Source organism: Azolla caroliniana, unplaced genomic scaffold (assembly GCF_043228905.1).
Source record: "Azolla caroliniana isolate FFs.n. ecotype wild unplaced genomic scaffold, voAzoCaro1.0.p SCAF_13, whole genome shotgun sequence".
NCBI classification, from domain to species: domain Eukaryota; kingdom Viridiplantae; phylum Streptophyta; class Polypodiopsida; order Salviniales; family Salviniaceae; genus Azolla; species Azolla caroliniana.
The window spans coordinates 12,247,198-12,319,286 of NW_028230448.1; the positions used below are offsets into that span (position 1 = coordinate 12,247,198).

Consider the following 72,089-nt stretch of genomic DNA (forward strand, 5'->3'; position numbering starts at 1 on the left):
GGGTAATATTTAATATATATATATATATATACATATATGTATAGAGAGAGAGTTGTATTTCACACATTTATTAATGTGTTTTCACCAAAATAAGAGAAGGCTGCAATAACATGAGGGTGTTGCACATTTTAGTCCTCTTCAGTTAGGTTGTTTTGCTAACATGATCTTATTCTTATGATTTTATCAAAAAACTGACAAATTCTTATACGTTTTTTAGTACATATATTGACAAACTAGAAAACAAAGCAAACCTTGCAAACGGACATTCCATATAGTATCACTTTTGATTTATAACTTATGCAAATGTGGTGTAGTTTCAGCGTGTTGGGAATTGAGACTGGCAAAAGCTTCTAAATACTGCACTTTCTGTGAACATAATGGGCTAGTAGTAAAGATCGAAATCGTGGCAGCAGGTATTCTTGCATTTGAAAGTTAGCCACCAATGGTGTGCTGCAAAGTGGCAGCAAACGAGAATACAAATAAAAAACAGGAAATGGATATGGCCATTGTATTGATTTTGATTTATGAAACTGTCATAGTCTCCGCATACTGTACAATGAGACTTGTAAGCTTTTAAATATTCCGCATACTTTTCGGTGAAGATAGTCAGCATAGCAGTAAAAATCAAAATCATGCCAGCCAATAGCATTTTAAAACAGGCAATTGAATTTACCCCTCACACACTTTCACATTGAAATGGCAACTAGGGGTTGGCTGAATACCAACAGAAGAAGTATTCCTACAAGGTTGTACCAGCTTTCAAGAACTAATAAGTACAAAACCATCACCAACATCACTATGAATGCTCTTTACTCTTCCACTGCACCCGACTCACAGAACCAAACGATGAAATTACAAATTACGTAAAGAGTTTTTCGACTGAGTGCTTTGTGACAATTGTTAGTCCCACAGATCATGTTACCTCCAACAACAATACACTCCAAGCAGCGAAGGGGAATTCACTTAATAAACCTTTAAACCCTAATTCTTGAAAAATAATGTTCAATAGGAAATAAGAAACCAACATTAGCAACATAAATCCCCTCGATGGAAGCATAAAAGTTTTGTTTAAATGGTGATGCTTTGCAACATAAACCCTAATTTCTTTACAAAACGAAATCACCCTTAACCCTGATCCCAACACACACACACATAAATATTTGCATCTACATTGTTAGCACCAAGCAATAGTAGGTAAACCGTAGGATTTTTTACATGCTTTTTAAGCCAAGTTACTTTTATGTGGATAATGGTCGTGAACAATTCACTGGAAGTACTTGGAAGTATTTATTAGCAGTGGGGATCATCTGTCTCTCTTTTTGTCAAGATGCCCCATCCTCTTCCCCACCCACAAATAGAATGAAATAATATTTGCCTGATAAATACCTGTGCTTAATAAGACCATTGATTTATCAGTTCCCATACCCCCAAGAATATACAAAGAATATTCGCATCAGTAATTTTAAAGAAATTCCCATTTTCCAAAACATTTAATGTAGATCTAATGTCAACACGAGCCACAATACATTAATATACTAATTTTTAGTCTCACATACAATGACGTTAATATTAAATCAGTGAGGATTTTCTGCAACCTAAAAGTTAAGAACAATGTAATTTCAATTCATTAGATGCTCTTAAAATCATTAATTCATGAATCTTTAGTGGCCATTTAGTAGCTTTAAAAAGAATAAATTTGCTAAATTCATTCAAACATGAAAAAGAAACTGAGATACAAAAATTTACCAAAATTTAGTACATCTTAGTATCATTAATTACCTAGAAGGGGCTGATCCTGCGAGCTAATTGTAGAAGAATCTCTGGAACTAATCTTGGCCTGGGCTTTCCCAAGACATCTTTGGCATGTCTCAATTCATCATCTGCATGTATAACATCGAGAATGTCTTGCAAAAGCACATCATGACCACCTCGCATTGGGTCCTGAAATAAGCCACATTACATGGATCAATATTCATTGCTAAGTGTTTGTTTAACATGTTTTAAGACCAATCTCTTTTCATTTTAATACCTGTAAGAAAACATCTGTGTGTGTCTTGCCTTCATAAAGCTTTGTTGTTACTTGTGCACCCAAAGTTGCCAGAACATCAGCAAAATTTGTGCTGCAAAGTAGGAATTGAAAATTATCATCGAGAAGGACAAAGATACATATATTCACAACCATGAGCACATGCGACAAAAAATGCATAGATTTACCAGCACATTTATGCAAAGCTTGGACTAGATGTTTCATCATCTCCAGATGCACAACAATCCCTTATGAGTAAAATCTTGAAAATGACTACATATTTTCAGCCACTTTATGCATTAGTTTGGAATAGATCTTATGGCATCCTTACATTACAATGACAAAAAGTAAAACCCTAAAAATGAACAGATTTTTTCAACCCATTCATGAATCATTTAGAATAGATATTGTGGCATCTTGGATCACATTACGATTCCCATGAGTAGGCGAAGATTCATATATCCACATTCTTTTCAGACAATCTATGTGGACAGGCCACTGCTAGAGTGATCATAGTATGACTTCTTCAATTAGTGCTGGGGAGGCTTGGCCATTATGAAGTTCAAAAACATATACAAAAGTACATATAGAGACTAATCATTATATAGTTTCATCACATTTAATGCTTCCAAAAACATATATACAGTCATGTACATAGATAAACTGATCATTGAATAAACTCTACCCATATAACGAATAATGACATGCAAGATAAGAATTTACCTCGCCTCACATGGAATTGAAACATCAGCTGTTCCATGTAACAAAACTATAGGAGGTAGCAAGGATCTTGCACTTGTTGACAAGCTCTGCACACGAAACTCTGGAGAGTAACGCAATAGAGAACTCTCCCCTTCCATAATACTACATGATGGAGAAATAGATGCCTAAGTGGTAAAGCATGTTATAATAATCAAATATTTTAAAGAGACTTCCAAGGTACCTAAGAAAAAGTTTGCGATATAGTCCTCTATTGTGAAAGTGATCTACTAGTTCTTTGAAATTATATCTGCAAAAAATGGAGGCTGTGTTAAAGAATCAATGAACACTCTAAATAAAATGAGCACTGTATAGAAACTTACCCTCCTGAAATACCAAAATATGCTTTAAATTGAGATGCGACCCATGTCAGCTCCTGCCCAACTCCTTTAACACTACCTCTTGCATCTGTTTCCTTGTTGATTCTATATTCCTTGATTGCTTGCTCTACCAAAGCACATGCTGCCAGATGTGCTCCAGCTGATTGTCCAGCCAAATAAAGTCTAGAAACTTATGTATGAGTTAATTACATCCCAAAATATGTGTAGGAATGGGTGCAATTGAAAACTTAAATTCCACCTGTTGGGATCACCACCATATGTTACAACATTCTCACAGATAAAAGATATCCCTTGCATGACATCCTCAACCATATCACTTACACGCCCTTGGGGAAAATTCCTGCTTAAATGAAAAAGTTAACCATCAATACTCCTATATTATCAACATTGAATTTGAAAATGATAAAGATCAATTAGCAACAAACTACAATATCATTCAAATGATGGACCTGTAGTCTATGCACGCAACAATTATATCTCTCTCCAGTAATTGCAATCCTAAAAGAGAACCCCATGCTTTATACCTGAAAGCAATTGAAGAAGTAATTGTTTAACAAGGTTACACCCATCAAAGAATCTTAAGAGAAATCCAAAGGTGAACTGATCTCAAAAGTAAATCAGGACTGGGATTTATGTGTCATGTACTGACCCGATTATCCAAGCACCACCAGTTACAAATGCTACGACTGGCTTGGGAGAATCACAATTCTCTGGCAAATAAAGATCCAACCTAGTTGAGAGAAAAAGCAGAGTTAAAAAAAATTGCATGCACAATAGTTGACAAATGGAAAATATAAAACATCCATATTCACACACAAACCGGTTTCTTGGATTTGGGCCATAAACAATGCTTCTATGAATTCTCTTGTCAAAGAAGTAATAATATCCCACTGCAACAGAGAAATAAAACATGAAATCCAAAGCACATTCTGCGCACAAGTCTAGACTCTAAAAGAGGTGAAATTAATCATTCAATTAGGGTGAATAAACAAGGGAATTTATAGCTTATAAAAACCATAAGTTTACTAATTTGGGGTGAGTTTATGGCATATATTGCTAGTACTTTCTTCATTTTGTTAAACTGTGTAAATCTTGTAAAAATCTTCGTTGCAACACATAGGAAAATATTTATAAAATCCCTTGAAACTTGACATTATTAACTTGCATTCAACCCAAACAATGAAATGCACATTAAGTTACGACATTCTTCAGATTTTAAAAACTTGGTTGAAAAAAATAGCCAGAAAAATTTATAAAACACATTCAATCCAAACAATGAAATGCACCTTGTATAAATCCTGGCATGAGAAACATAGCATAGCAAGCAAGAGCCGCGAGCTTTGTGAGCCATCGGTAACCTATACTGCAAATGGAAATCAATGCATGAGTTCATATGTTCCATGATCAACACCAGAAATGTAGAAGGTATAGAAATTTTCTCATGTGGAAAGAACCAAGACCCAACTTCCCCTCATGTTTCCTACATTGTTAAGACTAATATGTGCTTCTGACAGTGGAGGCACCATGTACTTATTTAAAAGCTAGATACCCTCAACTTCCCTATAGAATTTCATAAGTTTCAGGTCCTAATCCACAATCAGGGAAAAATCGTAGGTGGAATTTTTTTTCCAAAACTTTGTGCTCAAATGATTGAAGGTGTATATCACATATCCAACATTTTCCAAAATATACAATAAAGGAGATATAGAGCCTACGTGTGTTACCCAAGAAATTTCAACAAGGTGAAAGCAAGCTTGGTGATAAGGTACGTCTCTGCTGCAGCATGGCCAAAATCATCCCTGAAAGAAGAGATACGAAAGGCATCTGAGATATTACTTTCAGTCTTACATCGCCTGCCTAGCAATGGAGACTTGGGTACAAAGGATTTCTTCTCTCCTGAGGATTGATGAAGAATTTCTGATGCAGAATCAAGTGATGTGATTCGAAAGAGGCGCGGATGATCGCTCCGTGGATGCTGTTGGATGTATGCCATGGAAACTTTCAAAGAGCTCTGAAGATGATGTTGGCCCAGAATTTGGCTCATGAAAGGTCTTCGAATTAGTATTAGTATGTATGCTTTTGCTCGATCCTTTTTCAAAGGCAATCTACCACAAGAGGTCTGATCTCTCTTTTAGGGTCCCGAAGCTCTGATTACCATTTCTGGGTTGGTCCCAAGGGCCAAACTCTTGTCTTTTTTATTGGGTTCCAAATATACGATGAGCTTTTTTAGGGTTCGAAACTCTTGTTTCATGGGAGGAGGAATGTCAAGCACTAGTGGATTCCAAACTCAGATATTTTCGGTAGAATCCTTAAGCTCTGATCTTTTCCATTAATGGTGATATTCCAAACTCTGACACACACACACACACACTCTCTCTCTCTCTCTCTCCCTCCCTCCCTCTCTCTCTCCTTCTCCTTCTACTTTGTTAGAGTTAAAAACTGTGATTGGTATTATTCAAAATCTCTGTGCGAGTCTTTCCTACACAGATAGATAAAAGAAGATAATGGAGTGGGACATAGACAGCGATGATGACCTTGATTCGGCGCGTTCTCTCTCTCTCTCTCTCTCTCTCTCTCTAGCAAAGAAAAAGCAGAAAAGCAGAAAAGCAGAAAGAGTTTTTTTTTTACTCTTCATGATTTCTACCCCGCCATTCAAGCAAGATTGCTGCAAGAACCTCTCTCTCTCTCTCTAGCAAAGAAAAAGCAGAAAAGCAAAAGGAGTTTTTTTTTTAGTCTCTCATGATTTCTACCCCGCCATTCAAGCAAGAACTTTTCTCTTCTGTTTATCTTTCTTCACCATGTCTATGTCTGTCTAACCATCCAATTTTAGAATCCGAGCTTTCCATTTTAAGCATCCATTTTGCTTTTCTTTTCTTTGAATTGGCTTTTCCTTTTCCATTGTGTCAAACACTCAGATGTGTTCTCAGATGCTTTCTCTCTCTCTCTCTCTCTCTCTCTCTCTCTCTCTCTCATATATTGTCTTATTCTCATGTACTTCGGGATGATATGCAACACTTAAGTTGATGTATCAGACACCTTCCGACAGATCACCACACCACGTTAACTGTTAAGGTGGACAAAACAAAAATGATGGCAATTAAGGCAATACAACCAAGACACTACTCTAGTTCACGTACGGGAGAACCCGAAACATGTGGTGGTGCAACTCTTCAAATATGTCTCATTGATAGATAGGTGGAATGTATCATGTTATGAGTCTAGACCTCGAGTAGGTTGGACTAACATTATTTTATGTTTGAGAATCGCCACAACCAAGAATGAGAAGTGAGATTGATGTTATTTTAATGCCATGGTTGTTCTATGTGTTACTTTCTTGAGTGGAAGTTTGCAATGGCACTATCTCACTTTGTGCATGGAGTGAATCTAGAGAAATTCTGGAAACATGTGTTTTTAATAGCATGACACTATCTCACTTAGTGGCATGCTATTAAGAAACATGTGTTGGCCCATAGAGGTACCTAGAGTACATAAGTATATCACAAAAGTCAGTAGTATGCTTCATTGGTTGGGTGTATCAACTTTGATAAATATTTTTGTAATCTATTTTTTAAGATCTTTGTAAATATCTTAAACAATCATCCCATCAAAGAAATAGGTCGTTGATGATGAAATAATTTAGGTGATGCCACCTTTGAAACTAACTTAATCATACCAACCTTCCATGATTAAGGCATATAACCAAAATCCCGACAAAGTTGAAACATCAAAGTTAAGGGCCCTTTTAAAACATTGGAACATCAATTAAAACTTCATTTGTCAAGACATCCCAACTAAGGATTTTTACCACTAGAAATATGCCTTAAGATCATGTCCACCTCATACTCTATGAAATTCGCATCCAATTCCTGACTAAACAAGTTGTGCATAATACATCTGTGAAAGTGTTTTTAGAATTCAAGGTATTAAACACTACAAGAATATAAGTTATGAAGCTTTCACATTTGGAGGTCAAGAACACGAACCAAGGTCTTGAGGATAAGTCAAACAAAAAGCAAGACACGTGGTGAAAAGTAAAAGAAGAAAAAAGTGGGCCACCAAAATACAGTCTGAAACGAACGCTCATAACTCATTCTTTTAGAAGCCAAATATCATGTTCAAATATAGGTTGGAAAGGTTATGAAGAGAGCTATCCGTAGCTTTTTAAAGCTCTAAATTTGGAGCTTGGAAGAGGGAGATATGACGATTAGAAGATCGATGTGTCATAGCTAAGAATAGGAGATGAAAAACTCTAAAAAAAACATTAAAAAAAAAAGCAAGGGAAACTTATCTAGTGGAAGAGAACTTTATATAAAGCAAGAAGAGTAAGGTGGTAGGGGGTCTACTTCTTGTGGTGTTTTTCTTGCCTATTCATGTAGTGTGGTTGTGTTGTTATCCATATATCTTTGTAGACTTGGATTTATGTATCTTCTTTCTCTCTTCCTTCCATCATGATTATTCATTATCAATAGATCTTTGTGGTTTTGGATCTATATATCTTCCTTCTCTCTTCTTTCTATCATCTCTCTATCATTTTGGTGCTCCAGGGAGGGTCGATCCTTTCCGTATAACGGGAGGAACGGTTGTCCACTCATTGATGGTTGGATCTATCGATTCATCATCAAACTGATGGCAAGATATGGAGTTCGCGATGCGACAGATCTACGAAGAGAACTTTTCCAATTGTGTATGGTTTCATCAATGTGCTACCTTGAGTATGAGAATAGCAATGGGACCGGTTCGGTTTTTTGGCCTTGAAACCAAACCAAACCACTTATTAAGAAAAAAACCCAACCAAACCGTTTGAACATTTTGAAGCCATTTAAACCAAACCATTTTGAACCGAACCGTTTAAACTAAACCATTTAAGAAGTATGAGAAACCAAACCATTTGGGAACAATTTAAAACCAAACCAAAGCATTTACGAAAAAATCAGAACCAAACCAAAGCATTTACGAAAAAAACCAAACCAAACCACTTTAAGAAAATGTAACAAAAGACATTGCAACATCTAAACCAAAACCAGAGATTCGTTAGACATAATAAAGAAAGTAGACATTAGATAAACATAAAAACAAAACCAAAGACAAATAATAATAAACTAAACGAATTAGAGAAAGAAAAACAGAAATTTAGACATTTGAAATGTTTTTAGAACAAGAATACCATAATAAACAGAAATTTAGACATTTGAAATGTTTTAAGAAGAAGAATACCATAATAAACAGAAATTTAGACATTTGAAATGTTTTTAGAAGAAGAATACCATAATAAACAGAATTTTTTTGATAATAAAGTTTTGTTGAGAATGTATAGATAATACACAAAAAACTAAAAGTTTTTTGGAATGAAATCCTAGAGCTTATGACCAACAATCGATCATATACAGTTCACGTCAGCATTTAAGTTTATATCCACCATTTACAACAAAGTTAAAAATATAAGAAAAATGTGAAAAACATCTACATAAACTAATGTTCCTCTTTTAGTTTCTAATGTTTACTTTCAGCTTGAATTACGGATTCCTGGAAGTATAAAATATGTAAAAGAAGTAATTAGTAATAATAAATAAAAATAAATAAAAAGAAACAAATTCGTAAAAGTATGCACTAAGAAATTACAATGTCTTCAGATCGTGAATTAGAAACAAGACTTTTATTGTGTACACCCATTAACCTCCAAATTTTAGAGTTATTATCAATAGGTTGTATTGTGGTTGAAGGTGGCTCAACACCACTTGAGAATGAGTGGTAATGGGACTCAATCATGCCTTCAACCAGCTTAATATCTAACTCTCTTTCGATATGGCCATTTGGAATAGGCAATCTATAAAGGAATGAAAAATATTATTAAACTCAAATAAAATATTAGAAAGCATGAAGACAATTGTAAAACTTAAAGGAAAGTATTACCTGGGATCAAGAAACATTGCAATGCGCGATGGAATAGACTTTAACGATTCTTGATACTTAATTAAATATTGTAAGCAGTTCTCAGATGCTTTTTGAAGCACCTCTTGTGTGAATCTAGATGATCCCGGAAAGGAAGAATCTAAAAACTGATTACAATGATTAAGTAAACAATTATGTAGGATATCTTGATCCTCCTAGAAAGGTAGAAACCTCTGCAGGTGTTTCTAACCATTCCTCCATAGCATGTATGTGACTCCAATCTTCTACGGTCAAGATATAACCATTGAAATCACTTGAAATTGTTAGATCTGAAATTGTAAAATTCAATATATCTCTATCCTTGATAGCTTGCCTAAACATCTCCAAAGTAGAATTCCATCTTGTAACAACATCAAGCCTTGGAGGTTCCATTTCACGATGTTCAACCATCTTAGCATACTTCCTAAACACTTCCCTTCGAACCTTGCTAGATCTAATAGTTTGGAGCACTGTTCTCAACTTTTCCGTTGAGGGTGAGATAATCTCTAATGCTGACTTGATGCCCAATTGAAAAGTGTGCACCATACACCTTAACATGTGTGAGGGAGCTAAAATTTCCTTACCATGCTCATTTTGTAACAACATGCTCAATTCCGTTGCAGCCATTTGTGCATCACTAGCTCCATAAAAAATTGTAGCTAATAATCGACTTGAAATATTAAAAGACCCAAGTCAACAAAAGAGGGCATGTGCACAACGTTTCCCTGATCCAGCACTTGGAAATACATACACAAAATCCAATAGCATGGACCTTGATCTTGTTGTCTCGTGACATGCCCAATGAAGTGTCACCGAGTAGAAGCCCTTTAGACTACTATTTGACCAACCATCAAAAGTAATAGAAAATCTTGATTGACTTTTTGATAACAAAACTATCACTTGATGGCGCAACACCACATACATTTCTAAGATGGAACGTTTAATCGTGCACCTTGTCTTCATCTGATATCCAGGTACAAGGTCGTGTACGAACTCTTTAAATGCATATGATTCCACATGTGCATGGGGCAAAGTTCCCTCAACAATGTACCTCGTGACGAAACAATCAATTTTCTTCTCTAAAACACGAGATACTTTAGTAGACTCTATAGAAGATTGAATAATCTTCGAAATACCTGAATTTTGATTTGGTTCGTCTGATAGATGATGTTTTTCCGTTAAATGCTTAGCTATAGTACTTGTGGATGTTTTTGAAGACCAACAAACATGACAATGATGGCATCATCGTCGAGGTGTGCCATTATCCATATAAGATATGATGTGAGCATTTGTCCATGATGAACGTTGCCTTTTTCATGACATGCTTGTTTGCCCATGGCTAACATTAATTGATGATGAGTTCATCGTTGCATGAGTTTGAGAAGATGATTCCATTTAATGTTGTCCCTATAAAACATAAAAAAAGAAAGCATAGTTATGTACATAATACACATATTTTGTCCATAAGATAGTAACTACCATGACTATGACTCATATATGCATGGTTGCATCCACTTATTAATAGCAATAGTAAATAGCATTGTATGTACTGAGCAAATACAATACAAACAAGTTAAAAAGCTCACAAAAACGAGTGTGCGTTCAAATGTCAAATACCTCTAGAGTGGTAATTGGGTTGCTAACCTCTACAAATTTGGCCCAATACTGGAATTGACTTATTAACCTCCAAAATTCCCATCTATGGCCAGTCACAAACCGCTCGCTATCCCATGCCTTGCTTAAATGGTCCCAAAAAATGGATGTAGTTTAACTTCTAGAAGGTCATCTATGGTCTAGAATAAAACCCCTTAATACCCCAAGAGACAGAGAACTCAAGCAAACCAATTCGGCTCTAAAGCCCCATCTATGCCAAGTGTGTGGAATTTGGTTAACTCAAGAAACAAACTAGAATTGGGTTGAAAGATCTTTAAAAAACCATCTATGCCAGGTACACACCTTAAGATTCATTGGCAAAACACGAAATTCAAAATTGCATAAGGGTTGAAATCTTGACAATGTAACATGGTAGGCAAGGTAATCTGATATGTTAGAGTGGGTTCAGCTAGAAAAACCCTGTTATAGTAGACGACAAAATTGAGCTGAGCTCTAGTAACCCATCGATGTTATGAATGCCTAAGGAGTCTTCGATCAGTCTAATGTTCCAATGAACGTAATTATCTAGGCAAACGATGCAACTTGATCTGTCTCTGGGACGCAACTGTAACCAAGTTTGCCTGAAGGCCAAAGAGGAATGTGTCTATCCTCTTGTTGGCCAAAACTGTGATGCCCTTCAACAACACGTAATCAGCTATAGCAGCCCATTTACACACATAGAACTGGGTAATCCTCTCCATGATGATCCAAATGGATTGTGAATGAATTGATTGCTTGATTAGAATTCACCTCAATTGATGATCCAAAGGATTGTGAATGAATTATTTGCTCAAATGTACTTCATCTCGATGACAATCTAAAAAGATTGAGAACGAAGTTATTGGCCTCATTTACATTAAATTAATGCAACAAGGTACAAATATGGGACTCCGACTGATTCTAGGATGATGAATTTCTAGAGCTACTAAAAATGTCCTCCAATGGTGTCACACAAGCATCATCATCATTATGTAACACTTTTCGAGACTTACAACAACTCTAGTTATTGGGTTGATGGAATGTATTCAATGAATAGTAGAAGAGTTTTGTTTAGATCGTTTAACATAACCAGTCATCATCCAACTGATTCACTTGTAAGAAAAACATGTAAACCTAAACAACTTTTGATACAAAGAGGTAAGGTAAAGTCCATGACTAAAATCCTTAAGACATTGCCTTTTCTTCATATAAACAAGGACACCAGCACCATTGTAATTGCAGGGCTTTTTGAATGAGCTCAAAGAGTTCCTTGCTTTCGTATCTATCTAAGAGAAACCTATACATGAACTTATTTGTTGTAGGGTGTTGAATGATGGATTGATCATCAGGCACCCATAAGGAACCTTGAGGACTAAATGCATTAAGTCCATCTAATGGATTAAAAAATCAAGTTCTCCTTGACAAAATTGCCAAATGGTTTGACTACAAGAATGGAAATAATTATGACAAAACAAAATGAAGTTTCTTCCATGGAGAGTATCGCAGAAAGCATAGGATACTTGCAAGGGAAACATATGAATTATCCCTTAATTAATCACAACCATAGCAGTGGTCACCACTGCTGGATGATGATGGTAACATCTGTTTTCAATGACATTGTAACAAATCATTGGGTAAAATGCAGCAAACAATATGTAACGGAACTAGTTACTGATCCTGAAAGTGGAAGAGAAGACAATATATTTTCTACCAGTATCATCCTAGAAATTAAACTAATGATTAGTGCATTATTCAGTAATCATGCAACAAACATGAAATCATGTGATGCTCCTTGATATCATGTGATGTACATACCCATCCACAATGAATGCATGCATTCTGGTATACCAAAAACATTCAAAGGAAAGAGCATACACATGTTCTAAGATATCATGGGAAGTATAGCAATACATACCTGTGTAACGTGTTATAGTAGATTGTAAACTATAGTAGGAACTTTGAAGAGGACTAGGGAGTCAGGACTCAGGAGTTAGGAGTTAGGATGAGGACCGAGGTAGTGCAACAGAGAGTATACAGTCTGTGAAGGTGTGCAGAAAAGAGAGTCAAGAGGCAAGAGTCAATACTTAGAATTTAGGATTATTATTTTTAAATCTAAAAACCTGAAAACGAAACCTTTAAACCGAAACCGATAAACTTATAAGCCTTTAAACCGCTAACTCCAAAAACCGAACCAAACCGAATCGTATACTATGAAATCAAACCAAACTAATTATTTAACTTTAAACCGATAAACCATTAAGCCATGGCTTAGCGGTTCAGTTCGGTTCAACCTGAAATCGGGCCCATTGCTATATGAGAAGACGTTTTTGGATATATGGTCCACTTGGATTTGACTTGTTGGAGGCGTTGAAGATGTATACTTCAAGATGCAAAGATTCAAAGCAGGGCTAGATCCATATTTTCAATATGAAGTGCATATGAAGTACCCAAGGTTTTCCCATGATTTGCTTCGAGTATGTCAAAGTTATGATCAACAATTGAAGAAGTTGTTATTCGGTAAAGCATATGGAGTATCGACGTCATATACCATAAATCCAAGCTATAATAATTGTGGATCGGTCATGAGCCAACAACCAGAATACTTGCAATGTCTGATTCAACAAGTTCCCTCATATCATTATTCTAATTTTTGGAGTTATAATAATGTTTATGAAGGTGATTCTAGAGACAAGAAGAAGAGGTGATGAATGTGGAGTTCCCCCATATAGTTCATGAGGACAACCATGATATAAAGAATGATGATGTGAAAGACGAATCCAAGGAGATTGTTATGAGAAGCGATGCTATGGATGGTGATGCCAATGTACATCATGTTGAGGACATTATTGATACAACAAGAGATATGGTGGTTGATGATAAATATGTGCAAGATGAAATGGAAGATATGACAGAAAAAGTTGTTGATGGTGAAGTACCCACAAGGGAGTTGCAAGATGAAGAAGGTAACCTGGAAGTGATAGCTGGAGATTGGTTTTTGGAGATCAATGAGTATAAGGAAGCATTGGTAAGTGCCAAGTTGTAGTGTATGAAGGTGTTCATGCAAGATTTGTGTTTTGGATTTGCAATGAGTAGCAACAAAGTTATGTGGGCATCAACTCTTCAACAACAATTTGATCAGAAACCAAGAGAATTACTTGTAATGCATGATTGGAGTATCATGAACTTATCACCATCACAGGATCCACCACAACTAATCAAATGTATAAAGGAGAAGGAATCATCTATCGACAATGGCAATCAAGAAGAGGAAATCATAACAATTGATGAATCTTTGTGGGATAGGGAAAACAAATCATTCCACATGGCGTCTAAGGAGGAAGAAGAAGTCATTGAAGAGAAAAGTATTATCACCCTAAAGGGGAAAAAGAAGATGATTTCAAACGATGTCCAAGGAGAAGAGGATCTAAGGTTTATTTCTCTTCTTTTTAAGTTTCTAAAGTTATTCATAAACGACTATTCACAAATAAGAGTAGAAGGCATCAAGCACCACATCAAGTTGGAGGATTTGAAGTTTGTCTCACCTATTGTTGTGGTTCCAAAGGAGAAAGACATCAACTTCCAACCCTTTAATGATTCAACCAAACGAGATCTATTTTTGCTTCCTTTTCGAGATGACATTATAGATGAAATGGTCAAACATACAAAACAAGGTAGTGTGGAGAATGTCATGTTCCAAGAAGGAATTCACGTGGAATCAAAGATCAAAGTAATTCAAAAGGTGACAACTCCAACAAGTCTCACAACTTTGAAGGTGTTTGTGCAAAAGGTTCGCTCGCTCAAAAGGTTTATTCATATGTTGACATGCTTACTTCTCTCAAGAGCTATGTATCACATGACCCTACTCGTGTTTGGAGAGTTGACAAAGGCATAGTAATTGTGGTAACCTCTTTCTTTGTGTTGACAAGGAGAAAGATGGCGATGGCAATTGTCAATGTGTGTGTGGGTGTGTGTCTAGGAGTGTGAGGATTTTCCTACCGACTAGCGGGGGTTTTACTCACATAATTTGTTTCTTTTTATTTATTCCCTCCTTTGTCTATAGCCATGAATAAGGCGAAGGAACACGTTCGCGTTCACAAGTGGAAGGATCGCGCATAAATGGAAGGATAAGGGAAATTTTAGGGGTTTTTCAATGATTTTACAAAACACATTGATACCAGTATCATACATGTTCAAACATACTATGAAAAAGGTTAAAAATCCACTATTTTCGTGATTTAGAAGTAACTAAAAAAAGACGAATTTCAAAAAGATACATTCTCAATTTATATCACAAACTTTACAACCAATGTTATTTTATAAGAAACGATTTTTTAGAAATCATAAGAATTCAAAACACATGCTTTTATATTACTCGATTTGTTACAAGCGGAATGTAGTTACACTTAATAGCCAAATATACATTCATGATCACTCCTTTACGGAGAATCACTACTATAACTAATATACAATGATGATTCCTCCTCATCATCCTCGGATGTACCAATCAGTGCATTATCTTCGTCATAAACCAAATGGTTTGACTCTAGATTATATGTAGCAGATCTCATTTGCCATTGACTCGAGCCACCTTGTAGACCTGGTAATTTTTCTTTTATTATATCTATTGTTGACTTCCTTAATCGTCCGGCTTTTGTAAGTGTGAAGTCGTACATGATGATATCCACATCAGAGATATCAAGGGTCGAGGTGTTACAAATGTTTCGCTTCCTCTTCCTACCTCCCCTTCTTGTTGGGCATTCAATCATCTCCAATGTATACTTACCTATAAAAGCATTTGCACTTCTAGTGTTGTACCAATGAACATTTATAGACTTGATCGTGTTTTCTATTTCATGCATTAGCACTTCTAGAATTTTACCAACCCAAAATTGGTGGCCATGTGAGTTCTCATCAGCCGGCGTTGCAATCAACATCCCCGCGGTGAGCTCTTGCAAATTGCCTTGCCATCTAGCTTCGGCTGCTTTGGTCATCCTTGGTCCCACATAAATGTCTCTTTGTTGTGGATGGACCAAGTTGTCATTAATCGCATTTACTAGTTGCTCCGGAGTTCTATTTACGCGATCATGTTGCAGCAACCATGTGAATGGCGTTTCCAAATTCCAATTATCAACAGATACACAATTGTCTATAATTTCTTTCTGATCACTATAAAATACATCCCACCATGACGTGTCTTGTTGTGCGGCATATTTCTTGGCGGCCTCAATATGCTTTCTTTTTTCTTCTAAGGCTTGGAGCCATGACCGTTTTTGTTCTGATACCAAGTCGCTCTGCAACTGTCCTTTCTTCTCAATTGGCATTTGCTTAGCTCCATGGACAATTGTACTCGGCATACAAAGTAATAACTGGCAACCACCTTCAGGTTCCCATGTTGTAGAAGATGAATATTGTTTAGCATACAAAAGTGTAGAACCACTTATTCCATTTTTCTTTATCATAAAAATGTGATTGAAACTTATATTGTTTAACTGAGCAAGCACTTTAACATTCCCACCACCCCCATCTAATATATATCTCTTAAAGTCATATAGCTCCTTCAAGTGTAACACTTTTGGGCGTGGTGTATAAGCATCACAAATGACATCAAATAGTTTAGGTAAAGTGAAAGCATCATGCCGAGACAACTGTCTGGAGAATGTGCTAAACATCTGATCTATATGGTCATGTGTGTGGCCAACCAAAAGGAAATTGACTTTCACTTTCCTAAACAATTCTAGGTTGACCAACATACTTAGATAGCCAAATACAGTTGAATTTTTGTTCTCTCTAGCAGTATTGTCCAATTGAATGTATAGAACAGGGGGGAAAGGTTGGCCCCAAGACATCAAAACTCAGTGAATCACTGTAACTATTAGGTTAGGGTCATTGTGAACATTGGGGTAAGTAATGAAGACGTGAGGTCGAACAGACCTATTATAAGCCAAGCATCCCACCAAGTGCATTTGAACAAGGCACTCATCATTGACATCTTTGGGGAGCCTCTGCATATGCGGCAAGCATGTCTTCTTCTGGTCCATGCCATCTATCATTAAGCACATGTATTGTTCGGGCCTCTTCAAACACTTCTCTCTATGATGCATCGCCTTCTTTCATTCTAAGGATTGTGCCTCACGATGCTCTTGTAGTAACTTCTTACTCGTATCCTTTTCCATTGATGTCTTTGCACCTTTAGCCAAACTTTTAAGATTTGCACAAATGGAGCAATACCCCATACGTACTTTACGAGGAATAATAACATTTGAAAACCAAGCTCTCCATAATCTTGTGAATTGGCTATAGGTGATAGACTTATTACGTGAGCCCAGCATATCAAATCGATAGACATCATAAACTTCCCGACGTGTATAATTATCAGAAAGATGCATCCTACCTGTAGTGGGCATTACTTCACAATTTAACTGAAAGTAAGTTTTCATCCAACCAATAGCATGTCTTCCAATTGCACCTTTCATACTTGGAACCTCTTTACAATTGAGCATCTGATCCCCGCTAAGTAGGCGTTGTTGTACTCTATGTAGCCGCATGTTACTAACACATAACGCAATTTTGAATGCAACTCTACATATCTGTTGCGCATGGAAGATATAATACTCGAATGATACTTTGATCCCCGTACATTTGTCAGATACTAGTTGCATATGTGACCCGAGGTAAGTGTCTTGCTCATCACCGGTCATCGAAAAATAGTATCGCCTTAATTCTCGCAACTTTGATTTTCCAATCATAGACATACAACCACGGGCACAACATATTTTTTTGACATCAAATCCAATCTGTTTATCTGATGTCACCAAGCTAAATCTAGCCAGACGAATTCTTCGTGGGATTCTTCTAATATGCATAGGGCTCCCAGATTTCTCTTCCTGCATAGAGGTTGGTGTAACCTTGTTACAGTCTAATTCTCTGTTGTGACCATCGCCAATGTTATTCAATGTTTCCTGGGCACTACCTTCATTCTCCGTATCTTTATTAATATCGTATTCTTCAATAGAGAACTCTTCACATGTGTCATTATTTACATTCCCTGTAGATGAGCTCAGACAATATTCTTCGATAGAATATGGTGAGTCAGTCGACAGACAATATTCTTCAATCGAATATGGTGACTCTGTTGACAAACAATACTCTTCAGTAGAAAACGATGGGTCTAATGACAAACAATATTCTTCAATCGAGAACGGTGAATCTTCACTCATGGCTTAAGGTCTAGATAGGGCTCTCTAAGTTATGTGCTTAGGGTAAGGAAAAAAACTACTAAGCTCCTCTCTAAACATATACTCCTCTCTAAACATAAACTTCTCTCTAAACAAAAGCCAAATAAATAGAATGTCTATATTATGTAATATTCTATTAATACAATACATCAAAAAATTATTTTTAATAAAGTAATTGTACTTAAAATATCAATTATTATATAAACTACATCTATATGAAGTTAAATCAAGTATAATATAAAACTAATCATTAACAAGCCATGAATATGTTGGATTAATGTTAAAATCATTGGCTAATTAATGGCACCCATTTTGATATAGAACGTCTCACTCATTGGTTCTTTAATGCTCACCATTTTAAATATTAGACTTATCAATCATTGGTTAATTCATGCCAACATCTTTAATACACAGCATTTGAGAGTCATAAAAATTGTTGCTTTTAGTAATCAATCATTGGTACATTCATGAACCTCTATCATTGTCTCCTTCATGACCTTTGAAGTCATTGCAGGTTGTTATGACCATAGTTCTAGCCTTACGTCCCATTCGTGTCATACTCAAACGCCAATATTCGTATCATACTCATACGTGAAAAGGCTCCAAGTATGATTGAAATCCATACGCGGTACATAGATATATTATATATACATATGGTGTATATGGTGTACATAGTGTGTGTGTGTGTGAGGGGGAGAGAGAGAGAGAGAGAGAGAGAGAGAGAGAGAGAGAGAGAGAGAGAGAGAGCGTGTGTGGTCTAGAGAGAGAAGCCCTGTTTTGCATGTGTGAGGAGACAGTGATTGAGTGTATATCTAGACTCTAGAGAGAGAGAGAGAGAGAGAGAGAGGAGCTATGGGTTTTGTCTGTGTGAGGGAGTATGTAATATGTATATTAGATATCTAGATTTTGTAGAGAGAGAAAATCTATCAGTTCTCGTGTGAGAGAGAGAGAGTGTGTGTGTATGTGTGTCAGATGTCACTTCTATTCACAAAATATTATGAATATCAAAAATTAAAAAAACCAAAAAAAAGGAAAAAAAGAAAAAAAGCCAAACGAATATCGTGTATCATACGCGTACATTTGCAAACGTTCGCGTACATCCAGTAAATTGGACGTACGCTGTCGTGCCTTTCGGCTCCGGATCGTTGCGTGAGTCGGGTGGGAACCGCCGAGGTTTTGGACTAGGAGAAAGAAGAATATGAGATGAGGCTAGTAATGAATAGATTATTAGAAAGAGAGATAGAAATTTCGTGAATCCCACGAGTGTATTGTATTCGATTAATCAATATTTAGATAAGAATATGTATTTAGATTGAAAGAAAGATATAAGAAACTTGTGAATCCCACAAGTATAGATTATATTATTTTCGTGAATCCCACGATTATATTAATCGGTTGGTGTTTTCGGAAATATATCCAATTTCCAAATATTTCACACGCCTATTACATTGTGCTCCCCATCCTTATGTAGTGATGGGAGAGACTAAGCATAGCTACATGCTTTTCTTTCTAATATGTTCATGCACACTAAATATGCATGTGATGCTTTTCTAATCCTTGCTTTTATTTGCCAAATATAGTGCTCATGCACGCTAGATGTGCATGAGTCACTTTTTAGTTGCTTGCGTTTTTCTATAAAATATTCACGCACTCTAAAAATACACGATTTACCTTTTAATAAAGGTAGGTGCAAATAAAGCACTTATAGTTATTAAATCTATTTGTGGAACACTAAAGATAAGGTAGCATAATGGTAAAGTTGAGGTTTGGCTACATGGAGGTACAGAGTTCAAATCTTGCCCTATGCATGTGATAAATATCTTGATATATTATTTTATTTATTTATATGTAATTAAATCGGTTATATTATTTTTACTTTTTCACGTAGTGTACGAAATACACTACGACACTCGCCCCCTCCGAACCCGCACATCCTCCGGTATGTGCCGAAGTTGCCGATGCTCGTTGTCTCCCCTTCATCCTCCGTTTGTCCCGCTATGTCAACTTTGTCTCTCCATTTTGAGTAGACCCATTCTTTCCACCCGAACCATTGTCGCCATCCGATCCACCATATTCTTTGTTCTCTCTCGTCATATTCTTGGCCCTTGTCATTCGTGGTAGTGTCTTTTACTGGCCTCTTTCTTGTCTTCATCAACCTTGACTTTTTTTCGGATCGCTCTCATTTGATCGACTTTCGGTTTGATCGGCTTCCGATCGGATTCGTATTCGGCCGAATCGGAATCGGTTGTTCGGTTTCGATTGAGTTGGTCTCCTTCCGGCTCGGTTTCGATCTATCGGTTTTGGTTTCGGTTGGCTTTCTTTTCCTCATTTTCACCAGCCTCGACCGGTCCAACCTCCGGTTGAGTCGGATTGGCTTCTTTCCGGATCGGTCTCGTCCGATCGGCTTTCGGCTAGGTCGGCTTCCATCCATATTCGCGTTCGACCAAGTCAGACTCAGTCGATCGGTTTTGATCGAGTCGACCCCTTTTCGGGTCGGCTTTCTTTCGGGTCGACTTTCGGTCGAATCCTCTTTTACCCGGTTCGGCTTTCTTTCGGCCCGGTTTCGATCTATCGGTTTTGGTTTTGGTTGGCTTTCTTTTCCTCGTTTTCACCAGCCTCGACCGGTCCAACCTCCGATTGAGTCGGATTAGCTTCTTTCCGGATCGGTCTCGTCCGATCGGCTTTCGGCTAGGTCGGCTTCCTTTCCGATTTGTATTCGGTCGATCCGGACTCGGTTGATCGGTTTTTACCGATTCAGTGCTCTTTCGGGTCGGTTTCTTTTCTTTTCTTTTCGTCTGGATTTGCTTTCTTTTCTTCGTTTTCACCTGCCTTGTCCGGTTCGACTTTCGGCACTTCTTTCCGTTGTTCGCTACGTAGGTCCTCCGATATGTGCTCGTTGTTCGGTCCTCGTGTGGTTGTAATGCATGCTTCTTTTCTCGCCGTAGCGCGTGCTTCTTTATTCGCCATAACACGCGTTTCTTTATTCGCCGTAGAGCGTGCTCTGTATTACGCGCTTCTCCCGTCGTAGACCCGACCTCCTCATTGTCGCACTTTCTTTTAGATTGGAATTTCGGATGGATCATTTTCCATCCGAACCGACTTCCGACTTTACCTTCCTCGCCGCCATCTCCCGTCTCTCCGGTCTCACGTTGGTTCTCGGACACAACCGCCGAAGTCTCTAGATATTGTTGGCATGAATCCTCGGTATTACCTTCTTTCGTAGTTTCACCCTTAGCATTCTTCTCGGCTATCTCTTCATCGTATTCGTCGGCTTCGACATTCGTTTTCTCTCCGCCACCTTCCGTCTCTTCGGTCTCACGTTGCCTTTCGATCGCAACCGCCGGAGTCTCTGGAATCAGTGGTGGGGAAGTCTCGATATGGCAATCCGCCATTGATTCGTCCATAGCCACCTCCGATTCGATTTCGTCTTTTGTGGCTACCTCCTTAATCACATCCGCTTCACACTCTTTATCTGCATCAATTATGCAAACATCTATTATGCTTACCCCTTTTTGACCCGATGTCTCGGGCACTTGTATCCCGAAATTTCCTTCTACACTTGAATTATCGGCCTTATCCTTCGCCATCGTTCTTTCACAAGACGAGCGGGTGTCTTGTTCCACTCTTTCTCCCGTGGTACCATCATGTTGTATTTCGGCCTTCATATCGGCTCCATCGTTTGTCTTCAATCGACCATCCTTCATCGGCCATGTCGTTGACAAGATTCTCATCTTCCTCTCATCATGTCTCCGGCATACCCTTTGGACTTCGGCCCAATCTTCGGTAAGACCATTCGTACCTTCATCGTCTTCGAGTTCGATCCCGATGTCCATCCTTTCTTTTCGATCGATCGATTTTACGAACATTAGGACTTTATCTTCTCCCACCAATCGTTGTTCCCGCTCCGAGAGTCGAGCAAGACGATGCTCGAACTCTAGGAATGCTTGTGTTGCACTTCGGTGGGTCTTCTTCGATGCCACCCATTCGTCGAATTTTCGCCGATCTTGTCCCTTTGATCTCTTGTAATCATATGCCTCTCGTAAAGCTTCTTCGAATGACCCCCATGTCGAGTTTTGTTGCCGTATCTTGTGGATTCTCTCTTGTAGCTCATCCGTGGCCACCCGATTAAAGGATGTCACTTGCAATCCTTCCAGTATCCCACATCGTATCATCTCCGCCTTGTAGTCACGTAGATAGCGTGACACATCGTTTCCGTTGAATTGTCCGTTTCGTTGTACGAGCCGCTTTACTGCCCCCGTGATTTCCGACATCACTCGTTGTTCTTGTAGCATCTGCTCGAACATCATCATCATCGTTATACTCATTGCCTCTTGTTGATTCTCCATCTACTTGCCACCGGCCTTCACGTCGGGTTCACCAACTGTGTCGTGCCTTTCGGCTCCGGATCGTTGCGTGAGTCGGGTGGGAACCGCCGAGGTTTTGGACTAGGAGAAAGAAGAATATGAGATGAGGCTAGTAATGAATAGATTATTAGAAAGAGAGATAGAAATTTCGTGAATCCCACGAGTGTATTGTATTCGATTAATCAATATTTAGATAAGAATATGTATTTAGATTGAAAGAAAGATATAAGAAACTTGTGAATCCCACAAGTATAGATTATATTATTTTCGTGAATCCCACGATTATATTAATCGGTTGGTGTTTTCGGAAATATATCCAATTTCCAAATATTTCACACGCCTATTACATTGTGCTCCCCATCCTTATGTAGTGATGGGAGAGACTAAGCATAGCTACATGCTTTTCTTTCTAATATGTTCATGCACACTAAATATGCATGTGATGCTTTTCTAATCCTTGCTTTTATTTGCCAAATATAGTGCTCATGCACGCTAGATGTGCATGAGTCACTTTTTAGTTGCTTGCGTTTTTCTATAAAATATTCACGCACTCTAAAAATACACGATTTACCTTTTAATAAAGGTAGGTGCAAATAAAGCACTTATAGTTATTAAATCTATTTGTGGAACACTAAAGATAAGGTAGCATAATGGTAAAGTTGAGGTTTGGCTACATGGAGGTACAGAGTTCAAATCTTGCCCTATGCATGTGATAAATATCTTGATATATTATTTTATTTATTTATATGTAATTAAATCGGTTATATTATTTTTACTTTTTCACGTAGTGTACGAAATACACTACGACAACGCGAATATTAGGAACTATGGTTATGACTATAAAAGATTGATCAATATGTTAGTTTGACTTTGTAATCATTAATGCAATCATAAGTTACTCTAGTTAATGTGACTGTGGTTACCAACTATCCTCAAAGTTACCAACCTTGGTTAAGGTGACTATGGTTACTTTAACCAATGTGGTCAATCCCTATAAATAGGAAGACCTCGTCATATTTCACTCACAAGAGCGTACAGAGCGTACAGAGCACACAGAGCACAAAGCACCAAAGCGCGATCTCCGCCTCCACTGCCACACGATCAACCATGTCTTCAAAGAGAATCGAGCGCGAGGACTCCAGGTAGGCCTCTGACACTGTGGACATTTTTGTAAATATGTTTCGTCACTCAAGAACTCGATACGCCGTATTGAGTTCCTGTATACAATACAAACTTTATACATGAACTCGATATGGCGTATCGAGTTCATAATTTGTTTTTGCTTTTTAAATGGGAACTCGATACGGCGTATCGAGTTCCTGTTTAAAACCTACACTTTAAACACGAACTCGATACGGCGTATCGAGTTCGTGTTTAAAACCTAAACATTAAACAAGAACTCGATACGCCGTATCGAGTTCCCGTTTAAAACCTAAACTTTAAACACGAACTCGATACGCCGTATCGAGTTCGTGTTTAAATTCCAAACTTTAAACGGGAACTCGATACGGCGTATCGAGTTCTAAACTGTAGGTTTTAAACGGGAACTCGATACGCCGTATCGAGTTCCTGTTTAAAAAGCAAAGAAAGCAGAGGAACTCGATACGCCGTATCGAGTTCCTGTATAAAAGAAGGCTCTGAGAGAGAAAATTTGTGTTTTTGGGGTAACAATTAATTATTGTGTGGAAAAGATATCAAAATGTCTGTCAAAATCAGTCTTTTTTATGTTGACTTTCCTTACTTTTTAAAAAAAACATGCTCTAATTATAGGTGTTTTATGACCTACTTTAGCTTAAAATAGTAGAAAATGATCCACAAATTGCCTTTACGATAGCAATTCTCCTCAATATAGGTTTGGAATCTATATAAGTCATACCTACTATTTAAAAGAATATATAACCCTGTTTACTTATTACGATATATATTTTCTAGGTTGAATAGCCCTGCCTAGAATAGATTTTTGAATATAGGACTGCTAGTGAGAACTGTTCTTCATGTTAATATACAACCTTAATCTACGTGACCACCTAACTTATGTTTTTGCATATACTTTCTTAAATAGGTCGTTTGAGAACCTGTCGGACCGACCTGTGAAGAAAATAAAGCTTCGCATACAGGGTTCTCCAATCGAAGCCCAGACCAAGGTAGCTCCTGAGACCATGAAGAGAGGAAAAAAGCTTCTCTTCAACGAAGAGACAAAATCTCAGCCACATATTGATGTTAGCCAAAAGAAACTTGTCGCCGCTACTGGAGGTGAAGACCTTCCTGACCGAGATCTAACGGACAAGGAATGGTGTATGCAATATGTCGACTCAAAGAAAAAAGTCGTATTGTATACAACAAAGAAGAAGGGGGAGGGGCAGCTTGGAAAGGAAACCCCATTTATGTATGGCCGTATTCTATGATTTGACTACGAAGATGCGGATTCGGCCAACATACTGGTAATGATAGAGTGCTCCAAGGGGGTACGTAAAGTGTTCCTTTCAGAAGACCTTTTAGTAAAGGAATCTTGTGGGCCAGAAGCGTTCAAAAAAGATCTTGAAAGCTCACAAAACCTTATTGTTACCTTGAGGCCTTATATACAAGGCCATGTAGCTGTAAGAGATGAAGTGCCCTCCCCATTGAAGGCCACAAAAAGGGTATCCAAAGTCCAGTCAAGACCACCAAAGAAGAAGAAAACCAAAATGTCAGACACGGATTCAACAAGTGAAAACGAAGAGGAGGATAATAAGGGGACGCCATGAGCTGAGCTGGCCTCGGGTGTTTTGTCATCCGAGCAGAATAAGATAAGGAGAGAGTTAATGCAACGGAAACTGGTCAGGAAAGGGCAAGTGTTTAATTTGCCCATAACACACATCCATCGGCCCCCTATTGATGAAAAAATAGGTCGACGACCACTTGAGATTAGAGAGCCACACCGCATGCATGTTCAAAATCTCAAGAAAAAAATGAAAATTAATCCTCATGCCACTGTGGTGCCTTTTATTGTTATGGTAGATCCTGAAGAATGTGAAACCATTGAAGATTTTGATATTAGAAAGCATGATCAATATAATTATTTTGTCATTGGTGGATCGCATTCAGCAGAGGCACGTCGGCAACTTGTGAGAGAACATCCAACAACTTTCTTCTTCAAGTATGCCGAGTGCAAAATTTATGTTGGCATGGGACCATAATAATGATAATGACTATAGGCAGAAAATGTCGTCCATTGAGCGTATATGGTTCTTCCACCATGAGTATTTAGACGTGAAACAAAAGTTTGGTGTGAAGTTACATCCAGGCCTATGACGTCAATGTCTGCATGAAGTCGGCATTGTGGTAGATGATAATGTTAGGTCTGATGGTCTTTGAAAGTATGAGTCTTGGTTTCAATTGGCGTTTAGAGATGGAGAAGTATGGGACCTACAAGATCAAATCTTCTCAATGTGGGAGAATAAGGAGGTAAAGGGTCAACAACAAAAGAAATGTAAGGTTGACCCTCAACTAGAGTTAAAGTCACAAGCCGCCAAGAAAATTGACTTGACAATTGAAGAAGCGGCAGACGACATGAAGCTGTCTTTATGGAGAGCGATGCAAGGTATTAAGGACGAGCAGCTTCTTGTGTCTGTTTTGTCAAGGGTTGTGGCGAAAGATTTAAGCCTTGAAGAAATGGTCACTGAGTTCAATAAGTAAGTCTTTCAAATACTGAAATTGTAGTCTATCTGGTGTAATTCAAAGTTCTAATCTTGATTTCTAATTTTACAGTCATAAGGTGTACATGAAGATCCAAGAAGTTATGATGAAACAACTTGGATGTATAACTTGGGAACAAGTGACCGAGGATTATCCTCTAACGTCTTCATATAAGGCGTTATCAGAGTATTTTATTGCATTCAAGGATTGGGTTAGTATTCATGGTTTTTCATTACCCTTTCATCATATGTAGAGCTTGTATAATAATACCTGATGTCCTATTGTTGAATCTATTAGAAACCGTGTCGAGGCAAGAAACAAGGAGAAGTTAATGATATACACGATTTCCCTACATCCTTCCTTGCACATCTCGAGCGAGCCAGAAAAGAAAAGGATCGTCGCTTAGTCAAGGCGTACGAAATGGAGGAAGATGGCTCCTTTAAAAAATTTAGCCACAAAAAAGATATTACGAGAGATCTTTACTACAATGTGGTTTGCGGTGATGTCATCGACTTGATCCAAAAGGTGCCAAAGAAGGAATATACGCTAATGATTGCGGATATTCCTTACGGATTTCGAATGGCTGGGTCATCATACGACAATGAACCATTTAGGTTTAAACAATTGGAGAAGATGGTCAAGGATTTCGCTGAGCTAACGACCGCATCCTTGTGGCGAATATTTGTCTTTCATAGTATGGACCAAGGGTACTCGGTAGCTCAAGCTTTGAGATCTCGTTGCCATGGCATCGAGAACCTTGCATGGTAAGGATTATTTACATGTGTCTTTCACTATATTGCATTTCTTAAGGTTGTTGAATCTATTCTTAACTCGATGTATTATTTTTTATAGGATCAAGACCAATGTAAATAGAGGGCCAACTTTTTGGTTCGTTAATGCCATTGAATACATAACGGTTGGCTACTTCGATGAAATTAAGAAACAGAGAATCAAAGAGCATTCTAATGAAGTGGGAGGTTCAAATCTGTTGGTATATCCAGCAGTGACACGGAAATTGCGACATGTCACCACGACAGAACGGGGACTTGTCAACCCATACCAAAAACCTCAACGACTTATGATGCACTTGATCGAGATGTTTTCTGTCGAAGGAGACTAGATATTAGATCTCTTTTCTGGCACAGGTATTCCTCGAACTAGGGTAACGATCTTGAGATAACCAATCCCTTTTTTTTTCGTTTGACAACTAAATCTTCTTGTTACTTACATCACAGGAACTACGTCTGCATGTGCATTGAAGCTTTTTAGAAATACAGTTGCATTGGAGAAGGACGAGGACCAAGTTATATTTATTAATATGCGGATTAAGGCTTTGTGGGAGTGCCCAGACCAGGATGAGGAGGTCGGTGCAAAGAACCTCGCCAATACAGAAAGGTTTCAACTTGCTTCGCGAGAGCCTATTCCTCCGTTAGCCGGCGAACCGGGGGAGCTAATAGAGCTTGATGATGAGCTTATAGAAGATATTTCGTTGGCTCGGCTAACAGGGGAAACCAATGCACGTATAGCCGAAGACACTTCTACACAAGATGATGAAGAAAATGACGTTGATGAATTGATTGCTATGTAATAGACTCTATGAAGAAAATGACACTAACGATTTGTTAGGATTTCACATTATTAATACAAATTTTGGGTTTTACCTAGTGGATTCTATTCTTTATAATCTTCTATATGTTTCAATTTTATTTTTATATACTTGGTTAGTAGATTTATGACATTGGTTTCACCGCGTGCATAGCTGACTACCAAACTTATGGAGAAACATGAACTAGTTTAAATTGAGGCTGATTTTGGTCCAAGCTAACCTTAACAGAACATGGCCCTATAATTGTTGACATGACTGTCCATGTTGTTATTATGGATCTTTGTCTTCTATTGTTAAAACTATTATGTTTCTATTCCATTGCTGCTTAGATTGTGTAGTGTGTTGATAATGGTTCCAGTTGCGTTATCGTTCGGAGTTTGATCCTGTGTGAATCACCTAAGCAATAGAGTAGATCAATTTTAAATACAGGTATGAAAGCCTAATAGGTTTGTTATTTCCACGACATTATCCTAAAGTTCACTACCTTACATTGTCCACAATTATATACATATGGTTTGATCCCATATGAACAAACTGAGGAATAGATTAGATCAACTTTAAATACAAGTATTGAATACTTTAATAAGTTAGTTATTCCAATCACTTATCCTAATGTGCACTATCCTACATTTTCCACAATTACATACATGCACGTATGGGTTAAAGTATAAATTATAACTCATTTTATTAGTATGGATACAAGTACACCTGATATTTTTGTAAAACTTACCTAATTAATATAAGTCTTTAAGTTAGTGTTTCCCTTGTCGCACAGTAGTGACATATTGAGCCATAGTTGAACTTTATTATGCCTACATTAACTTATCAACGTGTCTAAACTTGCATTGATTTATAATGATCTCCACTCGTAGATCTATCATGTATTTTTATATTTGCAAATTCTCATCAAGTTGAGGAACATGTGATACTAGTGCATCCAATTTTTGTAGAGAGGGTGTATTTGCTTCGTTTTAAGAAGATTCTACAAGTGGAATGCGCAATCCTTCCACTTGTGAACACGAACGTGTTAAGGAGAACTTTTTGTTTTATTAGTAGCTTAGGGTTCACCATAAATGGTTCACCAAAAAGCAAGGGGGAGGGCTAAATGTGAAAATGTTTTTAGAATTCAAGGTATTGAAGTCTACAAGAATATAAGGCATGGTGCATTCACATCCAGAGGGCAAGATCACGAACCAAGGTCTTGAGGATAAGTCAAACAAAAAGCAAGACACATGGAGAAAAGTAAAAGAAGAAAAAAGCGAGCCACCAAAACACAGTCTGAAACGAACGCTTATAACTCTTTCGTTTGGAAGCCAAATATCATGTTCAAATATGGGTTAGAAAGCTTGTGAAGAGAGCTATCCGTAGCTTTTTAAAGCTCTAAATTTGGAGGTTAGACGAGGGAGATAAGACTATTAGAATATCGATGTGTCATAGATAAGAATAGGAGATGAAAAACTCTAAAAAAAGCATAAAAAAGAAAGCAAAGGAAACTTATCTAGTGGAAGAAAACTTTATATAAAGCAAGAAGAGTAAGGTGGTAGGAGAGTCTCTTTCTTGTGGTGTTTTTCTTGTCTATTCATGTAGTGCGTTTTTCTAGTGATCAATTTATCCTTATAGGCTTGAGTTTATGTATCTTCTTTCTCTCTTACTTATACCATAATAATTCATTATCAATAAATCTTTGTTGTTTTGGATCTATATATCTTATTTATCCCTCCATGGAGCGCCAAAATGATGAGAGAGAGATGATAGAAAAGAGAGATAAATAAGATATATAGATCCAAAACAACAAAGATTTATTGATAATGAATTATTATGGTATAAGTAAGAGAGAAAGAAGATACATAAACTCAAGCCTACAAGGATAAATTGATCACTAGAAAAACGCATTACATGAATAGGCAAGAAAAACACCACAAGAAAGAGACTCCCCTACACCACTTACTCTTCTTGCTTTATATAAAGTTCTCTTCCACTAGATAAGTTTCCCTTGCTTTCTTTTTTATGCTTTTTTTAGAGTTTTTCATCTCCTATTCTTATCTGTGACACAACAATCTTCAAATCGTCATATCTCCCTCGTCCGAGCTCCAAATTTAGAGCTTTAAAAATCTATGGATATCTCTCTTCACAAGCTTTCTAACCCATTATATTTGGATTCCAAACGAATGAGTTATGAGCGTTCGTTGTAGATTGTGTTTTGGTGGCCCGCTTTTTTCTGCTTTTACTTTTCTCCATCTTTCTTGCTTTTAGTTTGACTTATCCTTGAGACCTTGGTTCGTGATCTTGCCCTCCAGATGTAAACGCACCATACCTTATATTCTTGTAGACTTCAATACCTTGAATTCTAAAAACACTTTCACAACATCCAACCACAACATAAAATTCATGGCATGCTCTAATTACCTCATTGTCATAAACAATTGTGGGTCAATCAACTCCTTAAAATAATGAACACATATTGTAATCATTGTAGTCGAGTCCACTGCAACGTCATCCCCTTGCTTAACATCTACCATATTAGATCGAGCATAGGTAGGATATAATGTTTGGAAAAACAAATGAGGTTGATGTTGATTATCTATATGTCCATCCCCTAAGTTGTCACATCTTAGCATAATGATAACTTTGACATTGCAAGCAATAAATAATGAATTGCAATTGACTTTGTATATCAAAAAGCTCATGATCTAATGGTACATGTATTAATAATGCATTACAACTAGAGCGAACTTGTGAGAATTGTTAAAGAAGGCCTTGTCGTCATTGCGCATTGCTTAACCCATACATACAAATAATGATCCCACGTCTTTACTCCTTTACTATTCACTTTTTGTGAAAAGTTCACCAATTTTTGCTCCATGAGAGAATCAACGTGAAGTTGAAGCAAAAGAGAAGAATTAAAGTGTAATGAAGGCAATCCAAGTATGAATTTATGCATGTAAATTGAATTGCTCCAAACAAATAAGGAAATGCTCTAAACACCCCTAAAACTCCTAGAACTTTCATATTGGTAAAAAAGAATCAACATATATTCTATTTATTTGACTTCATGTCTATCTATGATGTGAGATTGGAAGGTAAAATTGCTCAAATCATTCCCATGCAACCATGTCCTACATCTAACTTACAACCAATGAAACTTAAAACAATTTGTTTAGGATTATCCATGATCGAATGTTGTGGCGTAGATTGAGATGCATCAACACACATGTTAAAATCACGCATAAGTAATCTTGGGTAGTCCACAGATAGGGTCTTAAGAAGTGGGCCCCACAATGTAGTACTTTGAGTAGTTTGGTTAGGGGCATAAATCATACCAACTATACAACCTCACCAAAATAAGTGATCTCTATAACAAAAACTGACCATACGAATAATTATACACAACTTAAGAATAATATTTATCTTGCACGATTAATACCACACTTGAATAATGATTAGTACGATGTCAAGCATAGAATGATGAATATGTACATAGATGAATTGTGGATCCGTATAACTCGAGCCACTTATACTCATTCTCTACTTAATAAAGTTCCCATAATATATACTTCTTATGAGGAAAACATGTCCCTCTCGCATTGCATGTTAGCACTTTTATTCAATCAATGATGTTATGGGTGCACTTGATCCGTCAAAGCAACCAATGCCATGAAATTAGTCAAAGCATGTTCCAATGTTGCATATGGGTTTTCATACATCACATCCTTAGGGTTATCTAGAAAAACATTTTGTTTAGGTCCTCCAATCTAAGGAAAACCTCGAGGATTCAAAAGATTTACATGATGTTCAAATGAGTCAAATTGAGATTGAAGGGGTGATCCCTTATCTTTAAATTATTATTCCAATGAGCTTTTTGAGGCCCCTCCCTTGTTCTTGAACTAGCTTGCCAAGTAATATCATGAGTAGTGGACAAATTATTACGTTACATATTCATTCATTTCCCCTTTGACTTGCCTTTCACACAATGCCAATCTTTATCAACAATAACATCGATACTCGGCCTTTCAATTAATTTATTTGTCCTTATCCATAAGAACTTCACTTTGATCTAGTAAATCTATATATTGATGTCCCTTATTCTTAGGCCCAAACTTTGAAGTTGGGCATCTTTGCCATATCTTCTAGATGATGTTCCTTCGTAACAACCAGAATATTCGACACAACATCTCTCCCAGCTCCTTCCTTACCATTCCTTTCATTAGGAATCTCTATAATCAAATGACAATGATGTTGGTATTTCGCCATAAAGTGGCCCCATTCACCACATCCAAAGCAACGACCTACAAATGCCTCCCACTTCAATTTAAAACAAATTATTTTCATACTAGGTGTGTTCATACACACCCATCCTAGCCTCTTATGACTTGTATCCCATAACACAAAATCTGCTCTTATTTGTAGCATTTTCCATGTGGAAATGCCAACACTTTACTCATTTTCCTCATTAACTCTAGTAAAAGGGGCCATAAAAATGCAAACTTACAATCCACTATCACCCAAACAGGGCACTCTTGTTTCAACAAAGTGTGATCGTCCACTACAAGGGGCCATTACATTCCTTGACCCAATTGTGAAACAAAGAACACTATGACTTTATCCAACAATGCACTTCGATGTTTAGAGGAATGAGATATGACATCATAAAGCCCTCCACAATATTATACAACAAGGTATTTGCACCCCCCATAAATGGTCCCAATTATAATCATCCTTGTGGCCCTCATCTGCGTGTATTGCCTCCACATATGTCAATTTCTTTCCACTAATTACAACCTTAACAAATGGAGATAACATTAGTGTCAAACTTTTGCAAAACTTTAATATCGTGCTCGTAAGTTGCAATATTCGAGTGGTTTGGGCATGATAAGGACCTCATTGTCAAGGTCGTAGCCAAGGACAAGTTTAAAGTGAAGAAGAGAATGTGAACGGGAAAATGAGAGAGAAATCATAAGAAATTGACAATGTATTAACAATGAGAATAAGGGTTACAAGAATATATCGAAGATTGGTGTTGAACCATAAAGGTTCATCAATACTCGAATACATGCTTATATAGCATGGTTTGGACATATGCATACTTACCACCTCGTAGACACACACGATTGCCACTTAGCATTCATTCCAACATGCCACTTTTCATTAATGGAAACATGCCACTTGGTGATCATGTGTTAGTCTATGCAAGGTGGTGACATATTATTATATTCCCAAATAATGTAATGAAAGTTTGATAATAATACCATATATAATATAATTTATCCTAGTGGTTGAGGTTACACATCCTCCTTGAAGAGGTCATGGGTTCAAGTCTCTGTTACAAGTTTGGAGTTTTGGTATATGTTCATAACACTCATACGGGAAGAAGCTATCTTCAACACACCTTTAACTTGCAACGTTTAACAGTGATAATTTTTAGTTTGGATCAATTTTCAATTTTCATCTCACGTACATGAAGTGAGACAATACAGATGGTGGGCTCAACTATGCGAGTGCACTTATAAGGTTATAATGTGTTTATTTTGTCTGAATAAGCCACAAATATTGTTAAGAGTCTATTACTAATCAATAGACCAAATTAAAACAAAAGATAAGTGAATAGATTGGATAGAAGAACCTATTCTTCCTAACCACCCCCAAGCTTATGATTAAAACATAGCCAATCTACCACCGACATCCCATATTGACAAATATTAGGATGACTAGTACCTTAAAATAATAGCATGATTGTTGCAATGAAAGCCTAGCCCGCACCACCGATGCTGAAGACTTTAACGATCGGACATAATGTGCTTGAGCCTCATATTTATACATCTCCCTAGGCCCCTTGAGTAGATGTGCTTTTCTAAAAGACTCTCCATTCATTGGTCGTGAAGCTCATGATAGTGCATGCACCTATCATTCCTTCTATCCAATCACATGAGCTCCTTTCCAACATTAGTGAATATACCCTTCACTTATGTTTTATAAATATTAGTGACAAATCCTCACCTACGTTATATGTGCATCACTTGACGTCTCCATTCAAAATACAATTGACCAACTTGTCTTTGTAACTGGACAATAGAATACATTCATCAAGAGCATACATCAATGAAACAATATCCACGAGGCAAAGATCGTGGGGCATTATGTCCCTTGGGGATAATACAATCCATCCATCAAATTGATGATAACTAGTTTCCAAATTTGACCAAGCTATAACCACACATCTCTTTGAGAGTATGATCAGCCTTACTCAAAATACAAACTAGAGTAGGCGCCAAGTGATACCTTCAAACGCATCCACCAAAAGACAACATCAATATATGATGATGATAGAAAGAGGAGCAAAGAGTGCATTGGAGATGAGGATGTCATTCTCCCATTGAAGTACTTGTATCCAGCGGTTCGTGCATTAGTGGACCGCAAACACAGATTAACTACATGGCCTAGCGTTGGCAGGGACCCCTTCAAGTCGATAGCTTTTTGGCAGCAAGCTAGCAAGCAGGGTATATTACGAATACAGAGACGGAAATGGCAATAGGAGCGGAGAACGCTATTGCAGCATTGTCGGAACTACAACATTGTACACAAGTTCGAATTGACAAAATCAAAGCCTAGCATGGTTTTTTGTCGAGGCTATGCTTCGTATCCTGAAACCCAAGAATCAGCGAAGAGAATCTTGAATTTCTCAGGCAGGATTTCATTTCTAGCGCGAACTGATCAGAAGCCCGCTACGGATAGACCATCATTGGGGCCGAAGATAATGGTGGTTCCATCGAGGCCGACGATGGTGGTCCCGGGCCAAAGGTGGTGGTGGTGCTGCACTGAGGCTTCTTTCATTTCCCGAGGAAGAGTTGTGGCCCTTCTTGCTGATTCGCTGGGGTTCGCGTCCTTATTATACCACTGCACGCGGCTGCGCATTGACTGTGAGTTCATTAGCCGGCAGCTAAGCAGCAATCACACATGGAGAAGATGTGCCAGACCCAGAGATACCAAGGGGTGCGTGCCCGCTTCTTCCGCCGTGCCGGCCGCAGAGAAGAGATACACCAGACCTTGCTTGAAAGTTGCAGCCAGTTAGAAAATATGCTAGAACCGGCCGGCAGAAAGCTGACAACAGCAAGCAGGCAGGGATGCATCCAGCAACAAAAATGCGCCAGACCTAGAAACCAAAGACGAGCAAAAGAAAAGAAAAGGACAAACGAGGGGATATGAATGCAGCCAACAGAGGGTATACCAGAAGCCGCCAGAAGCAGCAGATGACCTGTTACTACAAAAAAAACAGCTGCACATAGCAGAAGCCACTTCCAGGAAGATGAGGTGTAGAGCTGAACTGCGGACAGAGCGTGAAGAATTATGAAATTCGAGAAGAATCTGTTACACCAACTATCAGAATTACGAACACAAAAAGCAGCCAGCCGGACTGCAGCCATGCTGCGCACCTTTGGTGGAGCTGCGAGACAAACGTAAAGCGGCAGCTAACAGACTACAGTGAAGCTAGACTACAAGCCATTAGTAAACCCTGATGATTAGGTTCAGCTGTTGGCTGTGCCCGCGTATATCAATCCATTTTTTCTGTTTGCTGTGATGCGGCATGAAACAATGAACCACAGAGACGATTTGCCAGCCAACCGGGAAGTTAAACTACGAACCAAGACCGTGCTCATCCCTGCTCGTTGCTGAAGCTAACATGCACTGATGAGGAGTTGAACCTTATGCAAGGAGCTCTGTTAGCTCTTAGTACATCAAAAGAAATCAGTAAAGTAAGTAGAGCTCTTGCCTAAAACACAAAAAACAAGGTAAACTTTAATATTGGAAATTATTCATGTTATCTTTTACGATTAATATCCTACCTTACTGATTCAATTCTTCTCTTTCCATTTCTTTCACTTTAGAAGCACCCGGTAGGGTCTTGTATCTACTAGAGCTAGACCTTTGACTTCTATAAGGTTCTTCCTCTTTCTTCTACTTTGCTTTATTTTAGAAGCACCCACCTGCTACTTCCTCTTTTTTATTTTTCACATGGTACTATTATCTGTTTTTCAAGATGATCGCCTGCCACACAATAATTTTCTATTAAAATGTTTCAATCATTCAATACCTCCTTTTGACAGCATAGTACATTCTTTTCTAACTTTGCATTGTACTTATGTATCAAACTCATGGCCTTGGGTGTCCTAGGAATAAGTTTTGATATGTCATACAACCAACTGGACTACACATTTTATATGCCAACAATGGCCCAATCGACTCTCTAGAGCATGTTGCAAGGGTGCAATGTTTCATGCCCACACTTTAGTTGAGGACCTTGGTTCCACTGAAATACCCCAAATGCAAGATCTCAAAATGATTACCTAGCCTCCTGTCCATGAATGTTTTGCATTGGCATAGTCTCTAGCTTTTTTGAACCTCTCGTACATTAGCAAAAGCATAAATGTTAGACAGACAAATATATGCTATTTGGTCTTCTTCTCTCAGTTGGACTGCACATTCAAAAGCAAGTGTTCCAACCTCTAGATTGCCCCACTTTTGGCAGGCACCAAGGACAATATGCCACACTGCAAGATCAGGAGAAAATGGCATCTTATTAGTCATTGCTATTGCATTATCAATTTGGCCTGCACGACTATATAGATCAATCATACAAGTATAATGCTCTAGAGTAGGCAAGATGTTATAATTTCTTAGCATATCCGCAAAATAACTTTCCCCTGTATCTATGAGACCTGAATGGCTGCAGACATTGAGAACAGAAAAGAAGGTGATCAAGTTTGGCACCACACCATCCATAATCATTCTATCAAAGGTATGACAAACAGATCTACAATCCCCAAGCTGTGCATACCCAGTAATCAGTGAAGTCCATGATACAATATCACGCAATGGAAGTCTCTCAAAAACTTCTTGTGCTTCTGCAATAGAGCCACATTTGACATACATTTCAACTAATGTTTTGCCGACAAGTTCTTTATCCAATAATCCTTTTTTAGCAATCTCAACATGTAATACCTTGCCTTTTTCTGAGCATCCTATATTGCCACAAGCTCTAAGAATAATACTATATGTTATGACATCCGGGGACAGATGCTCGATTTGCATTTGTTCATAATACTCGAAGACTTCTGCATTATCACCTAATTCAACATATGCCCAAATTAATACATTCCAGGAGACCACATCTCTATTTGGCATTCTATTAAACACTTCCTTTGCTTCTGCAAATAAGCCACATTTTCCATATGCATCAACTACTGCATTTCCAATAAGAAGGTCATCCTCAAAAAATCCTTTTCTTATTATATCAATATGTAGTTCTTGACATTTTTCAGTGAGCTTTATGCTGCTGCAAGCCTTCAAAATGCAGGCTAGTGTTGTGGCATCCGGAGAGAAACCCTGTGTCTGCATCTGTTTAAAATGCACTAGTGCTTCATTGCTATATCCATATTCCACATATCCGGAAAGTAATGCATTCCAGGAAACTATGTCTCGAGCAAAAAGATTGTTGAACACTGCTTGCATTTCTGAAAGAAAACCACACTTTGCATACATATCAACTAGCGCATTTCCAATAACAAGATCTCCTTCTATTAAACCTCTCTTTGAAATAATAATGTGAACTTCTTGTCCCTGCTTCACATCACTAATACTACCGCAAGCTTTCACAATACAAAGAAACGTGACATTGTCCGGAAAAACTTGCTCCTCTTGCATCTCTTTGAAGCATTTCAAAGCTTCATTTCCATTCCCATCTTCTACATATCCCGAGATTAGGGCAGTCCAAGCTACCAAGTCTCGGTGCAGAAGTCCATCAAATTCTTCCTTTGCTTTTGCTAACAAACCACATTTCGCATACATACCAACCAATGCATTATTAATGGAGAGTTCTTTCTGATACATCTTGTTCTTTTCAATTTCTCCATGTATTTCTTCGCCTCTCTCTGCAGCTTTAATGGCACCACAAGCTCTCAAGGTGCAAACATAAGTAGCAGCCGTAGGTGAGAAACCTTGTATTTTCATCTGATCAAAACAACGTAAAGCGTCTTCACCATATCCATGTTCAGCATACCCTGAGATCATTGCATTCCATGAAACAGAATCTCGTATCGGAAGCCTCAAAAAGACATCTTGAGCTGTCGAAATTAAGCCGAGCTTGGCATACATGTGGACCAAAGTATTACCAACAAATAGATCTATATCTAGAAATCCGAGTTTTACAACCTCGGCATGAATAGAATGACCACATTGTACATCTCTTGTGTTAGTGCATGCCTTGAGAATAGCAACAAAGATAAATCCGTCAGGAGATACAAATTTATCTTCTTTCATGGCATGGTACAGGGCTATAGCTCTCTGAGGTTTACCACACCTAATATACCCTGAGATAAGCGAAGTCCAAGAAGCTTCATTGCGATAGTCTAGCTTATCAAATATTTTCTGAGCTTCGTTAACGTTTCCAGATTCAGCCAACAAAGGGATTAGACCATTGCCAATGGAAACCTGGTTTTCCAGACCATTTTTCTGTATGCAAGAATACAAGCGCGGAACATACCCTCGTTTATCTCTGCATTTACTCAGCAAAGAGATGAATTCTTGCACGGAGGGCCGGAGATGGGAGTCTGATTCTAAAGCTCTGAGGGCATGTTCGGGGTCATGAGGGCTCCGAGCATTCTGTGGTGTCGGGGAGGAGGCGATGGTGTTAGGTAGCTTCAGGCAGGGGAGAGGATAATCGGATTGCACCTGTCTGCGAAGAAGAAGAAACGATGGCGGTCCTTCGGTGGCTGGGAATGGGGAGACCCCTCCTGTTGCTGCTGTGTGAGCCATGGAGCTTTCCATTGAAGCTAGCATCTTCTTCTTCTTCTTCTTTTAAATAAATAAATAATAATAGCTCTGCATAAGAACTCATATGTTGGTGATGGCGAAGGATCTCATCTCCGTGTGTTTCCGGAAACTTCTCGGTCGGTCGATCCAACGTTCGGGTTCGTGTCCGCATGTTCGTGTTCGTGCTCGTGCTCGTGTTCATCCACTATATGACCTGCCCAGCTCGTGACCTATCCGGTACAACCCACCTCTCGTAGCTTTGTTACCCACCTGTAAGAGACCGACCCCGTCTGTCATGGATCATCATCTGATCACCACCTGTTTGTTTCGTGCCACGACCTCACAAAGTGGTGGGTCGAAGATTTTTAACTCCTTCGTGGACTCGGGAGGCTACACTACACACCCCTTCTCGATGATGGTTATCGCTTTGGACATGATCATACGATCGTTGCAATCCACATTGCCCAACCTTGGACAAGTTATTGTCGGTCTCAACTCGAGATACTGAATTATGCATGTTCTCTTCATAACATAGTGCATTGTTTATTATGTGGCGCATTAGAGAGAGATGCCAGAAAGCAATGTAAAATAGTTGTGATTGATCAATGTAAGTTGAACAACACTGTGCTCGTATCAATTCACCACCTTCCCTCCCACCCACTTCATGCATGAGAAGTCGGAGAGAGTGCGCTAATATATGGAAAAGGCTAGGTATATTTAAGTAAAAAAGTGAAATAAATTGTGATGTACATATAAAAATGTCTCTATATGTAACCCATACTAGCATGTTGTGAAGTCTCTTTATGGTGATTCCATGTGGTTGAAATGCCATTTATTATTCAAGCTATGGTGTTGGTTTTCTCAACTCTCACTTTTTTTTTTAGGGAGCACCTTGCAAAGGTCATGATTTTAAGAGAAGTTATCAATGTGCATGATCTTAATAAATGTACAAATGCAAGATTTCACATAGTGAACACACCATTGGTACTTTATGTTCAAAACATGGATCCCATTACGACTCGGGGATTACAAAGCATAACGTTTACCCCCGTTACACCACAAAACCAAGTTTTTGCATTCATATATATATATATATATTTGAAGAATAAAGAATAAGGATTAATGTTGTGAATAGATAGAGATCGTATAAGCAAGGGATATATAAAAAGGACATTGTGCAAACAAAACACATGGCCTTGATGTTAGTGAGATCATGCATACCACACACTTGAGACGTCAATTCTTTCATGTATTATCTATCTTATGGTTTTGCACGAGATGAGAAACATGTAGAGTCAGAGAAATCGAAATGAGGCGCGGCCATGAATGTGTGTGTACACGCAATGCAATTGGACCATAGATTCGTTGGACGGCAAAAGACCGTGCATGCGTGTGGTAATGGTGGCCTATCCATCTAACTAACCTCAATTAAGGTTTAATTAGGGACCGTCTTTTTAATCCAATGTCAAATGTCAATAAGTTGAAACAAACTTCACAAACAAATAGTAGAGACAAACAACATGGTATGTAATTGCAAATTTTATACTAAGCTAATTATAACAGATACATACTCATAAAATAATGTGTTAAACTATGTATTATAAGCTATATAACCACAAAAAACCCTAAATATGATGGATTAAAACAGACACAGACACCCGTCTTCGTAAGGTGATTCCTGTAATCTTTGCATTCCAAATTCAGCTTGTCATACCCTCAAACCTGGTTCAGGTTCAAGTGTTTTTAGGTGTATGGATATTTGTTTTGCAGTTTATTTGGCTTATTCATTCATATATGTGCATGATTGTAGCTACATGTAATCATGTCATTCAATGATTGCAGTCATGGAGGAGCCTGTCAAAGGTGAAGTCAGGCGTTTGGCAGATATTTTCTCCACAGATGATACAGAGAGGGCCTCCCTTCATGTTAAGACTGCTATTGATTCTCAGAAACACACTCTTCGCACTCTTCAAGGTTTTGCTCACGAGAATGAGGAGCTCATAAAGCTTGTTGAGAATCTTCCAAATAAAGTATCGCATAGCATAATGGTTAGTAAACAGCTCGCTCCTACACAACAGTATATGCGAATTAAGACATTTGGGTAGTACAGTAACCAATGAATCAAATTGATAACCTATATACTCTACCTCTGTGATTTGGGATGTAGCCAACATGTGATTTAACAAAAGGCACTGGCATTTGACTATTTCAGTTTCTACATATCAGAGGTTAATTGTACTAATTTGTGGGTGCTTCTTGTGGATGCATTGATTTGATAGTGTGGAATTTGGAATTGATGTGTGATGGGGAATAACAAATATTGTGGCCAGTGACTGCATGACATGGATATTGAAACTCTTTTAACACACTAACTTAGCATACAAACACCAAGTAAACAGAAATTATTTTGAGGGCATTCTTCCCATTTATCGTATCAAAACATAATTTTCCTGCCCTCCCTCTCATGTTTCTGGTGATTTGTAATGTTAACGAGGAAATCTATTTTGCTGTGAGTTGTAAATGCAATGGGAGTTTGTGACTGCTGAAAGCCCTTCACAAACAAAGATATTTTTCTATTAAAATTATTGATGTCCGCGAGGAAAACAGAAATGATTAGTCTTTCTATCTTGACATGTTTTCAGGTTCCTTTTGGGAAATCGGCATTTTTTCCGGGCCGATTGGTGCATACAAACGAATTTTTGGTACTGATTTACCCTACATGTACCCAGTTTTAGTAACTTGAAAGGTTGATGAGCATCACTTTTGCTTCATTTATGCAGGTCCTCTTGGGTGAAAGCTATTATGCTGAGTGCTCTGCTAAACAAACAGTAGAAATTTTGGACAGACGAGGAAATCTTTTGAATTCTAGAATTGATGCTGTCAAATCACAGCTTGCAGATCTTGATATGGAGTCTCGTTTCTTTAGTGAAACCATTGCTGAAGCTTCTGTGAGTATGCTAGTTTGTATTTTTTTTTGGTCTTTTGGCTTGAAACTCACTTAATTTGTCCCTAATAGTTAAGATGCTGTAAGAGAAGTGAAATAATCAGATTTATAATAGTCTTTTATGGTAAGTGTGCAATTTTCTTCCATATATATTGAAATCCATGAAATTATTCTTGAAATTGTTTCTCTACATATAATGTGCTGTTTAGATTAAGAGAGAGGACATCTGATGTGCTAGTTTGCATTTGGGGTGGCTTACGCTTTCTCCAATGTTCCATCAACATCAGAGGTCACAAAGAGTGTTACCCCTAAGGCAGGAAAGCTGCCACAGGATTGGATAATGATGATGGGCATTTCTGGACAGCTATACTGATAACTCTGATGCTGTTATGACATGGACATGGACAATATGCTTTATCCCAATCTACCTCTGTAGATTTATCAAGGCTCAAAGTTCTATAAAAGGTTTGGTAGGATAGTTACTCTATGAAATACATAATTAACCTAGTGAACATAATAATAACCACATGGACAAGGCTTGAGACTTCTTTCTATCAATCATAAATCTTCCAAGCTAAGGTCCATTAGCTGGCTAGAGAAATGGGCAAAAGATGGAAGAGGTGCAGTAACAAAAGAGAAGAAAAGAGGAAAAAACCAACTACATTTCATTCTCGATCTTGCTGCCATTGTCAAGGAGAGCATGAGCAGCACAGCACTGAACCATTGACAAAGGTTTATACCCTTTAAAACAGCAATATAGATTAAGAAATGCAATTAGATAATCTCATGGTGACCAAGTCTTCTGCCAAGTTAAAATATAGGAAATTATGATCATCTTGTCAAGAATGTTTCATGTACCTTAGGGTACCAACGAATTTACCACAGCCTCATGTCTTGATCTCTACTAGTTTTCTTAGGAATGTCCTAAGAATGATATTCTATAATCATATTTCTCTGGTTTAGGGTTCTCGTTTGTGTCAGTAAAAGTGCCATTCGTGCATTTCATATGGGAGAATTATATTCTCAATCATGTTTTATCACAGGGTGTTTCGTTGTGTGCTACAAGTACAGTTATTTTTATATCTGTAACTTATGGGCCATTCATTAACATAAAATGAATTCCCCCTACCACCGTAACTAAATGATTACTTCCCCTATCTGCACAATGCAAGTTGCAAATGATGTGGAATGCATAAAAACCTCATTTATCTTTTCAGCTATGTAAAACTCTGGCATCTTTGAATAATTCATGCTTGATTATTCAAGATCCTTTCACATTTTTCCTTAGAAATTTGTTTTCTTCAGTGTATTGATCACTTGCTTCAGGAATTATGATAGCCATATATCAGATTATCGCTACTTCACTCTTAACCAAATTAATTTTCACTAAACATGCAACATGGTGTCATACTAAAATGATTGGTCTTTGTGAACATTTTTTATGTCAACAGGCTGGTGTTGTAGACATCAGAGAGGAGTTTGTGGAGTCGGGCTCAATGGCAAAGTCAAGTCCTGTAGTCCTAGGTCAGCTTGATCAATATTGATAGAAATTAGAACATTTTATAACACATGTTCAAATCTTATATGGCTTAAAAACTCCAGAAAAGCATGGTGAAAGATCATTGCCAGTGTTAAGTGAAAATGTGATGGAAACGAACATTGTTGATTTAAAGGATGAAGACAAAGAGCATGAACTCCTGATGGCACGTTTGGAGGAACTGGAAGCAGCAGAGGCTGCTGCAGAAGCATTGGAAAATGAGGATGAAGATAGATTTGAAGAGTTCATTTCTGAAACTAAAGATCGTGGTAGGAGGGAAATAAAAGATCTTCATGATAATAAAAAGATCTCTGATCAATCAAAAGATATAACTAAACTTAACAGTGAAGTATTGGGAATGTCCCTTACGTGTGGAAGGCCAGATTTACGGAGTCCAGGTGACTTGTTGAAGGTCTATATCTTATATGTCAGCCTCTCATCCTGATAGTCATTCATGTGGCTTTTTGCTAATGACTAAACTATTCCCTTGCAGTTTGAGGAATGGAAGCAAAACAACACAGTGAAAAGTAATTATTGAAGTTCAATAATTGTTGAGCTATTTCTTTTTTCATTTTTGTCCTAATCTAATACTACATGCTCCTACCTCAGCAAGTGACAATGTTGCTGAAAAGACGAGTCAAGCCATAACTTTGTCAGCTCAAAAAGAAATTAATAGAAAGCAGCAGGTTGAGTTGATGCAAACTGGTTCCCAGAAGAGCATAGAAACTTTAATCCCTGAAAAGAGTTCCAAAGTCACAGAAATATCTGATATGCAAAAGAAAAGAGAAATCTCAAGTGCTAAAAAGGTCTGATACTGCATGATTGACATTTTCAACCGTATTTAAATGCATGAAAGAGTTTTAATTCATGGCTGGATCTGTGCTACAGATATTCACTGGTACTGTATTGGAGCGAACTGAGTCAACACCAGAAGTTCCGAAGGTTTGTTTTAGAATGGGCATGATGAAATTCTTACATTTTGATATACCTTTGACTCATTTTTATGTTCCTAGCAGGGCCCGAACAAGACCCAAACTCGACCACTTTCCAAATTCAAAATGAGACAAACAGACAGGTGAAAGTCTCCAGGCAGTGTCAATCTTTTTTCAGTATTCAAAGTTTATATGATGGTGGCTTGAAAAAGAGAAACTTCATGGTTTGAACACAAGCATCTATGCAATAGCTGATGCCATTGAGTTTGCTTTCACACGACTTATTGATCAATGCTAAAAAAACTTACTGACCCAGTATTGACCCCTTGTTAAATTCACAATGAGGCAAATGGAAAGATCAAATTTTCTTGCAAGTGTAAATATTTTACAACATTGTTTCAGAATTCTTCATGCCCATATGGATTGAAAAACTGTATGGAAAATTGATATATGTTGTCATGCTTTGAAAGCATGGACGCAATAGCTGAGCAATGCTACTCCATTACATTTCATCCTTGAAACAGTTAATGGCAGCAGGAACAATTCTCAACTTTACAGAAGATCATCCCATGGCCTGGTGGGTCTACAAAGTTTTGATTGCAAATTCGCTGCATAATCATGGGGTGACTTTTTGTACTGGTTTTTGTAACCTAAATTTTTGGGCTGGAAAATTGGAATTGAATAATCTTGTTTATGATTCATTCAATAGGGTATTTGGTTGTCATGAATCTAGTAAACCAATTTAGAACTCTATATTAGACCAATTAGCATAATGTCAATCTTAAGAAGGAAATAAATTATAGCGTGTGTGTGCACGTGCGTGCATGATTTGTTATTATTATTGGTAAACTAGTTTGAACCGTTTCTTGATTTGTGTGTTATCTTTATGTAGCATCCATGCCAATCTTCTTTGTATAATGCCTTTCATGGGAGGGATAGAAATATCAATTTTTTCTTCCTAGGTCCAACCCACTTGCATGTCTTCCTGAACTTTTCTCTCATTCTCTTCTTTTTAGACCCCTTCAAATAAACCAGGAGCAGTTTGTAGATTCTATTTGAAAAGAGATAGAAAGATAAGTTGAAAGCGGAGATGAAAAGGAGTGAATAGATAGAGATATTCTAAACAAAGTGACATTTAAATGAAAGAAAAGAATGCAGCAAAAGTACATTTATACAAGGCCTCTAAACTGAAAAGGGAGCATTTGGCATTACCAAAAAATAAGTACAAAGAGAGATGGACTTATGTCATGGGAGATAAAGAAAGAAAGATATATTAATGTCTTCTAAGGCTAAAATTGGCCCATGAGACAAATGGTTTACAACAAAAAATGGGATATTTACCCATTCATCGAAAGTAAAAAATAAAAATAAAAATAAGACAAAAATAGAGTTTTAAGCTAAATAGTTATAGTAAAATAACAAACATGTTTTACAATGAAAATGATGTTATATTAGGTCTAATTTCATTTCCATCCAAGTCTCTCAAAGAGAAACGAGAGGTCAAAGGGTTTCAATGTGGATGTGGCCCATGGTCCCAATGTAAAAGGTACCCCAACCATAGCTTCTAGTTGATGTAACTCACGTTCCCTTATCTTCTTAATCTTTTCTACTCCGTGGTGACTTGTTTTGAAGCTCAACATTCGAGGGCGTTTGGTTGTTCTTTGCATTTCAGCTTCCTCAAGGGAGAGGCATAAGTGTATCCATATTCATCGTCTCCCCTTGTTCTTGAAAAATTACACTAGTTACAAGTTGATGAATAGTAAAAGGGTTATGGCTAACACTTTGTAATTTATTCTCCCTATGTTGTTTTAGCTCTAAGATATACCTACCTAGTCTCTTTACATCCAGGGTATCTAATAGTTTGGAAAGGGTGGGAGAGGGTCCTAATATGTCTTGGTATTCCGCCCGTATCTTGGCATAAGTTAGGCACTTGCATGTGAAGTGATACTCATCCTCTCTCTCTATGTGGCATAACCTACATAGCCTTTCCTCTAGGGACTCTATCGGGAGATGATATCCTAAGTTGGCCAATGGCCACCCTTAGTGCATTTGATAAGAATGTATCTAAATATCTTGGTTGTGTAATAAAACCTAACTTAGATAAGTGCAAGAGATAACGCAATGATAAATGAGCTTTAATGAAATAATTGATGCTACCCAAATTCTTAAATTGGGAGCCTTTCCTTCAGATAAACTTAATTGCAACCTAGACATCAATCAGTGATCCCCAAGGACTGACTCCATTGGGATTGATTTTTGAGAACCAAGTAAATGCTGGAACTTGAGTCTGTTGGGATCCTCTTCATTGAGTTACCAATGCCACAAAGGAGGGATCCATGTTATTATTTCATTGTGGGATTCCCCCCTTGAGCATTTGAACAAGTATGAACATAAGTCTTTGTTGAAACAAGCATATGTAGAACCTTAACTTGAGATTTGTGAAGCATGTAACAATCGACAACAATTTGATTTGGTTCGAGAGTGTCCAAACTGAACCATTTGAAATTTTTGAAACCTGAACCTTAAATTGTTTAAACCGAACCGTTAGGTAAAAATCCTAACCATTAAACCGTGGTTTCAGTTTTCAACCTAGGTCAAAATTTAAATTTTTTCATTATTTCAAATTTTAAAGATTTTTCCAAAAATGTGAGAATTATGCTTAAAAATGAAAAGGTTGTTTTAAAATAATAACAATAAATTATTTATTTTTAATTTTAAAAATTAAAATTCATCAAACTATTAAACCTTTTAAACCACAGTTTCAAACTGTTAAAATTAAACCGTTCATCCCAAACCAAACCAAACCGTTTAAACCGTTAAGCCACGGTTTCACGGTTCAGCCGATTGTTAGAACATGTGTAGCCATGGAACCTCACGTGAAGGACATTACATACTTTTGCTTAAGCATAAATTAGTAGACGCTCTAATTTTATCCTCTATTTCACTTAACATAAAGTTATGCCTTCAATTTATTGCATCTAAATACATAATAATGGTAAATAGTTCATATGAATGCAAACAATCTAATTGGCTATTATGATGACATTGAAGATTGGTTGCTTAAATGTCACATCTACATGGTAACATTATGAACTTTATTCATGAAACCCATGTGGACATGAGATTGTCAATGCAATCCAAATATGTCAACTTCATCTAGTTGTTTAAGAAACGTGTTTCATAGACTAGCGCATCCTATGTGTACCTTTACGATGTCTTTTGTTCTCTTCCCCTTGTATACATATATAGTTGCGAGTCAAATAATAAACTTTATCTATGGAACATTGCTCATTGATTTGTTCAAATCATGTATACATTGCATAGTGATCGTGCAAACCAAAAGCTTGTTAATATCACGCTAAGTCTTTGAGTCACATTGATATTTGTATATTTATCTAATGTTGTGATCCTAAGTAAATTGTTAGGATGTCTCATAAGTTATACAAAAGGAAATATCAGAGTGAGAGGATTATCCATATCATAGGTGGCCTCAAGCTAGTGAGTCCAGGACCTTATTATATGTAGCATGCGTCTCAAAATTCCACACCACCCAAGTTGCATGGATATAACTATCTTTTGACAAGGAGCCCCAAATATAAATCATTTATGGGCAATAATTAGTTACCATAATTTTCATAAGTACCCCAAACAAGTTGTGCATCAGGCAACGTTATTACAGGGGAAATGGAGTGACGTTGTAGCCACACTAAATAGCCAATATGATGGCATCACGTGTAGATCTAACGAAGCCGAAAGACAATGATCAACCTTCATCCAACAATGGTCATCCTCTCCCTTTCTTGAGTCAGTGGGCCTCCACATAAGATGAACTATCGAGTCCCTTTTGGGATTTGTATATAACATTCTCAACTGTAAAATTTGATAATAATGAAAGGAGTTTTGTTTTTTGGAAAAAAAAGTACCCCAAACAAACTTAATAGTTGTACATATATGCATATGCAAGATATGTCTATCCTTCGACACTCTACTTTGGAAATGTAAAAAAGCAAAGAATATAAATGTACATGACCTCCGTTATGAATATCCTATGAGGTACAAGGAGTATGCGAAATGCACAAGTATTCGCATGCTAGTTTCTTATTAGATTGCAATCGGTCTCGTGGACATTCAAAAAATAAGGTGTGTATATATATATTATAATCACACAATGTTCTTACTTTTTAAGTTTAGTGACATACAAATTTTGAAATAATATGTTATATATGAAAATGTGCGAATATTTCATCCTGACGTTAGATCATTACTTTTCATAAGTGTTTTGTATATTGTATTTCATAAACAATGCATCTTAATGTATAAGTCCTTGATACACATGTAAGTTCGCTTAACCCTTAACATTGGCATGCACGCGCAATTCAAACTGATATGGCCATTGGCATAAGGATACTTTATTCTTTGTTTCCATAAATGTTTGAAGTTGGAATCACATTCTATTAGGTAGACATTGACATGGGCATGAAAACCTCTACCTTCTTTTGTTATTGAAGGGAGAATACTCACACACCTACTTGCCACGAGGTTCCTATAGAATGATGATCATATTTATATAGAGACTTCAACCATAATGTTGACAATGGAGAATATCACATATACATAAAATTATATTTATATAGCCCGAATTGAGAGGTACTACTATTAAATATATTTGAGCATCCAAGATAATGCATGAAATAATATATGGATGCTCATGGAAGCACTCTTAAGAGTTTTGGGAAAGAGGACACATATAGGGTTTGATAACAATTTATGCACATCATATTTTCTTTTGGCACACTTTCAGTATAATGTTGATACTACTCACATGTCAAACATAAAATCAAATGAATGCCATTAGTATTTTAGCAACATGCAACTTCATGATAATAAAGTTTGAGACATTATAAATAAAGTATAAGATGGTCGCTCAAAATACACTCCATGTATAAACTTCTCTTACACCATATGATACAATGTACGTGTAATCGAAGATATAAACTCTGTAATTCGAAGAAAACATTATGACTTGGTAAAGCAATATGATGACTTGTGGAATATCCTTGTTTAATTATGAACATTCTTGTGTCACCTCGAGTATAAATATTTGGGGGGGGGGGGGAGGAGGAGGGTATTCGAGTGTAAATATCTGGAAACTGTCTCCATCAATACCCCCCCCCCCCCAAATAAATAAATAAATAAATAAAATAAAATCAATTAACACAAAATAATGTGAAAATAATTTTCTGCTTGACAGTGACGTTAAATTCTCGGCAATTCTCAACGCGCGCGTTAGCCACACACACACACACACACACACACACACACACACACACACACACACACACACACACACACACACACACACACAGCAAACAGAGCAAACAGAGCAAACAGAGTAACAGAGAAACAGAGAGAGAAGAAGAAGAAGAAGAGGAAGAAGGAGAAGAAGAAAGCAGGGTGTGTATAAAGATTTCTAAAGAAGGAGGCCTCTGTCTGAGAGACAGAGAGGCTGTGGTTATGCAGCATCGCTAAAAAGCTTCTTGCTTTCATTTCCTTGCCTGTATGTGTATATGCATGTATGGCCGATCTCCGCATAAAGAAGATCGTCGGAGGCATGAGAAGCAGTAGAAACCTGTATCACAGCATCCCTGTCTCACCTCCAGAGGATCTTCTTCACCAGGAAGAAGAAAAAGAAGAAGAAGAAGAAGATGATGATGATGATGAAAATGATGATGATGAAGAAGACGAAGAAGAAGGAATGTCTCCTCCAAAACAGCAGAATCATCATCATGATCAATATCAGAAGAAGAAGAAGAAGAAGAAGAAGAAGAAAGAGGCGTGGAATGAATCTGCTCCCCTTCCTCCTAATCTCTCAAGGAAGAACATGACGGTCCGAATGGTGGATCTGTACGATTTCACGGTCGAAGGGACTGTGGAGGATGCACAAACACTGAATGAGGTGAAAGAGAGAGTGAGAGAGCAAGGTCGGCTATGGTGGAGTTTAGAAGCTTCCAAAGGCGTGGGATGGTATCTACAACCTGAGATTTCTTCACTCACACCTTCCGCTGGTGTTCCAGTTATGAATTCACAAACACTTATTCATAACACTGGAAAGCTTATCATTCCATCCCCAGTCTCCATTGTTACTGTTACCAATACTTTGCTTCTCAAGAAGCTTATTAGGAAAGGTATTCCACCCAACCTTCGGCCGAAAGTATGGCTATCTGTATCAGGTGCTGCAAAAAAGAGGTCTTCATCTCCAGATAGCTATTTCACGGATCTTTGCTCGGTTTCCCATAGTATCTCCACTGCTTCCACGAGGCAAATTGATCATGTGAGTTCTTCGATGATGCATTTGTCACCTGTTTTGTAATGCATTAAGTAATTGTTAGACATTTTTTACTGCAACAATTTTTTCTTTTGTATATGTTCTTCAATCATGTAACGTCTCGGAGGATGTATTTTTTAGCTCTTTTGTATACATTTTTTGACCATATAAGATTATACATTTTTTGCTGCAACAATTTTTTCTTTTGTATATGTTCTTCGATCATGTAACGTCTCGGAGGATGTATTTTTTAGCTCTTTTGTATAAATTTTTTAACCATATAAGATTATGCATTTTGCTATGATAATATCACTTTTTCTTGCATGTATTCTCAATTAATGTAAGTTAATGACTGTGCGGATCTGATAGGATTTGGCGCGGACTTTTCCGTCTCATCCATGGTTAGATTCAGTTGAAGCCCAAGCAGCACTTCGCAGAGTCCTTGTCGCCTACTCTCTTCGTGATTCACATGTTGGATATTGTCAAGTAAGCAGTAAGTTTTTTTGATACAGCATTTTGCTTTTTGAAATACGACTGCTGTTCATAGATTCAAAATCTACATGCATCAAGTCTAATTTTCTTTGTTTTTCATACAGGGTATGAATTTTATTGCAGCACTTCTTCTATTAGTCATGAAGAAGGAAGAAGATGCATTCTGGATGTTGGCTGTGCTTATAGAGAATGTGCTGTTTGAGGATTGCTATACGAACAACCTTTCTGGATCACATGTAGAGCAGAGGGTTTTCAAGGACCTACTGAATAATAAATGCCCAAGGTAGAAGAACTAAACAATGTAGTGTAGCATTTTTACCAACATTGATTTGGTTTTATCATACGTGGTTTCCTAACCTTACAGTTGGAACAAAAGAATGGTTTACTTGCCATTGCTGTTTTCTTATTTGATTTTGATTGCTCATGGTTTCCTAATCTTAACAGGCTGGCAGCTCATCTAGAGCTTATAGGCTTTGATGTTTCCCTTGTGATTACTGAGTGGTTTCTATGTCTGTTTGCCAAGAGTCTACCATCAGAGGTAAAAAACGAAAAGAACATTTTCACGCGTTGCATTGTATCTGTCCAAATCTCAACTTACAGTTTTGTGCATTGTATCTGAATGGTTGATCGTAGACAACGATGCGAGTGTGGGATGTCCTTTTTAATGAGGGTGCAAAAGTCTTATTTAGAGTGGCACTTGCGCTTTTTAAGGTGCGGGTACATCTCTTTCTATGTCTCTGTTTTTCAACTTGGAGGAGTCATATTGTAAAGTAACATTCTTATTTCTTTCTACTTTTGCATGCTTGGATTCCTTTTTATTGTTTCATGTCATTTTGAGCACAACTTCTACGTGATCAGATGGTTTTTTCATACATCATATTTAACTGAAAACATGCGTCGGTTGCATCAGAGTATAAATCTAGAGTTTAAATGTTCACGCAGTACTTTGGTGTACATGTGATTTGCAATATTTGTATGGCTTGCATTGCTGCTGACCTTTTAAATTCTTCTGCTTGATGAAGTTAATCGAGGATCTAATCAAAGAGCATTTTGTTACAGAGTTATGTGACTGAAGTTAATCACTTTATATGTTATAGATGAAAGAAGAGGAGTTGTTGGGTGCTCAGCAAATGCACGAGGTTGTTTGCGTCTTCCAGTCTGCAACACGCCATCTATTTGACCCTGATGCCCTCTTAAAGGTGCAAATAATTTTGGAAAAATCCTTTGGAGTTGGGAAACGAAATTTAGATTGTGCTGAAGTGGGTATGTTTCTTATGACAGATTGCATTTGAAAAGCTGGGTTCCATGACAACTCACACTATTGCCAAACATCGGTCAAAGCAGAAAGTAGTAGTTATGGAAGAGCTCGAGCAAAGAATCAAAAGACTGAACACAACTTCATATGATATAAAGGAAAGCTGAGTCTTGTGATTTTGTTTGCTGTTGCTTGCTTATCTATATATATAGTACATGTCTTGTCACATTCTATTTCACTGATTTTGCTATGTGCCTTGCATCATTGACGGAAAGTGGAACTGTAAAAAAATGAAGAGTTGGAATCGGAATGCTTGGGTTTTGGGTTGTTTGTATATAATAAAGAGGGAATCAAACACAACAATCTGTGTTTGTGGTGGATGGGAAAGAAGATGTTGGGAACCGAAATTTAAATTATGATGTTTGGAACGAGTTTGTTATGATATCTTGTTCTTCTCCACCCCTTAAATAGTTTTCTGAACATTGCTGTCTGTGTGGTAGCTAAATACAATATATACATTTACACATTGTGGTTGAAGCAAATGTCAATTGTAAAGCCACTATTTGGTGCAAAGTGTGGCATGTTCTCAAAACTAAAATGCATGTGAAAATCTTAAATGACTGCAACATCTTGCTTCCTATTTCGTGGGTCTTGAACCCACAATCATTGTATGTTGCCAATTGCAAGCTTTACAACCACAACACTGTTATTGTATATATGTATATATTCAAATTTTATACAATATAGTTGTAACATTATAAGCGTAACATTATGCTTCCATGATGTATTAGCAGGTGATGTTTTGTTTTATTGACTTTTGAAGTCATTGTACAATGTTTATACTTCTTTTGTTTCAAGCTAGCAAATAAGATTTATGTCCATGAGTATGCTGGTCAATTTGGAAGTCAATTTCACATGGATTTAGTTGAGTGTATTTTTCAGTTATTTAGCCTTATTTGTCGATTTGGTCTCTTAACTTTCTTGACATGGTGTAGTCTGTATGTTTGCCATTCTGGTTCATTTGAAAGATTGTTTTAGTCGGTGGGATTTCACTAGACAATTTCACATAGATTTAGTTTAGTGTATTTTTCAGTTATTTAGCCTTATTCCTTGATTGGTCTCTCAACTTTGAGATTCTCAACTTTCTTGACGTGGTGTAGCCTGCATGTTTGCCATTCTGGTGCATTCGAAAGATTGTTTTAGTCGGTGGGATTTCACTAGACAATTTCACATAGATTTAGTTTAGTGTATTTTTCAGTTATTTAGCCTTATTCCTTGATTGGTCTCTCAATTTTCTTGACATGGTGTAGCCTGCATGTTTGCCATTCTGGTGCATTCGAAAGATTGTTTTAGTCGGTGGGATTTCACTAGATAATTTCACATGGATTTAGTTGAGTGTATTTTTCAGTTATTTAGCCTTATTCCTCGATTGGTCTCTCAACTTTGGGATTTTCAACTTTCTTGACATGGTGTAGTCTGCATGTTTGCCATTCTGGTGCAATTGAAAGATTGTTTTAGTTGGTGGGATTTCACTAGACAATTTCACGGGGATTTAGTTGAGTGTATTTTTCAGTTATTTACCCTTATTCCTCGATTGGTCTCTCAACTTTCTTGACATGTTGTAGTCTGCATGTTTGCCATTCTGGTGCATTCGAAAAATTGTTTTAGTCGGTGGGATTTCACTAGACAATGCTTAGGTTTCTATGATTTTAAAACTCGGCGAGATATCAGGTCTCTTGACTCTCTAGATATAACATGGACTAACTAGGTAGCCATAACAGTGTAGTCTAAACATTCACCATTCAGACACATTTGAAAGATTGTTGGAGTCTATATGGGCTTTCATTAGGCCATGCCTAAAATTCTATGATTGTATATTATTGCATGTCCTATTAGACCACTTCAGAAATTTTTATAGTGCTTTTAAGCACCATGATATCACAATAATGTTCTTTTTGACGTTTATGAATAAATATTTTATTTCTAATCTAAGAATTCAAAGCATGTCTCTATAATTTTCCCTTTTGGATACTTGCCAAACAATAATTTTATCTAGGGAGTGTTGTGAAAAAATCATTTAGTTCTTAAATGCAAAAAGAGTAGGCATGGTGTCTCAACACTTCATTATGCTCATATGCTTTGGTCGAACATTTAGGTGTTAATTGACAATTAGAATTTCTTGAGACTGGTTTGTATAATTGTACCATCTAAATGTTGTACTCCAATAATAAACAAGGGTTTTGTTGATCCGTTCATCTTAGTTTTACTCTCTCTAGCACCATTCATTTACTAGATGTCGCCTTGGAATGTAGGGATAGAATTGTTTTGATGGATTGTGTTAGATGACTAGACAAGTTACATTCGCATCGACACTCTTTTTGCTACACCATACTCCTTGTGTCTCACACATGAGAGATTAATGCACACATCTAATTGATGATTGACAAAGAGATGACGACATGAATATGCAACAATTACGAGTAAATTCTTATCTGTCCCATAATTGCTTAAATTCACCCCTGTTCCATTGAGGTCGAGGAATCAATCACCAATGGTCTCAACATGAATGACATGTGAATCCAACACGTGTTCAACTGATTGAGAGAAATGAGAAGCATACCTTTTTTTCAAATAAGGTCAAGAATGAGATTTATGATGGTGTTCACTGGGTTCCCTATGATATACAAACTTTTTTATTTTATTTTACAAGGTATCCATTCATGAGCATAAACAAACATACATAGAGGTGTGATGTTCAAGTGATCGGTGAAGGGAACAACTATCTTGGTCGCTACACCCAAAAGGGCTGCCATATTTTAAGGGCAAAAGTGGAGTACCTTTCCAAAGAGTAATAAATTGGAGACATGAGCAATTTTAGCAGTTGTATCCCCAACAAAACCATTCCGCCATCCTTTTGAAGTATTGACCATCTCGTACCAACTTGTGAGACCGTAACTTGATGAAAAATGGAGGAGCATCCAACCTTTCAAAGCATGTGATGGTACTATTTAGTAATTCCCATAATGGTTGTGTCTTTGTCTTCTTAAAAATTGCACAGTCACTAGAGGAACTACTCAAACCGTTCCGAACCAAGTGTTGAAAGCATGGTCTAGAGACTCGACATCATAATAGAACCCAGAGCGAACAATTGTCCAAACCATAATATGAACCAATGTTTGAGCAGTAGAATGCGAATATTACGTTCTATGGTCCAAACCATGATTCCCCATGTGAATATTGATGGTGGAAAGTAGTTGGCAAAGATTCAAAGAAGATATATACATACATATTGAAACTCAATGCAATCCCATAGACAATGTTTCTATGATTCTTCTTAAAAATAACATCGAGCACATTAGAGAATACACCCGTTTTGTGCAAACACATACTTATAGGCAAAGCTCGATGCACAAGCAACTATTGCACAGGAAATATTTGACACAATTGTTTCCTTTCACATAGCTTACCCCATAACTTCAAAAGAAACTTTGAAGCAAGACCATGTTGATTCTAGTATTGAAATGTGTAAAGAATCAAGAGATGGATTCTGTGTAGTGGAGAATTGTGTGTGTGTATGAGAGAGAGAGAGAGAGAGAGAGAGAGAGAGAGAGAGAGAGGAGTAAGACAAAGAGAATACGCAAGGTAAAATATATTAACAAAGGAGAAAGACTCAACGGTATACAAGGTGGGAGGAGGGTGCTTTATATAGTCACCCTCTCTCTTCATTAACTACAAGACTCATGGAGCATGGGGAATGTGAAAGCTCATAAGTTATGTGTCATAAAATATGATTCTATGACTCATACTAAATGCTAGAATACAAAGTGGTGACATAATGGTGACTCTTGACTGTTGGAGTGTCTGTTCACTCTCAAGGTGAGTTCACACACTAGACCAAGTTGAGCTTGATTCTCAACACGCCCCCTTAAGCTCAAGTCGGGTAAGTTTCAGATGGTATCCGGAATCCGCTTCGACTCGCGTTCCAGAGTCCGCGTCGACTCGCTTCGACTCGCATTTATGCGGAGTTGCGGAATCCGTGCTCCAGCTTGTATTGTGCGTAGTTGCGAAGTTTGTGCTTCGGCTTGCGTCTTTCTTCGCGGCTTTGCGCGGTAGATCGGCTTTTCGCGGCTTCGTTGCGCGGTTGCGGAATCCACACGTTATTGCGTAGTGTCTTCTTCGCGGCTTTGCATGGTAGATCGGCTCTTCGCGGCTTCGTTGTGTGGTTGCGGAATCCATGTGTTATTGCATAGTGTCTTCAGTACTCCCCCTCAAGCTTGGCAGGTCAAGTATTAGAGATCTAGGTACTAAAGTAAGCTTAAGATAAGGATAAACTAATGATAGATAGAAAGGAGAAAGAGAAAGAAGGGTGCCGATCCACCCGACCACCCCCGAGCGAAGGGATCGAGACGGACTCGAGCCTCGATCAGCGTCCCATACCACCGCCGTGGCGTTGAGTCGTACCTGGTGCTGGCGCGCTCGCTACAAGAGTTGACCCACCACAAGAGCAGAGTCTCGATGTAGTAAAAAAGATGATCAAATGAGGGTAGCTAGGCCTCTTATTTATAGCGATACCCAAGGCCCCCAGGCAAGTTCACACTTGACCTAATGGGTTGTCTCAATCCCGAGGATTAAAAGTAATCCTCCCCTTCTTTACACTCTCGTTTAACCCTCACACTTATCCACGTGTATAGAATACTACGGTAATTTCTCACCACGGGATATTAAATGGTCATGCCTGTAACATCCTCCCCTTCTTTAAAACATTGCACCCTTGCAATGGAAAGTTAGGGAAGTTTGTTCTTAGAGTATTCTCGCGTTCCCATGTGGCATCTTTGATAGATTTGTCCATCCATTTAATTTTAAATTCTCGGATTTCTTTAGTACGTAACTTTTTTGTTTTAACATCGAGAATTCTTTTTGGTACATGTGGTTTCGAAGATAAATCTTCAGAAGTAACCAGACTTTCAGTTGTGACTGTGTTGTCGCTAGAACCTAGAAGTTCTTTTAGACGACTCACATGGAAGACTGGATGAATTCCAACACCATCGTGAAGAGCGAGACGATAGGCTGATGACCCAATGCGTTTGAGGACTGTAAAAGGCCCACAAAACTGTGGGTCTAACTTAGCGCACTTACCCGTAGACAATGTCTTAGAATTGTGAGGTACCCGTAAAAATACCTTCCGTCCAGGGTTGAATACACAAGGTTGCCTATGATGGTCGGCATAAAAACACGCTCTATCTTGAGCTGTTTTTATATTATTTTGTGCAATATGCAACATATCTTGCATATCCCGAAGAAAGTTTTGCGTACTTCGTAACTCATCATGATGTATATTAACATCAATCGGGGCTCGTGGCTGAAAACCATACATCAACATAAAAGGACTATATCCCGTCGACGTATGCTTGGAGCTGTTATAAGCAAACTCCAAAATTGGGAGATAATGTTCCCATTTTGTTGGTTTTGCACCAACGTATGCTCGAAGCATGTCCTCAATAATTTGATTTACTCGTTCTGTCTGTCCATCGGATTGAGGATGATCCGTGGAGCTCATGCTCAATGTAGTTTCTAACTTCTTAAAGACTTGCGTCTAGAAGTCACTAGTAAACTTTGGATCTCGATCACTCACGATATCCATCGGTAACCCATAAAAACGAAATAATTCGTCAACGAATTGGTAAGCCAATTCAGGAGTTGTTACCGTGGTTTTAGTAGCAATAAATCTGGCCATTTTAGTTAGTCGATCAACGACAACCCAGATGGCATCATAACCTTTTTGGGTGCGAGGAAGGCTAACAATAAAATCCATGGATATACTTTCTCACTTATTATTGGGAATGTCCAAGGGATGTAAAAGTCTTGCGGCTTTAAGTCGCTCGGCTTTGTTAACCTGACACTGGTGACATTTAGTCACATAGCTATGTATGTCAGGACGCATCTTAGGCCAATAAAATTGAGTGGAGATGAGAACAAGTGTACGATGTATTCTAGGGTGCCCGGACGAGGGTGCATCATGGCATTAAAAAAGAATCCTCTTTTTGACCTCGAGTAAATCTGGAACACAAACCTTCCCATTACGGTAGAGCAAACCGTTAGCAATGTGGAAGTATTCCTTCGAGGATGTGGTGGTGTCTATTCCAGACTCAACTCTTGCCCTGTATTTTGCAAAATAACTGTCATCAGGATACTTTCCTCGAAGGTGATCATAAAGATCTGATGTTAGTTTAGTGAAGCTAAGCATGTTAACTTCACGGATGCGACTTAGTGCATTAGTGACAATGTTCATGGAACCTTTACGTTATCGTATGGAAAAATCAAAGTCCTGGATGAGATCAGCCCATCGTGCCTTACGACCTTTTAGGTCTTGTTGGTCACAAAAATATTTCAAGGACTCGTGGTCCGTAGTTACCACAAAGCGATTTCCATAAAGATAATGGCGCCATGTTTTGAGCGCATGTATAACTGCAAATAATTCCTTTTCTTGAATGGTATACCGACATTGAGCAGAATCAAGTTTCTTACTCTCGAATGCTATTGGTTTACCATCTTGATATAAGATAGCACCTATAGCATAATCGCTTGCATCGGTTTTAACCTCAAAAGGTTTTGAAGGATCAGGTAAAAGACGTGAAGGAGCCTTGCAAACCAGGTCCTTGAGTTCCTTAAAGGCGAGGTCTAGTGTAGCATTCCACACAATAGGTTTTGTAGACTTACGTGTTTGACCTTTTAAAAGATCAGTAAACGGCGTCGTCACTTGGGAGTAATTACGAAGAGATTTTCGCAAAAACCCGACAAAACCAAGGAATGATCGAACTTCTCAAATATTCTGAAGAGTGGGCCAAAGCTTGATTTTCTCGATGCGAGAAGGATCAATTTCAACTCCTCGTTCGGTTATGAGATGTCCAAGATAAGTAATTGATTTCTTGAAGAACTCACATTTTGAGATCTTCGCGTAAAACTGTTTATCCCGCAATGTTTATAAAACAAAGCGGACATGTTTAGCATGTTCTTGTAATGTACAACTATAAACTAAAATATCATCCAAGAAAATAACGACAAATTTTCCAAGTTGTTCTCGGAAAATGTCATTCATTTCTTGTTGAAATGTAGCCAGAGCATTGGTCAAACCAAAAGGCATAACCAAAAACTCATAATGGCCATAACGCGTACAAAATACCGTTTTAGGAACATCGTCCTCACTTATACGTATTTGATGGTAGCCAGTACGGAGATCAAGTTTCGTAAAATACCGAGCTCCCTGGAGACGGTCAATTAGATCGTCAGCCCGGGGCAATGGATACGAATTCTTGATCGTCACTTTATTCAAGCGTCGGTAATTAATACACATACGCCATGTGCCCTCTTTCTTTTTAACCAAGAGAACTGGTGCACCCCATGGAGATTTACTATAACGTATATAACCCATTCGTAAATAGTCCTTGAGTTGCTTAGATACCTCATCCTCTTCGGATCGACTTAAGTGATAAGGAGGTATACTTATTGGTGCAACACCAGGTACAATATCTATACGATGGTCTATATTACGTTAGGAGGTAAGCCATCTGGTAGTTCACTCGGAAAAACATCACGAAAATCATTTAAGATTTCATCAAGTTGTTGTTATTCAAAATATGTTAATTGAACCGAGACATTATCGATATTATAAACGTGAATGTCCGGATCAAGTACACAATAAAATAGAGTAGAACAAGACAACTCGGATATTGATGGACACGAGGAAACAATCGAGAGGGATTGTTTTTTTACACATTGAATAAAATGAGTACAATTGTTCAGCACAAATGTAATTGAATGATGAACCCAATCAATAGATAAAGAAGAGTTTTTATTATAAAACCAAGGATAACCCAGTATTACATCAGTGGTACAAAGATTCATTACATGGAAGTCTACTTCCTCTATATAAGTATCAATAGAAATTCCTAATGAATGAATCGCCCCGTTGATGTATTGTACTCTTTCATCAGCCAAGTGCACCGTGTAGGTGTGATCACTTACGGTGGGTTGGATTCCCCATATCTGAACCAAATGATCATTCACAAAATTGTGTGAGCTTCCCGAATCAAATAAAAATTGCACGGGAGATCCATTGATATACCCGTTTGCACGTTGTAAATCATTGGGACCCAATACATAGTGAGGGAAAGAACATTGACAATTACTTAAATGATGTGTATAGACCTGAAGGACATTAGGAATTTGACCTTTATGGTCTGCAGCTTTAGCTTTGTTGTCGTGCTCTTTCCGTTGGAGCTTTCGACGTTGATCTTTTGTATGACCCTTCTTTTTGAAGAATACGCAAAAGGGATGTTGTCGCTTACAATCGTGATCCATGAATTCATTGGGTGTCTTGCGTTTCCCAACGAATTGCGACTGCTTAGTCCCGTGCGCTTCGTTGGGTTTGTTGTGGTCCTTCTTCGAAGTGCGTTGATAGTGAAGAACTATTTCAATGGCCTCTTCGAAGGATTTTGGATCCTTATCGTGCACTATCCAGTGATAGTCCGAATTGGGGATGCCATTGACAAAGCAAGCTATCAACCAATTGTCCCCTTCTAGACCCGATTTTTGGATTTGGGTTCTAGCATGGTGAACATAGTCTTCTAGCGAGGAAAATTTCTTGCTAGAGAGGTTCATTAAAGCTTGTGCTGCCTTGGTTCGAGAGGGAGGTTGTAGAAATTGGCACTTAAAAACCGTGACAAAATCTGTCCAAGTATCGAGCAATTTCCCCATTGTACGGAGCCCACGCCACCAGGCGGAGGCCTTACCCTCGAGTTCTCGGCCGACATATGCAATCTTCGTACTATCTAGCGTGGGATAGAGCTCAAAATGAGACTCCCATCGTCCCAGCCATGTGCAGATTGCTTATTCGGTTCTTTCCTTTTTGTCTCCCGTAAATGGCTTAACAACAAATGATGGTTCACCTTGTCGCTCATCAAGTCTATTAGTCTCACGTTGTAGACTAATGACACGTGCCTCAAGAGCACTCTGAGATTGCCGAAGTTCGGTCATCTGTTGAGCGGTGAAACTAAGGTATTGGGTTATTTGTGCCAAATACATCCCAGTGGACATTTGTCCAGGAGGATTCCCTTGAGTTCCTTCTGCTTGAGCGGATGACATCGGGTCGTTAATTTGAGCCATTAAAGATTATTTCTGGAAAAGAAATAGGATAAGGTTAGAGAGATAGTCATAACATCATGTCGTGATGTAAACATATCATGGGCAAACATTAATCGATATCATGATCTCACGTCAATACCCCTCTAGACGTATGAGATGAGGTTCAAGATCAGGTTACTATGGTAACACAAAGGTGTTTTAAAAACCATGGGGGCGACAATTTAATGTCTTTCCTTGATCTCTATATCGATTTTTTCATGGCGGCTCCCCGAGGCTCAACCATGTATGTTCGCGTCATGAGTAGTTTATACACGAAAAAAATGTTAACAATAAATTACGTTTCTTTGCCCACATATGTGGTTTTGGCTCTTTAAGTCCTATTACGAGGACCCCGAGGTGCACTTAGACCTTAAGTCTAAACATGTGTTATAGTCATATGTATCAAGGATGTTGTATGGTCTTGGTCATATTTGAACTCGAGACCTCGAGAACAAATATATTAAACACTTGAGCCAACCAAGTAAGTTGCTCTTCTCGAATGCTTAATGTTTGATGCGTATAAGAGATATGCGAGGCATTTGATCATATATGTTTTTTTATAAGAACATATATGTCAAGGGTCCTTATTTCGCCCTCATTTACCAAAACTATGTTGGTATGTTACCTAACCTCAAGTCTCGTAATTACGATGGCATACGCCAAAGTGCAACCTAATGGTCAAGCCAAATGAGCCCTCGTTTTGTAGTAGGCCCACGTGGCCCATCACATGGTCACGTCATTACAAATGCCTCTCGTAAGAACGAGCTCATGGTGGCATTGTATCCATGTAATGAGGGAGGGATGTTGGATACGTGTGTCATTGGAGCGACCTCACTTTAAGTGGGTCAAGCCCTATGTACTCAACATAATTATGGCTATAGGCGTTTCTTTACGTAACGAAATTGAGGTCATCATAGTGTGTGATGGCAAAAAATCGTGAGGGAATCTCTGACAGAAACAGCTATCTTAACTATTGATGTAACTGACCCTCCTTGAGGTATGAAAGGAGGGGAAGAAAGTTGTTTTGGGTATTGGTCATTTTGGAGGGGAAAGTGATGTCAGATTGGGGAGCAAAGCGCATTGGGTTTTTACTCCGTGTATTCACTTAGGTGGGTGAGGCCTTTACTCGCGTAGGAAGCCCCTGTGCTCCCGACTAGAGGCTCACTGGTGTGTGTGGGTTCCGAGCTCGAAGCTTTGTTGTTAGGTCTGAGGGCTAACATTGTATTCTTTTCAACATTTAATCGATTATTGATAGTTCTTGTGTCTGTTCCGATGTGTGTGTGAGTTAGATCGGTCCATCTGATTGTGTTCAGAATCATCTCTTCTGTCTTCTATGTTTGGGAAGGGGCTGTCTCTTCCCTCTTCTGTTTTGCGCATACTTGGTTGAGTTTGTGAGCCCATCAACTCATCTTCCAGAATTCGATAACAAAGCCGGATCAGATACGGTTCCGTGAGCCCGCTGTCGAGGTTTTCCTCGCGGATACGTGGAATGAGGCGGGACCTCGGGGGTCCTGTACCAAAGAGCAAGAGAGAAAGGAGAAGATGCCCACTACGGGCGAGAGTAGATTCACAGGGACACGACCCTTCGACGCAAGGACGTGAGTGGGACAGCGACACAGGAAGACACAAACGTATGTATGTGTTAACAAACGACAAACGACACAACACAGAGTCGGTTACAACCGAACAGGCCGGCGAACAGATGCCGATACCTGTTCGTAAACGCACAGAAAGGCAGGAGCAGGCTGAAGGTGCTGCCGGGAGCACTCGGGCATTCCTCAGAGTAGCGCGAGCCTCCCGAAACCTGCACAGAAGGAAGCTATGGAGTTTGCGAACCAGAGAGAGAGAGAGAGAAGCCTTTGCACGCAAACCGACAGCACTTCGTCCTCGACTCTCCGCGATCCCTCTACCCTCCTCGTCTCCCTCCTTTTATAGGCAAGGAAGGAGCCGTTTCCCCTTTACTCCCTACCTACTGAATCTACCTAGGATCTCCTATGTACAACTTAAGGCGCACGTGCATGAAGAGTCGGTTTCTACGCTCCGGTGCACAGATTCCGCTTGTGGACGGTTTTCTTCACGACATCCGGCCCCACCTAACCGCGCATCCACCGGCATGTGCCAAATTGTGTTGGGACGGAGAAAACCGGTCCAGCCTTCATTCCCCGCCCGTCGGTTCTTCCTCGGTTTCGGATCGTTCGTCGTCCCGGTCCAGGTTCACCGGATCCGGCTCGTTGTCGTGACGCTTCTTGAACGCTTTGATCCGCTTCCCAGCTACCGGTATCGCTATTCTTGTGCCGTCGAGTTCCGCCAGATGGTACGTCCCGTTGTCGTTGGCGCTTTGTACCACGTAAGGCCCGAACCACCTTCTTGCGAACTTCCGTGTCGCTCGGTGCTGGTTGTCGAGGCTGCTGTCGTAGACTAGCACCCAGTCGCCTTCCTCGATCCTCTTCGGTCTTCGCTCGAGCTGTCGTATGCGCGCCGCCAACAGTTCCTCCCGGCTCATCTCGTCTCTCCAGTCCACGGTTGCCGAAGAGGAGATCGTGCGTTCCATCGGCATGATCGGCTTCTGCCCAAACATCAGCTCTGCCGGCATGAATCCGGTTACCGAACTGTGCATAGTTCGGTCCGCCCACAACGCGTAAGGCAACAACCGTGGCCAGTTCCCGACTTGACCTCCGCATGCTCGAACTAACGCCTTGACGATCGGTCCGTGTCCGCGCTCCACCTTTCCATTCGCCTCCGGATTGTACGCAGTGGTAAGAGAGAGCTTGACTCCTAGCCGGTCGAGCAGCTCCTCGGCCTCTTCAGCGTCCAGCTCCCCGCGATCGGCCACGATCTTCCCGACACACCCGTACCGGCATATCACGTCCTCGATCAGGAACCGACATACGACCACAGTCGTTTTGTTCTGAAGGGCTCGGCCTTCCACTTGGTTCGTCAGATCTTCCCGAGCCAGGACAAGATACCGCATCTGTCCGACTCCCATTGGCATGGTCACCAGATCTACCATCCATTTGAAGTGGATGGTCGGAGGGTACGTAGGGTGAAGTTCGTCCCGATGTCGGACTATGGAGTGCATCTGACAGCTCTCGCAAGTTGTCACGAACCGATGCACGTCCCGGTACAGTCCCGACCACCAGTACTTCCCCTTTATCTTCTCGAACGTGGCCCACGTTCCACGGTGTCCAGCCCAAGGGCTGTCGTGGTAGGCCGTCAGCAGTTCTTCCTGTTCTTCCTTCATCGCCACCACCCGGAGCGGGACGCCGTTCCTCTTCTTCGGGTGCTTCCATAAGTATCCGTCCTGGAGAAAGAATCGATATGCTTTCTTCCGGATCCGGTTGGCCTCGTCCTTCGTCCATGACGCATCCGGCGTCATTGTCCTAAAAAATCCACCGATCTGTAGCCACTCGCCGTTGTACTTGCTCTCGTCGAAGCCGTTAAGTGCCGGAGTGCTCGCCCCGTCGGTCGTCACGTACGCCGCCTCGAAGAAGTCCACGCCGACTTCTTCGCCCTCTGAAACCATGCTGCCCTCGTCATCAAACCTCGCCCTCGAAAGCATGTCGGCCATGGCGTTGTCTTTTCCGGAAATGTGTCGTATTTCCGGGTCCAGGGACTTGATGTACGCTATCCACCTGAGCATCGCCAGGTCCGGTGTCGCGCATCCAGAAACCATGCCGAGAATCGGCAGGCAATCCGTCTCGATAACCACTTCCGTCCCGATCAGGTAATCTTTGTCGGCCTTTACTGCCGAAACGATACCCCAGAGTTCGCGTTTAACCTGGGCGTACCCTCGCTGTCGTTCACTGAGGACCTTCGTGCCGAATCGGATCGGGAACCGAATGCCGTTCTTGTCCTCTTGGTTGACGACCCATCCGATCCCGGTCGGACTCGTATCCACTGTTATGTATACCGGGGTACCCTTCCCGTAGACAGCCTTCTGGAGCGCCGGTGCTGCCGCAAGAGCTTCCTTCAGGTTCCGGACCGACTCCGTGTGCTCGTCTCGCCATTCGAATTTTCGCCCTTTCTTCAACAACCCGTATAGCGGCTCCGCAACGTGGGCGTAATGCGGGATCCATATGTGGTAGAATGTGCATGCCCCCAGGAACCTCCGAACTTCCATAACCGAGCTACAGTCGGTCTTCATCACGGAGATGGCTTCTACCTTTGCCGGAGACGGCTTCCGGCCATATGGTCCACATAGGTGTCCGACCACCAGGATTTCCGATTGCCGGAAGGCCGATTTCTCCCCGGAGAAGGTGAGCCTCACATCCTCTAGCCTTTGTAGTACCTTCTCGCAGTCGTCGATGTGTGTCGCCACGAATCGCCGGCATCCGTCCGGCCCGACTGTCTCATCCTTCTCCTCCACCGGGCACCCCTTTATCGGGATGTCGTCTAGAAATGGCATGGTGATGTCCGGGATGCAATCCCTCAGTACCTTGTTCATTGCATTCACCATGTGGGCCACCGAGTTGGTTCCTCCTTGTGGCAGGGTACACATTCGCACTAGGCCGAGGGGAGTTCGCATCATCATAATATCTCTGCTCTCCACGGCTAGCTGGAACTGGTCGTACCCCGAGTACAGATCACCGACCGAGTAAATCGACCTTCCGGCGAAGGCCTCCGCGAACTCGTCTATGGTCGGTCCTATTCCTGCGTTCCGAATGGTCACTCTGTTGACCGGCTGCAGGTCTTGAATGAAGCGCATCGTTCCGTTTTTCTTTGGTACGGTAAACCATCGGTTCGAGTATGGGGCACTCGACGATTCGAGAATGCCCATATCTACTTTCTGCCTCAATAGCTCCATCAACTTCGGGATGTGAGCTCTCAGTACCGGGATCGGCTTGAGATTCCACGGCACATGCGGTACCGTGAATATCACCATCGGCTCCACGATCGTCGGGTCTACGCACCCGATCTCTTCCGGTGAGAATGCGAAGGCTTTCCTGTGCCTTCCGAGCATCCTCCGAAACCGGTCTTCCTCCGCCGGCAGTAGGAACCCGCCCCCACCGATTTTGAGCTCCCGGAGCGTCCCGTCGGTGAAGGTGTGTCCTATGCAGGCCGGATCTCGTAAACTGGGGTCCGACGCAACCCCTCTGATCCGGGACTCGCTGCCCTCCGGTAAGGGTGCCGCGACTGGCCTTACCTTCCGGTCCACAACCTTGTACTTTGTGCTAACTCGGGCCGTCCGATCCGACCCAAGCCCCCGACTGAAGTTCGCGATGACTTCGTACATCTCTTCGGAACATACCGGTATCGTCCGGTCTTCGTTAAGGTCTTCTCTGGCAACCTTCCTCAGCATCCCCAAGGTGTCGTCGAAGTAGACCGCCTCAACGGCTCCGCTGATTTCCTCGTTCGGGCCGAGAACTCCGCACGCTCGAAGTCGCACTTCCGCCCTTGTCTTTTCTCGCCCAACGATGCCGACTATCATGCACCCTCCGTTGTCGGAGAAGCAGAATTTTCTACCTATCGTACAAGGTTTCTTCGGTTTCTGTTCTATCGTACAGCTGTGGGGTCTTTCCCGAGTGTCCGGACTGTCTCGGCCCCACGCCTTGGCAGCCCTCTCTAAAAATCCTCCTGGTTCTCGCCACCGAGGGATTCGCGGTTCCTCTCGTTGTTCGGTCTCACGGTCAGAAATTGGACCGAATGGCGCCCGTCCTGGCTTTTGACCCTTGCGTAGGCTGAACCGTTGTCTAGCACCTTGGTCTCCATTCGAGCCACCGTGATGTATGGTTCCCCTAATATGACCGGGTGCGAGGACGTCTCCTGTACGAAGAAGTGCTGGTCAATCTCGACGTCGCCGATCTTGACTCGCACGTTCGGGCAGGCCCCATGTAGTTCCTCGGTGGCGCGCGTCGCCGCCCGTATCTTCCACCCATGCTTGGTGTTGATCGGCCACTTCCCCTTCTTATAGAAGTCCATGGACATCAGGTTTATTTTCGAACCGTGGTCCACCAGTGCCACCACCGGTTCCTGAACCTCTCCGATCTTTACCGGGGTCTCCGTGGTCGCTCGAGCCCAGTGTGGCCTCGAATAGTGGCTCTCCGCCCACTCATCTGCCAGCGCCGAGTCGTCGATGTGCGTCGTCCGCACCTCTACCGGTCTTTCCGGATCCATCTCCGTCGACAGCCTCTTCCGTTTCACCAAGTCTACAATGGAGTCGTGGAACTCCTTCTTGGCAATCCCTAACACCTCTCGCAATGTCAGCTCTACTTTGCTGTCGAGGATCCGTTCTTCTAGGACCTTTCGTAGGTCTGTAGTCCTTTCTATCTCCGTCCCCAGTCGGTATCCGCCCTTCCTGGGGTTATCTTGCGAGCTGGACCCGCCGGCATCGTTCCGTCGTTGCCCGAATCGGGTCTCGTATCGTTGTGAGGGCCCGACCGCTCCGGCTTTCCCCACTCGCTTGTCTTCTACCAGAGCCTCGTAGTTCTGGCAGGCGGCTTCTACGAAGCCCGTCTTCTCCTCGACCGGATCGCTCCACCCGGTTATTTCCCGGACCCGTCTTTGAGCGCGGTCCGTTTCATCCTTCTTCAACCGTGCGCCGGCAAGACCTTCCAGCATTGCCGACCAGAATCCGTCTTTGCCCTCCTTTCGGGCCTTGCTGCCCCCGACCCGAATGTCGGCCGACGCCGAGTAGTGGATTGCCTCCACGTGCCGGGCCGCTGCCTCTTCCATCAGTCTCTTCATACCTCCTCGTCCGTCGTTTCGGTTTAGGGCCCTTCTAGTGTCGCCGGCGTGCACCCGGCCTTCCCACAGGTACACCACCCGGTTCCTCAACGCTTCTGCGAAATCGCCGCAGTCCTTCCGGATGTGGCCGACCTCGTCGCACCACATGCACCTATTCCCTACTGCCGGCCGTCGGTCACGAGCTGGTTCGCCGCCTTCCCTTCGAGTCTGGGCGATCTGGAGATCCTTTATCGCCCGCGTCAACTCCTCCAGTGCTGCTCCTCCGGACGAGCCATTGACCATGCCGGTCGAAGCCGGACCGGTTTCGAGCCATTCCCGGGTCTCTTCCCTTCGCACTTGCGGTGCCGGTTCAAGCCTCCTTGCTGTGACAGAGCCCGCACCTGCCGCCCCGTTGTCAGCCCATTCTCGCCGTTTATCGAAACGGCCACAGACTCTCTTAACCGCAGCCCAGTCGGTTGTCAGCCCGTCCTCGGTTTCCAGCAAGGAGCCGACTTGGTCCCGGTCCCGCTCGTCCACCGACTTGACGAACAGTAGGACCCGGCTCGTATCCAGAACGGTTCGGTCAAGCGTCGAAAGGCGCGCAAAGCGTTCTTCGAACTCCCGGAGGAGTGCCGTTGCGTTTCTTCCCTTGCCGGGGAACTCCACCCATTCCATGAAGTCCCTTTTCGAAAGCCGGAGCGCGTCGTCCAACTCGTATTTTTCTAGGAGTCGGCCTTCGAACTCCTCCCAGGTACGGCTCTCCGCCCGCACCTCGAGCACCTCCGCATGGATGCTCGGCATCGCCACTCGAGGAAACCCGGCAAGACGCCTCTCTTCCGGAATGTCCCGCATCAGCATTTCTGCCCCGTAGGACGCCAAATACTTCGTGGCATCCTTTCCGCTGAACCGGCCGATCGTACCGACGACCGCCTCAATGGCTCTATCAAGGGCGCCGAAGCCCTCGCGTGCACTCAGTATCCGATCCACGGCCGAAGCCATGGCCTCTGCAAGATCCGACCCTTTCATCTTCTGCTCTTCTGCCGCCTCCTTCACGTCGGGTTCACCAAGATGTCGAGGTTTTCCTCGCGGATACGTGGAATGAGGCGGAACCTCGGGGGTCCTGTACCAAAGAGCAAGAGAGAAAGGAGAAGATGCCCACTACGGGCGAGAGTAGATTCACAGGGACACGACCCTTCGACGCAAGGACGCGAGTGGGACAGCGACACAGGAAGACACAAACGTATGTATGTGTTAACAAACGACAAACGACACAACACAGAGTCGGTTACAACCGAACAGGCCGGCGAACAGATGCCGATACCTGTTCGTAAACGCACAGAAAGGCAGGAGCAGGCTGGAGGTGCTGCCGGAAGCACTCGGGCATTCCTCAGAGTAGCGCGAGCCTCCCGAAACCTGCACAGAAGGAAGCTATGGAGTTTGCGAACCAGAGAGAGAGAGAGAGATTCAAGCCTTCGCACGCAAACCGACAGCACTTCGTCCTCGACTCTCCGCGATCCCTCTACCCTCCTCGTCTCCCTCCTTTTATAGGCAAGGAAGGAGCCGTTTCCCCTTTACTCCCTACCTACTGAATCTACCTAGGATCTCCTATGTACAACTTAAGGCGCACGTGCATGAAGAGTCGGTTTCTACGCTCCGGTGCACGGATTCCGCTTGTGGACGGTTTTCTTCACGACACCGCGTGCTTGGTATCCGGTATCAGGTAACTAGGTCGGATAGGCCACTACAAGCCTAGTAGCCTCTCGTCCTTAGGCTTCTTGGTTTGAGACTCCCCTGGTCCCGCCTGATCCGACTTGCAAGCCGCGGATATCCGTGACAACATGTGTTTTAAATTTAATGGTGGAAGTTATATATATTTCAAACTCTAAGGTTTTGATGTCATAAATTTTTTTAGTCTTGGAATTTTTTGAAGTTTTTAATGTCTGAATCTGAGTCAGACGCCCACCTAGGAGTTGGTCGCGATCTTGATTTGAGTCGGGTGCTTGCCCTGAGACGATCGAGCTCTTGCAATTCGAAGAGTAGGGCTCTTGGTGACAAATGCGAGCACTTAGTGACAGAGGCTATTAGCTTTTTTTTAATGGCGCGCTTTCTATGGATAAAGATCGGACGGTGCAGATTGCAAGCGCCCTCAGCTAAGCACCCTGCACCGTCCATGCCCGCGATTCCCTCTCATGCCTCTTTATGATTTGGTAGCATATAGACACGAGCATACATACATACATGATATACATACATACATATGTACATATATACAATACATACATTCTACACATACATACATACATATGTATTATGTATACATAGGATACATACAGAACAGAGATGATGATCTGATGATGCAGAGCATATGTACGTACGTATATATGTACATTGATCGAGACAGAAAGAGAGAGAACAGAGATGATGATGCAGACATAGAGATGGACAGAGTGGATATGTGTATATATACGTGAAACGAGAAAAAGCTTCCATATGCCAGGATAAGAGTGGAATTGGATTGGATTGGATTCGTGTAGTTGCGAGAGAGCATCATCATCCATGGGAGTTCTGTTCTCCATCCAGGCGCCTCCACCTGTTGTCCTTGTCCCCCCTGCCTTCGATGGGCCCGAGCTCCTGGCACGTTCTCGGTATACATACATATTCGCACTCATCTCATTCTTTCATGTACGTCAAACAATCATCATTGACTTGGTTTGGTGACAACCACTGCGATGAATGAATAGTAATGATGATAATAACGAAGAAGAAGAAGAAGAAGATCATGATGAGGAAGAGAAAGAGGATTAAGTAGAAGATTATGACCGTGAAAGACGCGGATTGTTCTCAATACTTGTTCTTTTTGTTTTTTTTTGTTTTTTTGGGGGATTTTTTGCACAGTATGGTAGAGTCTTCTTACGATGTGCTATTTGGAAAAGTCGCAAGAAAGGTGCTGTTTGAAGAATACTATGCCTCGGCTCATGAGTTTATGGCATCTCTCATGTTGAGGCCACCTGAAGATCCGAATGTTGACTTTGCTGTCAGGGTATAGAAAATATTTCTTTTCATTTTAGAGAATATGCGATGTCTCTCTACAATTTCTCTTTTTTGTTTCTAAAAATTCATATTTACGTCATAATGGTTTTTTGGTTCTCTTTTAAGGTTTCAACTGATACATTCACCGGTAAAGAACTCAAAGGTGATGCTGTATTTCGTTGGCAGAGGTGGTTGTCATGCTCTATTCTTTACATATGATTGTCTGATGCGGTATTTGATTTTGCTTGCATTTACATTAAAAAATGCATGTTTGTTTGTCATATCTCATTTACTGAACATTTTTTTATATGTTTCACACACATATAGATAGATGGTTATATACATGGCTGCATACAAATGTGTATGTGCTCATTCATGTGTATGTGGATGATTTTGTATACATATTTTTATATGCACATTGACATGTATTTGTTTAGCATACATACTTCTGTTAAACATGCGCACACGCACATGTTTACCATTGATATATTTTTATTGTTGTACATCAATGCATACATGTTTATCCTATCTATACCTGTGCGTTGCAATAATCCTACACAGGCAGCCACACATGGAACTGCAATGCGGTTTAATCATTTACTTGCTTTTGGTTTTCTTATGATGTGCAGAGATTTGGAAGATCCCAACACCTTTTTGGAATTGAAGATGGATACCTCAACAAAGTATAGTCATGTCCAAGATAGCTTTTGGTGAAATTCAAATATGTTTCACAAATAATGTCCAATTACATGATGCATTCTACAGAGATGTGAGAGTTCAAGCATGCACTTTCCATACTACAACTGGACTTGGGGCATTTATGACACATCCAATTCTCACAAAAAACAGGTGCTTAATAAGACTGTCAATTTTTGTTTGCTATACAGAATGTAGGTGGCATAATTAAATATTCTGGTGGATTAACTGTGGTACAGATTGGCATTCGAGAACCAGAACATCATTGGATTCCGATATGGATCACCCAACTTATCTGTTGGCACTACTATGGATTGGTTTAGTAAAGGTTATAATTCTATGATGATTCGTTAGGAGTGCTTTTGAGTTTTTACTCTGAATTCTTTTATGATTTATCAATTGCTTGAAGTTATAATCTTCACAATTGTGCATTTATCATGGCATGAAGTATTTACCATTGTGAGCTTTAAATCTCATACAGGTCCTTCACGAGTATGGATGGTTGGAAAGATGGGGAAAGTAACTGCTGGTTGTCAATACAAGCCACATCAATGTAAGGTGTTGTTTTTTCCAGATAACTTCTTGGTTTGTTGCAAATCTAGTTCTCAAACACCTTATAATCACCTCTTGGTATGGAAATTGAAAATGTACACAAATAGAGTATGC

At 39.9% G+C, this 72,089-nt stretch overlaps 5 protein-coding genes across 10 annotated transcripts in view; 3 read left to right on the forward strand and 2 right to left on the reverse strand.

Annotated features, from left to right (window-relative positions):
* Positions 1-944: 944 nt before the first annotated feature.
* LOC147856137 (isoprenylcysteine alpha-carbonyl methylesterase ICME-like) lies at positions 945-5,527 on the reverse strand. Of its 5 annotated transcripts, none has more exons than XM_087329392.1 (12): positions 4,851-5,527; positions 4,413-4,489; positions 3,947-4,016; positions 3,776-3,856; positions 3,576-3,650; positions 3,365-3,466; positions 3,109-3,288; positions 2,970-3,035; positions 2,750-2,890; positions 2,030-2,120; positions 1,780-1,941; positions 945-1,375 (listed from the first exon to the last, which is right to left on the reverse strand). In XM_087329392.1, the coding sequence occupies exons 1-11, from the start codon at positions 5,168-5,170 to the stop codon at positions 1,780-1,782; spliced, it is 1,365 nt and encodes a 454-aa protein (XP_087185518.1). In that variant the 5' UTR covers positions 5,171-5,527; the 3' UTR covers positions 945-1,375. The 5 variants fall into 5 exon arrangements, with proteins under 5 accessions (XP_087185518.1, XP_087185516.1, XP_087185517.1 ...); XM_087329390.1 differs by having other exon boundaries at positions 945-1,386; XM_087329391.1 differs by having other exon boundaries at positions 945-1,391.
* A 30,003-nt stretch (positions 5,528-35,530) lies between these two features.
* LOC147856138 (putative pentatricopeptide repeat-containing protein At3g01580) lies at positions 35,531-38,372 on the reverse strand. The gene has a single exon (XM_087329102.1). It carries the CDS (start codon positions 38,370-38,372, stop codon positions 35,946-35,948), a length of 2,427 nt encoding a protein of 808 aa, XP_087185228.1. The 3' UTR covers positions 35,531-35,945.
* Positions 38,373-40,009: 1,637 nt separating this feature from the next.
* On the forward strand, positions 40,010-44,097 carry LOC147856139 (Prefoldin chaperone subunit family protein). The gene is made up of 10 exons (XM_087329920.1): positions 40,010-40,118; positions 40,212-40,417; positions 41,012-41,071; positions 41,150-41,317; positions 42,765-42,837; positions 42,916-43,262; positions 43,344-43,377; positions 43,460-43,656; positions 43,739-43,792; positions 43,867-44,097. Exons 2-10 carry the CDS (start codon positions 40,214-40,216, stop codon positions 43,927-43,929), a joined length of 1,200 nt encoding a protein of 399 aa, XP_087186046.1. The 5' UTR covers positions 40,010-40,118; positions 40,212-40,213; the 3' UTR covers positions 43,930-44,097.
* A 5,169-nt stretch (positions 44,098-49,266) lies between these two features.
* Positions 49,267-52,313, forward strand: LOC147856140 (uncharacterized). The gene is made up of 7 exons (XM_087329636.1): positions 49,267-50,113; positions 50,477-50,593; positions 50,704-50,882; positions 51,044-51,137; positions 51,233-51,310; positions 51,697-51,798; positions 51,881-52,313. Exons 1-7 carry the CDS (start codon positions 49,358-49,360, stop codon positions 52,019-52,021), a joined length of 1,467 nt encoding a protein of 488 aa, XP_087185762.1. The 5' UTR covers positions 49,267-49,357; the 3' UTR covers positions 52,022-52,313.
* A 17,879-nt stretch (positions 52,314-70,192) lies between these two features.
* LOC147856141 (beta-galactosidase) overlaps positions 70,193-72,089 on the forward strand; it is an 8,345-nt gene continuing 6,448 nt past the window's right edge. The window contains exons 1-7 of one of the 2 annotated variants that reach the window (XM_087329782.1): positions 70,193-70,342; positions 70,593-70,737; positions 70,854-70,915; positions 71,357-71,410; positions 71,493-71,576; positions 71,663-71,751; positions 71,905-71,976. In XM_087329782.1, the coding sequence (XP_087185908.1) occupies positions 70,254-70,342; positions 70,593-70,737; positions 70,854-70,915; positions 71,357-71,410; positions 71,493-71,576; positions 71,663-71,751; positions 71,905-71,976 (595 nt within the window). In that variant the 5' untranslated portion in view covers positions 70,193-70,253. Of the gene's footprint in view, positions 70,343-70,592; positions 70,738-70,853; positions 70,959-71,356; positions 71,411-71,492; positions 71,577-71,662; positions 71,752-71,904; positions 71,977-72,089 lie in introns of both variants that reach the window. The other variant, XM_087329783.1, reaches the window with a different exon arrangement.

Bases quoted from the DNA above. Each gene is read 5' to 3' on its own strand.
- LOC147856137 (XM_087329392.1), bottom strand. From the start codon at position 5,170: ATGAGCCAAATTCTGGGCCAACATCATCTTCAGAGCTCTTTGAAAGTT. The intron at 4,017-4,412 runs GTGCATTTCATT...TCTCTGTTGCAG, and splicing joins CATGCCAGGATTTATACAAG to TGGGATATTATTACTTCTTT. The intron at 3,651-3,775 runs GTCAGTACATGA...AATTGCTTTCAG, and splicing joins GGTGGTGCTTGGATAATCGG to GTATAAAGCATGGGGTTCTC.
- LOC147856138 (XM_087329102.1), bottom strand. From the start codon at position 38,372: ATGGCTCACACAGCAGCAACAGGAGGGGTCTCCCCATTCCCAGCCACC.
- LOC147856139 (XM_087329920.1), top strand. From the start codon at position 40,214: ATGGAGGAGCCTGTCAAAGGTGAAGTCAGGCGTTTGGCAGATATTTTC. The intron at 40,418-41,011 runs GTTAGTAAACAG...ACATGTTTTCAG, and splicing joins AAGTATCGCATAGCATAATG to GTTCCTTTTGGGAAATCGGC. The intron at 43,657-43,738 runs GTCTGATACTGC...TCTGTGCTACAG, and splicing joins AAATCTCAAGTGCTAAAAAG to ATATTCACTGGTACTGTATT.
- LOC147856140 (XM_087329636.1), top strand. From the start codon at position 49,358: ATGGCCGATCTCCGCATAAAGAAGATCGTCGGAGGCATGAGAAGCAGT. The intron at 51,311-51,696 runs GTGCGGGTACAT...TATATGTTATAG, and splicing joins TGGCACTTGCGCTTTTTAAG to ATGAAAGAAGAGGAGTTGTT. The intron at 51,799-51,880 runs GTGCAAATAATT...TTCTTATGACAG, and splicing joins ACCCTGATGCCCTCTTAAAG to ATTGCATTTGAAAAGCTGGG.